The 69,677-nt window shown below is 36.1% G+C and overlaps 3 protein-coding genes across 5 annotated transcripts; all 3 read left to right on the top strand.

Annotated features, from left to right (window-relative positions):
• Positions 1-3,724: 3,724 nt before the first annotated feature.
• On the top strand, positions 3,725-7,335 carry LOC104238427 (pentatricopeptide repeat-containing protein At5g18390, mitochondrial). The gene is made up of 3 exons (XM_009792774.2): positions 3,725-3,920; positions 4,724-6,335; positions 6,660-7,335. The coding sequence occupies exon 2, from the start codon at positions 4,841-4,843 to the stop codon at positions 6,257-6,259; it is 1,419 nt and encodes a 472-aa protein (XP_009791076.1). The 5' UTR covers positions 3,725-3,920; positions 4,724-4,840; the 3' UTR covers positions 6,260-6,335; positions 6,660-7,335.
• A 10,177-nt stretch (positions 7,336-17,512) lies between these two features.
• On the top strand, positions 17,513-44,795 carry LOC104238425 (probable pre-mRNA-splicing factor ATP-dependent RNA helicase DEAH9). Of its 2 annotated transcripts, XM_009792772.2 has the most exons (24): positions 17,513-17,671; positions 17,787-18,022; positions 18,120-18,264; positions 19,394-19,468; positions 20,019-20,108; positions 20,395-20,474; positions 32,225-32,294; positions 32,410-32,495; positions 33,113-33,173; positions 33,382-33,477; positions 33,876-33,975; positions 34,131-34,177; positions 34,258-34,341; positions 34,596-34,649; positions 35,244-35,344; positions 35,923-36,013; positions 37,226-37,390; positions 41,656-41,745; positions 41,835-41,906; positions 42,664-42,762; positions 42,941-43,027; positions 43,649-43,702; positions 43,845-43,924; positions 44,362-44,795. In XM_009792772.2, the coding sequence occupies exons 2-24, from the start codon at positions 17,919-17,921 to the stop codon at positions 44,507-44,509; spliced, it is 2,079 nt and encodes a 692-aa protein (XP_009791074.1). In that variant the 5' UTR covers positions 17,513-17,671; positions 17,787-17,918; the 3' UTR covers positions 44,510-44,795. The 2 variants fall into 2 exon arrangements, with proteins under 2 accessions (XP_009791074.1, XP_070006819.1); XM_070150718.1 differs by lacking the exons at positions 17,513-17,671; positions 17,787-18,022; positions 18,120-18,264; ... (1 more) ...; positions 20,019-20,108; positions 20,395-20,474 and adding exons at positions 20,903-23,479; positions 23,567-23,785.
• Positions 44,796-48,760: 3,965 nt separating this feature from the next.
• Positions 48,761-51,645, top strand: LOC104238424 (UPF0481 protein At3g47200-like). Of its 2 annotated transcripts, none has more exons than XM_009792770.1 (2): positions 48,761-48,868; positions 50,127-51,645. In XM_009792770.1, exon 2 carries the CDS (start codon positions 50,146-50,148, stop codon positions 51,517-51,519), a length of 1,374 nt encoding a protein of 457 aa, XP_009791072.1. In that variant the 5' UTR covers positions 48,761-48,868; positions 50,127-50,145; the 3' UTR covers positions 51,520-51,645. The 2 variants fall into 2 exon arrangements, with proteins under 2 accessions (XP_009791072.1, XP_009791073.1); XM_009792771.2 differs by having other exon boundaries at positions 48,763-48,868; positions 50,131-51,645.
• The last annotated feature ends 18,032 nt before the right edge of the window (positions 51,646-69,677 follow it).

A 69,677-nucleotide genomic window follows, 5' to 3' on the forward strand; every position in this document is an offset into this window, starting at 1 on the left:
GAATATCTTGTTGAGCTTGATCTAACAACCTTGAATTCAAAATGTCCTTTAATTGTTATATTCAAAAAATAGTTAATTATACTCTCTCTTTTTTGTCAAATACTGATCCCACTTTTATTTCATCCAACGAAGCATTTTCTCTTAATATCGTAGTTAGGGATTCTTTTTGTTTCAAATTTTATCTTCATCTAGTTAGTTGAGTAAAGGTTTTTTCAGCAACTTCTTCGATTACCGGTGCACTCTCTAAGACTTGAATACCCCAAAGCTTGTTCGTTGTCAATCTCTATAATGCTTTGTTCTTCTACTTGAATAGAATCAAATGTTTGAAGCACCTCTTCAGTTATTGGTTGAGCTTCAACCATATCTATTTCCATTATCTGTTGGCATTTGTTTTGATTATCATGTTGAGTTTCTCTGTTGACATGTGTTTGAAGCACCTCTTCAGTTATTGGTTGAGCTTCAACCATATTTATTTCCATTATCTGTTGGCATTTATTTTGATTGTCATGTTGAGTTTCTTTGTTGACATGTTCAAAGTTGCTTGTTGATCCAAAAACTCTTTCCGAAATTTCAACAATGAAACGACAACCCTTGAAGAGTGAATGAGTTTTTAGTAACTCTATACATGTGTGAAGATATAAATCTTTGGATACAAGCATTACCTTGCTTGTTCCAAGGTTGATATCAAACCATATCACTGCTTCAAACTTGTCTATATCCAATTCAATAACTTCAAAGATCTGTTTAATGAAATCTTGAAACCGAATTGCCTCAGGTACTAGAACAAGCTTTGTTTGATGATCAAGATACTTATAGTCTCCAGTCCATCTACCATTAAAAGCAACTATAATGCATATTGTTTCCATCCTGCAAGTCAAGAGAATGGGAAACTCAGGATATATTTTATAGAGTAATCCTTGTATAATTAAGAACAGGTACTGTAAGTTCAAGACCAAGTTAAGGACCAAGTGTCCTTAACTTTTGAACTTGGAATTCAAAGTTAAGGACTGCATGTCCTTAACTTTGAACCTGTAATTCAAACTTAAGGACTGCATGTCCTTAACTTTTGAACCTGTAAGTCAAACTTAAGGACTCATGTCCTTAACTTTTGAACTTGAAACTTGAAGTTAAGGACTCCATGTCCTTAACTTTTTAACTTGGAACTCTAAGTTAAGGACCAAGTGTCCTTAACTATTCAACATGCAAGTCAAAGTTCAGGACGAGGTGTCCTTAACTATTGAACTTGAAACTTGAAGTTAAGGACTACCTGTCCTTAACTTTTTAACTTATAACTGTAAACTAAGGACCAAGTGTCCTTAAATATTGAACATGTAAGTCAAAGTTCAGGACCAAGTGTCCTGAACTTTTCAACTTGAAACTCAAACTTCAGGACCAAGTGTCCTTAACTTTTTCAAAATAATTTGCAAAACTATGACAATATGTCCTTAATATACAGAAGAACAGCAACAAAGTTAAGGACATTGTGTCCTTAACTTTTTCAATTCAATTTGCAAAATTAGGACACTGTGTCCTTAATATTATGTGCTCAATTTTTATAGAATTATCATAGGACGCGATGTCCTTAACCTTATCAATCCAGAAATTCAAAAAAAATCAAATTTCTACTTACTGTATAAAAATCAATAAAAATCGGAAAAAGTATAACTATGTCAAAACAAAAATCAATAGAAACACATAAAAGTATAACTTACTGTAAATTTATGTCGATTTTTGGACGAGAAGGTTGAATTCTATAGTTTGAAATCGAAAGAAAATCTTCTGCAATTTCGATGATCACAGTGAAGTAGTTACGTGCGTTGTTGCTGCTGATCGTTAATAAAAGCGTAGGTTTAAGTTATAAAAGAAGGGTATTTTAGTCCAGTCAGGTATAAGTTTATTAAACCAGTAGCTAAAACCTAAAGACATTTAAAATACTGGCTTTAAAATAAAAACATGTGCTATTAGTGGCTATTTGTGCACATCGCCCGTATATTTATGTGTAAAATTTTAAGGTCAAAAGGTAAAAGTGTTGCTCATGGATAAGCAAGTGGCAACCTTTGTTAATCATAAAATTCTGCCATGGGGCAAACGAGAACCAAAGTTGAAGATTAAGGGCCATTTGTGTACTTCACCCTATCGAAACTCTGAGTCAATAGGAATAGTAAGGCCTCATTTGTTTGCACTTAATGGAGGTCTGAATCTTAATTATTCAGATCTCAGACATTAAGTGCGTTTATTTTTAAAGTCTGAATCTTAATTATTCAGATCTTAATCAATAAGTGTGTTTATTTTTTTACTTCACAATCACTTAATGGGTCTGAATAGGTCTGTATGATTAAGATGTGTAACAGAGACTTAATTTCATTAAGATGCTATCACATATTCATTATTAACTGCCGCCACCTCCTACCATTATCAACTACCACCATGCTGCCGCCACCACCAGCACCCCACCACCACCACCACCACTACTACGCTACTATCATCCTCAATCATAGCCGCCACTATTATCGACCATCACCACCCATTATCCCCACCACTCCGATCACCATATATCATTCTCACCCACAATCAATACTCATCCACCTCAATTATCACAACTGACCACCCCATCACAATCAACAACCACAATTGACACTGTCCATTATTATAACCTACCACCACTCACCCACCACCTTTCTTAGTCACAACTACTACCACCACCCGTCATTATTAACTATCACCACCCACCACCACCATCCTCAATTATAAATCGCCACCATTACCAATCATTACTAGCTACTAGCATGAACCACCACCATCAATCAAAACTACCACCAACCACCGCCTCTAGTTGGCATTCACCTGTTAGCCATCACCATCGACAACTATCATATTTTAAAAAACTATATATTTTATTGATAGAATATTATAGTAGTTAGTATTTCATTTGAATTTTATGTTTATTAATTTTCAAATAAAGATAAATTTTATACATTCAGATGTTAAAAATCAAACAGTCTTAATAATTTCTATTCTGATCTTAATACACATCTTAATATATTCATATATGTATTCAGATTCAGATGTCTTAATCTTAATACATATCTTGATATTTATATGTGTATTCAGATTCAGATGTCTTAATTTAAAAAAAAAAAAAAACAAATGAGGCCTAAGTTAGTATTCCTCTAGATATACTCTTGTTTAATCTAAATCAAAATAGATTTTCGCAGAAAAAAGTTACATCGTATGACCTTTTCTGATATCACTCTTTAACTTCTATCATCGTTAATTCAATGAGTTAATTTTACCTTCAAAAGTAATTGAATAAATATATTGGAATGCAGCCAACTTTAGACGAATGAACTAACGGAGACAAAATTTAAATAATGACTTCATAAAAGGTAGAAATGACACCAGGGTACCCACGGTAAAGGGCTATTATTTAAGAATTAACCAGCGTATTCTGAATTTTTAGTATTTTAATTTAATTTTTCAGCAAAAAAAATCCTAAATTGTCCTGAAGTTATTATTTTTTTGTTTAAAATTTCAAGACAAAATAAGTAATGGCTAATCTATAAATAGCATCCCTGAAAATGGCTATATGTGCACTTGCCCCTCATAAAAGGCCATTTGTGTAAATGCCCCATTTTCACGCACTAGCACCCTTAGACGAATGAACTAACGGAGACAAAATCTAAATAGTGACTTCATAAAAGGCTATTTGTGCAAATGCCCCATTTTCGCGCACTAGCACCTCTCAGTCGCACAAACACACACAAGGTTTCTACAATTCTCAAGTTTTCTCTTTTTTTATGTACTTCAATTTGCTGAAGGGTGTCGAGGTTTGTAAATTTGGGGATTTTACTCAAAAGTTTCGGACTTATTGCACATGAAGCATAATTGGCGCTGAATTAATCAACGGCTGGAGGGAGGAGGTAGCGTCTCTACACTGTGTTATTTTTTATGCTTAGAATTTAATTTTCTTTTTTTTTGAAATGGTCACTTGACTTGGATTAAAGTTTTCAACCTTTTTTCTTTTGGGTAATTTCTTCGTTATTTTTGGTGTTTAATGTTTAGTTATCTGAAATGATCACTTGAGTTTGATTTGTTTTTTTTTTCTTTTGTAATTTCTTGGTCATTTTTGGTGTTTAAAAATTAAACTTATCATTAAAGTTTTCAACTTTATTTGTTCTTTTGTAAATTGTTGGTATCTTTTCAAGGTTTCTTTGTCCATTTTTTGAGATTTTGGTTTGAAGTAGTTTCTCCTTATGGTATGACTTAATCAAAAAACTTTCTTCAACTATTCGGTGATTTAGACAAAGTAATTTGGTAATCGGACGGAAAAGTTACATTGCTTAACTAAATGGTTAGTTTGGTGTAAAAAGATATGCTTTTCAAAGAATTTCGTTCAGATTATTTACTGTAAGTTCTCCCTACTATCTAGTATGTACAGCTTCAAGTGCCCAAGTAACATAACACTTGAATTTCGGAATAGGGAATTTTTATGGTGTAAAATGCCGTGCAGTTGTAATAAGATCCTAAGCAATTTGTGAAGTGACAATGTTTGTAATTTTATTATTCACTGTGCCTGAGAACTTGGTTATTATATCTCTGAGATAATCAGAAATACCTCTGGTAACTGAATTTTTTTGCCTCCGGAGATAACCATTTAGCACTAAAAAGTAGGAGTGATAATTTTGCTGAATTTCCATGGACACTCATTTTTCAAACATTGTAGGACTCGACCCTCGATATGGCTGCACTCTATACTCTTTTCCCTAGTTAATGCAGCTGGAATTCCAAATAACTGAGTTAGTTTACCTCAAGTGGATTTGAACCAATTTGCTACTCAGGAATGCTTTCAATGTTTGCCAGAATCTTTCTTCAAAGGACTTCATATTCAGCTATATTAACCAACAGCACCAGCACTTTTAGGTGTCTTAAAACTATAACACCTTCCGTCGACCCAGATAGCAATCCTTTTGGGGGCAAAGGTAGTTGCAGCAGAAGTGTACCTAATGATGACTACTTTGCGACAATTCATCATATATCTAACATTGTTCGGCGAGATATTTACATGGAGCGGACCCTCAACAAGATGCATATTTCTAGTATTGTTAACTCAGAATTGGTGTACCGTATCCTTCGAAGTTGTTGCCAACATGGTATTGAATCATTTCGCTTCTTTAATTGGGCTCGGACTCAACACCCTCAGTATGACCCAACTACCGTCGAGTTCGAAGAGCTTCTTAAAACCCTTGCCCGGACTGCCCACTGGGAGACAATGTGGAAAGTAGTCCAGCAGATGAAAGCCCAGAATATCCCTATCTCACCCTCCATCGTTTCATTTATTATTGAACACTATGGTAAGCGTGGTCTCATTGATCAGGCTGTCGAGCTCTTCAATCGGCTCAAGAACTTCAATTGTCCTCATACCACCGAAGTATACAATGCTCTGCTTTTTGCTCTTTGCGAGGTCAAGAATTTCCAAGGGGCCTATGCATTGATTCGGAGGATGATACGAAAAGGTACTGTTCCGGATAAGAAGACATATTCCATTCTTGTAAACGGCTGGTGTTCGGCAGGGAAGATGAGAGAGGCACAAGAGTTTTTGGAGGAAATGAGTCGAAAGGGATTCAATCCTCCGGTACGCGGGAGGGACCTTCTAATTGATGGGTTGCTTAATGCTGGCTATCTTGAATCAGCTAAAGGACTGGTGAGGAAAATGACAAAGGAGGGGTTCGTTCCAGATGTTGGAACTTTCAATTCGTTGGCAGAAGCTATATGTAAAACCGGGGAGATTGACTTTTGCATTGACCTTTTCAACGATGTTTGTAGATTGGGGCTTTGTCCTGATATTGAGACATATAAAATTGTTATAACTGCAGCATCAAAAGTAGGGAGGATAGATGAGGCATTTCAGATTCTTCATAGGTCAATTGAAGATGGACAGCGGCCGTTTCCTAGTTTATATGCTCCAATTCTAAAAGCTTTCTTCCGCAGAGGACAGTTTGACGATGCATTTAGCTTTTTCAGTGATATGAAGCTGAAGGGGCATCCACCAAATCGACCACTTTATACTATGTTGATAAAGATGTGCACTCGTGGAGGCAGATTTGTAGAGGCTGCTAACTATTTAGTTGAAATGACTGAGTTAAATCTGTTTCCTATGTCACGAAGCTTTGACATGGTCACAGATGGATTGAAGAATTGTGGGAAGCATGATCTAGCCAAAAGGATCGAGCAGTTGGAGATATCCATTAAAGGCTTCTGAATCAATGTGTCGCTCTTGCTAAAATGTTCTCTGTATCACTGCACCTGTGGAAGATTACAGTCTTAAAGTTGAAAAGGTTCTATTTCTGTAGCTCTATATTCTTTACTTGATTTTCTCTAAATCAGGAAATTCAGAATATCCGGAAAATTAGTTTGTGTGCCTAGACAATCTTTTCATTTGTTTAAAGTGGTTTTTATCTTCGTTAGCATGAACATTCTTGTCATTCATTTGTATATGCCAACACTCGAAACTGATGTTTCCGTGCAAGTTTCTCCTTTCTCGTTCTCGCTTGGATTGAACTTGTTATAAGGGATTCCAAGTTATCTTTGTCGTCATTAGAATTGCATAGATATTATTGCAGAAAATAGATCTAACGGTTTGCTTTCTCTCTTGTATTCAGGTGTACAGTCGAGGTGCCACATCTTTCAACCAACCTTAGCTCATTTGTGGCGTTTCGCCTTGGAGAGAACCTATTTGAACTTCTCTGGTCACGACTTGAGTAATTTGGAACGAAATCATGAAAGAGCGTTTAACAGTGTGAAGATCATTGCAAAGGCAATAGTTTGTTTTCTGTTGGTTCCAACTTATAAAAGGCAATTGTAGACTACTGGTGAAAAATCACCAGAAATGCTTTTGTTGATTGTCCTCAAATTATTCCAGCTACTCTAGCTTGTGAGTTAAAGGGGAGCCTTGGCGTAACTGGTAAAGTTGTTGCCATGTGACCAGGAGGTTACGGGTTCGAGCCGTGGAAACAGCCTCTTGCAGAATTGCAGGGAAAGGTTGCGTACAATAGACCCTTGTGTTCCGGTCCTTCCCGGACCCGCGCATAGCGGGAGCTTAGTGCACCGGGCTGCTCTTTTTACTCTAGCTTGTGAGGGATTGTCTTTAGATGCTGAGTTTTCTGTGGGAATATTTGAGTCAACTGAAGGTGATGACTTGATTCTTTCTCTAAGAGTCTGAGTGAGTTGTTTTTATATCCTTTTAGCAACACTAGCTTCTAATGTATCCTTCAGAGGCGGATCCAGGATTTGAACTTTATAGATTCAGACTCAGAATTTCTACCGCATTGCGTCTGATTTGCTTGATTCGAAACCTTTTACTTGTACTTATTTAGTGATTTCTTAAACACATATAGATGGTGTAAGTCTGGGTTCCGAAGAACCCATAGCCGCGATAGATCGCATGGGCCTACGGCTTTGCTATCGGAAGTTTCGATCGATTTACACTATATTAATTATTCGTAGCTATATTTTTAGCAAACTTATCATTCGTAGTTATATTTGAATTTTATAGTGAAATAAGAGGTTCATTATTTTAAATTGAAACAAGAGAGCAACAAGCTCTCAGTTGGTTAGAGCGTGTGCTTATTAGTGGAGGTCTTCAGTTCAACTCTCAACAAGTACATTTTATTTTTCTGTATTCATGTGTTTCGCCTTAGTTGTGTTCGTTGCGCGAACAAATACGATCGATACATTGTATCCTTTGTATACACCCATGTAAATACTCGATACAAATTGTATTCGATACAAGTTGTATCCTTTGTAACCAAGGCCCTTGTATTTTGCCTTGGTTACAGTTGGCATATTGTATTTGTTGCGCGTTTGAATACAAGTGATACAAGTTAGTAACAATTAAATAGTAGTTACGAATGGTAATTAGACAAACTATAGTTAATAGACTCTAAACTATAATGATTTATAAAAATTCCTCTAAAATAGTGAATGATGAACAAAAAAAACTGTGACTAGCAAAAAATGCCAGTTCACTTCATATATCTGTTTATGATATTTTTCAAACATATTAGTTGATTTTTCTAAGATTCATTTTCATAGTTTATCAATCAAAATTAAGATTTACATATAAGTTATTGTATCCCACTGTTTTCTCTACTTAATTTATCGTCTTTTTTCTTTTCAGTGGCTTGATTAATTAAGAGTGATTATCCGTGAAATTACCCTTTTATTTATATAATTATTTGTGAAATTTCAAGATTTTGGTATATAAGGCTATAAGCAAAGGTAGGGGCTACCTGTGTACAAGTACAGAACTGATTTTCTTCACCAAGTGGAGACACATGCCACCATAATTTTTAGGAATTTATTATAAAATTCACCTGTCTTATTAGTTATTTTTCGTACTATATGCATTAAGATATGTTTATAAAGTTTCCACTTTGAGTTGTGTAAATAATATTTAATTGTTATTAATAAAATCGAAAACAATCACTGTCAAACATAATCATCATACTATATTATAAAGATGAACACCTTAGGTCAAAGTTAATTTATAAATTTACCCATCAAAAACTGAGTGACGATTTTACCCATAGATTAAAAAAATATTCAAACAATATTTATATACAAAGAGGTAAATATACACTCCAATGAAAATAAAAAAATAAATAAAAATTTAAATTAGAAGGGGGACCCATTAAGATGATAACTTTTAATAAGGCCTTTGGACTTCTTCGAAATTGTCTATGCAAACTTGAGTATTTTATTTATAATTCTACATTCAAGATTGTATAGCAATTATATTCGAAAAACTATTGCTGCTCAATTCATTACCGATGACCGTGAGCCTATTTCTATTATATAAATATAAGCATTTAGTGATAACTGACATTCAAGTTACTAGAGTCTCTTCTGCTTCCTACCGTAATTAAATTCTTTAAAAAAGACATTATCTCTTCAACATTAATATGTAAAAGCACTAAATAATATAAATGTATCTGCCACCTTTGGAGTTTGTGAAACTTTTAGTTTTCCTAATAAATTAATTAATTGTGCAACTTATTACATTATGAACTCAATTCATGAAACTTTTGAGAAGAGAAAATATAAATCGAAATAAAAATGGTCATAAAGCTCTCCCTGAATATATTGCTACTTTTGTTGCAGTTGCGTCTTCATCCTCTTGATAGAGACATCAAAGTTCTCCCTGAATATATTGCTACTTTTGTTGCAGTTGCGTCTTCGTCCTCTTGATAGACATCAGATGGTACCAGTATAATGCATCAAGGAGCTGAAAGTTGTGTATCATCAAAGATGCGCGCTGAGATGATAATATGCTATAAGCTATGAGCTCAAAGAAATTTTGATATTCGTGCTTGCTAAGTCAGGAAATATTTCTCAACTCTTTTTTTTTTTAAGAATAAATGCACAATCAGTGTTTGCAAGAGTAATGTGGGGTTTTTAGATGGGAATGAACTCAGAGCTCAGATTTCATGTTTGTTATCAGAATTCTTTAAGTTTTACTCGACGAAAGTTCTTTTGAAATTTGGAATAATTTGGTTGAGGACAAAACTTGAAATTGAAAACTAGAGTTAGTAATATGTTTGATAACAATAGTTTATATCAACAAGGGTTGTGGGGAGTTAATAATTTCTTCGTCCTTAACTACAACCTCGAGCCTTGATATGAAGTCGATAACAAATAGTTTAGCCAATTTATTTAATTTGCTAGAAGAAATGTAGTATACAGTGATATGATGTAGAACTATTTAACTGATGACATCCAAACAAATGTTTTTGTGGAAGAATTTAGCCTCTGTCATACTAAACCATAATTAAGAATGAACTATTGAATATTTACTCATTCTTTTTAGTTATTCACAACTTGGTATGTTTTTGTCGCAAGTCAAGATTCATTCTCCTTATGTGTGTTGCTCATATAGGTCGTATTATTGCATATTCTTCATTAATATGAATAGTTTGACTGCACAAATAATTATATTACTGATAGTACAGAACAATCTACATTTAGGAAAAGAAGATGAAAATGGACCAAAAAGAAACAAAGTTTGAGACCATTTATAAATGCAATGTGGTTGCCACAATTTTTAGCCATCTATATATCATCTCTCTCTCTTGTGTGCACGCTTAATTTAGCCAGTCAATTAAGGTATTTGGATTGGCTTTTAAGCTAGTCAAATCGGCTTTTAATCTGGTCAAATCAGCTTTTAAACTATTTTTAGCTTTTTTCAGTGTTTGACAGTTAAAAAGTGCTTACATTAAATAAGTAAAAAACTACTTAAAACAAGCCAAAAACAATAAGTTGGACATTGCTATTTTGCTTAAAAGTTATTTCTACTGAAAAACCACTTTTTTAAGCCAATACAAACGGGCTCTAAATCAGGCTGAGAGATAGAGAGTTTTTGTTTTTCTTAACTAACTTGTTTGAGTAGAAGAAAATGACCCTAACGATCTCCTATATTATTTTTATAGCTGTCCTATATTATTTTGACAGATCTTTTATGAAAAGATATTATAATTAATATAATATCTGCAAATAACTACAAAACTAAAAAAATATCCTTCCATATTAGAACTTTATAATTTTAACACATGATACACACGTGTAACACACGTGATCAAAGACCAGTAATAATAAAATATGCAAGCAAATAGTAGGCATTTGAACATGAATTCCAAATTATTTTTTTTCAAATTTGGAATTTCACTAAGATTTGAATTGAAGATGAAGTTGTGTTTGATTATAATTTTTGCAACATATTTGAATGTCTTTTTTTTCAAAATCATGAAACATGATTTATACCCCGTAACTTGTAAAAAATATCAAAACCACCACAATTTGATTATACTACTTGAAATAAACAATCAAAATGCTATTGTTTAACTGCTATCATATTCTGCTTTACTGCAATACACAGAAGATGCAAAATCAATATCACATTTTTTAATTCTACTAACACACAAAGAATGTGCAAAAGCAGGCATAGCCACATATTTCTCATAATCATATAATCAAATTTCGAGTAGGCAGAGTTCAAGTATCAACTAGGACTGATGTTCCACTATCAGTCGCCAAAAATGAAAAACTGATAGGGTCATTTTATAAATTTTAAAAATATACAGTAAATTTATAAAACTAAAAACTAGCAAATTCTCATTTTCAATTGAAAAAGTGGTGAGAACCAGTTTTTCAAATTTGAAAATGAATTTTCAAGTGAAAAAGGAAAAAATGGTAAGAATGGGGATGGCTTGGGTTATACAAACCGAATCGGAAAATCGCACCAAACTGAAAAGTCAAATCAAACCGATTAAAAAATCCGACTAGGTTTTTTTGATTTGGTAAGGTATTCAGTAAAAAAGCCCGAACCAAACTGAGTCTAAGAAAATTTTCTTTTTAGATTGTATATAAATTTTTCTTTAAAAATATCTAGAAATATTTGGAATTCTTTTGCAGGATATAATATTTAATAGTATATGAAGTGCTCCATATTTATTAACCTTAAATAATGGGTTGTATGATAACTTTCTCATCAAGTATTACCGAAATGTGTCAATCTCTTTGTTCTTTCATATTCATATCATATGTTAAGATCTATTAAATTGTTATATCTTTGCGAATGTGAAGTGATCATTATTATTTAGTTATCATATTGATTTTTATGTTTAATTACTAAATTCGGTTAACATTGAAAGTATGCATCAACGAAATATTATTGTCAAATGACTAAAAAAAATAACTATTATGTGTTACTAAGGAAATTCTCTCATAAGAATATTTTAATAGATAATATATTTGTCAATTTTTTATATTTTTACTAGTATATATTTACTTATAAAATTTTTAACAAAGTAATGAGATTGAAATAATATATAAGTAACGAAAAATCCGACAAAATCGAACCAATCCAAACCGATATAGTTGATTTATTTGGTTTTGATAAAACTCGAACCAATCCGGTCCGTGTACACCCCAGGGATGACCAAACATTGTTTTCAAAAAATCTTTTGGGAAAAAAGGATAAAATTTGTATATAGAGATAATTGTTATAAAATAAAGATTGTAAAGTAAAGACAAGTATAGAGAGAAACTGATATATTATTCAACTTCAAATTCATGTACGTAATGAACTAAAATCTCTTCTATTTATAGAAGAAAAGAAGCTGTTGTGTAAGCTGCTACTGCAAGTTGCTGTGTAAGCTGCTACTGCAAGTTGTTGTGTAAGCTGTTACTGCAAGCTGCTGTGTAAGCTACTACTGCAAGCTGTTGTGTAAGCTGCTACGCAAGCTGCTGTGTAAGCTGCTACAATACCAGATAGGGATAATCTTCTACTGAGAGCAATGTTTATCCATAACGGAGTACCGAATGGATAAGCTCATTATACCCGGTATGGATAATCTTCTACTTAGGGTAATATTTATCCATAACCGGGTACCGAAGTGATAAGCTTCTTCAGGAAGCTTATTTCCAATAGAGTACTAAATAGATAAACATATTTACGGTGGAGTCCCATATGGATAAGCTTCTTCAGGAAGATTATTTACAACGGAGTACTAAATGAACATCCATCATATAATATATTTATAACACTCCCCCTTGGATGTTCATTAAAAGATAATGTATCTCATTAAAACCTTACTAGGAAAAACCACGTGGGAAAAAATCCTAGTGAAGGAAAAAGAGTACACATATTTAGTAATATGCATTGCTAGGTGCCTCATTAAAAACCTTATAAGGAAAACCCCATGGGAAAAAACCTTAGTAAGGGAAAAAGAGTGCATCGCGTATTTTACTCCCCCTGATGAAAACCTTGTTTCAAATATTTGAGTCTCCGCATTCCAATCTTGTATACCATCTTCTCAAAAGTTGAAGTTGGCAAAGATTTAGTGAATAAATCTGCTGGATTATCACTTGAACGGATTTGTTGCACATCAATGTCACCACTTTTCTGAAGATCGTGTGTGTAGAATAATTTTGGTGAAATGTGCTTCGTTCTATCTCCTTTTATAAATCCTCCCTTCAATTGGGCTATGCATGCAGCATTGTCTTCGTATAAAATTGTGGGTCTTTTCTCACATTCCAAACCACATTTTTCTCGAATAAAATGAATTATTGATCTCAACCATACGCATTCCCTACTTGCTTCATGAATAGCTATTATCTCAGCGTGATTTGAAGAAGTAGCAACAATAGATTGCTTTGTGGAGCGCCATGATATGATAGTACCTCCATATGTAAATACGTAGCCGGTTTGAGATCGAGCTTTATGGGGATCAGATAAATAACCTGCATCTGCATAACCAACAAGGTCTGCACTATCTTTTGTTAGCATTAGCAAGATAAATAAGTGCATCATCTACACCGAGATAGAGTATTTCAGGACCAAGGAGCTCCTCAGCCTCTTATAGAGGTTGGAACGGATCCTTATTCACTTCAAGTGATTGAATATTCATTGGTGTACTTAATGGGTACACTTTGTTCATGTAAAAGTATTTTTAAGACCCTCTTGGAGCTCTTCCGGAGTTCCAATAAGATTTATGTCACCAACATAAATAGCAAGTGTAACAAATTTTGATGACATTTTCTTTATAAAAATACATGGACAAATAACATAATTTATGTAACTTTCTTTCAGCAAATATTTACTGAGGCGATTATACCACACGCGCACAGATTGCTTTAAACCGTACAAAGATCTTTATAATTTGATCGAGTACATTTCTCAAGACTTTGAATTATATGCTTCGGGCATTTTCAATCCTTCAAGGATCTTCATATAGATTTAGTCAAATAAGTCATATAGGTTAAGACTTGTATCTAAATGGTATGACATCTTCAAGTGTCTAGACTGCTAGTCCGATCCTCACAATCGTTTACAATATTGTGCACTATATTGTATTAAATATATCGCCGATGATCATTTTGTGTCAGTTCCGAAGCGACATAACTTGTGGAGATCTCATCACTTTCTTTATTTTCAGGTACCTGAACTTTTTTGGGAGTTTCATGAAATGTTATGTCGTGGGCTCTTCTAGAGCTTATTTCCTCCTCATTTTGATCATTAGCTCCTACTATTTTTCAAGGATTGTTACCTTTGGAACCGATTGGTCTACCACGCTTCATGCGTACAGTAAACTCTATCCTTCAGGGACTTTAATTTTAATAGGAGCATTTGCAGCTGAAATATGATATTTAATTTTGGATCAGCAAATGCTTCTGGCATTCGACTTGAATTATCTTCTAAGTGAGGATCATGATAATTCGATTCATATAGCATATTTTTCAACTGTTTATTCCATCCCCCAAATGTTAGAAAAACTAACATATATCCCCAATCATCTTTGGGAAACATATCTTTGTGTATTATGGTAGAGAAATTAATCATATACCACGCAACAAAAGATAGTAAAAATATTTGGTTTCTGATCCTAAACCAATTGTGAAGGGAGGACTTATCATATATTGTTGATCTGATGCATACAAGTGCTGCTATATGCAATTTAGAAAATCTTAGACCAACACATGAAGCTTTGTTCTCATAAGCAATGGTTTAGCCATTAATAGGAGGTATTCAATGCTAAACCAGCTTGGATATAAACCAGCATTATCAAGATGAACTGTCTTGATTTCATAATCTGAAAATTATGCTCTTAATCGAGAAAAGCAATTCCAAATGCCAAACTGCAGGTTGACAATAATTACACATGTAACCATCTCATATATGCACCTATAAGTGGTTCACATGATAGGTGAACGGGCCCATATTCACCTTTTATATATTTCAGAATCAGGGGTCTTAGTCCCAACTTTAGCTGGTATAATCAATTCATTATGAGAACAAGCAACACATGAGAATTCCTGAAGAATCTTCTAGTTCTTTAGTATATGCTTATCTGAATTCTCAAATAGCTCATTTAAAAATGGCAAATGAAAACTTCAAGTTTATCATGTCATGTGCTATCTCTTAGTAAACTTCTGGTTTACTATGGCATAAACTTTTGCTTTAGTAAACTTCTGGTTTACTGTGACACATGATATAGTACAAATTAAAGAATAAGGCGGGTAACTTCTCACATACATATTATTTTACCCCCTATGATTGTGGAAACATGAAGATTATCAATCTTCCAATCATTTGTATTCTCAATATGATAACCATTTGTATTAGTAAACTTCAGGTTTACTACAACATATGTTTTGACCATAATCATATAATATGAATGACATATTTGTATATAAACTCTCCGAGAGCCTTCATTTATTATCCACAATTTAATATTTATCAGACACTACTGGTGTCATATGTCTTCTAGACAAACAGTTAGCTCTTCAGGAGTTGTTGATATATTTTGTACTATCAAATATTGCTCAGACACTTCTGGTATTATGAGAGAAATTCTTAATAAAATGAACATTATAAAGACATTATGAATTTATAAATGTAAGAAATTAAAATTTTCAATATTTTTACCACCAACTTTGTGACAAATATCTCCTTCAGAGAGAAACGCCATTAACACCTGAATATTTTATATCAAAGCGGCAACCACATAATCATTACATCCTTCAGGGAAAGATACATGAGTTGTTATTTCCTTCGGGGAACTCGATAACTAACCATAAAATATTAATGTGGTTGTAGTACAAAGCATTATATAAGAATGTTTTTTGCCTTAGAATGATATTTAATAAAATTATTCAAGATATTTTGCGTACAACGGGTACGTGCGGTAATGATCTTTATGCCACAAAAATAAAATTTACATCCTTTGTTATTCTACCTCTTCAGGAGGTGAGTTGTGGTATTTCTTCATTCACTCCAGAGAATGAAAATGTGCTTCAAAAATAACTTTGAATAGCTTATTATTTTGTTTAGCCGCAGAAAGACACAGTTTTATAATATTTTCCTGCTTCAGGAGAAAATTTCAATTGTGTTACTTCTTCAGGAGCAAATTTAAAATACGAAATATTGAGTATATATTCTTTCAATCATATTACCTCTTCTGGAGGTGAATTGTAATATATTCACATAAAAATGTGTTCCTATTTACGTCCTTTATTAATATTGTCACATTTACTTCAGGAATGGGCTAATATTTATCAAAAGTTCTCATCCTTCAAGGAACAGAATATAATTATTTGAACGTGCATTAATCACACCAAATCGTGTGATGTCTTAGAAGCTCTTTTACGATAATGCTACTTCAGGAGCAAATCGAGGCATGCATGTACTATAGAGAATATTTCTATAGTTTATCTTCAATTGTAACCATAGAAAGCCTAAATTATCACTTCTGGTGATCATAGGCACATACCACTTCTGGTAGTTAACAAAATATAATTACAATGAGATATACGAAATATAACCACTTCTGGTGGTTGTATATTTCTTGCAAACTCTGCTGGAGTATAAGTGGATCTAACAATGTCATCCACTTTATAGTTTCTTATGCAATATTACTCTTCTGGAGTAAAATTAAAATCTTAATTCGAAAACGAGTAAGTGAAAAACGAAACATAAAGATATACAAATTATAGTGTTTTAAAATTCATAAAATGCTCCAGAATCTCGTCCAATGATTATGTCTCACTTACTAGGTTCCTAAGTACCCTTTTTATTTTATTTTAATGACAATAGCACACATAACAAGTAAAACACATAACTTATCTTTGATGGTGTCTGCTAGACCCATCATATCAAGATGAATTCCAGCATCAAGCACCCAAGACACGTAGCTTTTGCCCGATATATCCAATACTACAAATTCACGTTTAGAAAGATTTGACATTATTTAAAAAAAGAAAGTTCGTACCTTTGATACTTTCAAAGTATTTGCTCGAGATGGCAGAGTCTCGTGCTGATAACGTGTTATAAAATAAAGATTGTAAAGTAAAGACAAGTATAGAGAGAAACTGATATATTATTCAACTTCAAATTCATGTACATAATGAACTAAAATCTCTTCTATTTATAGAAGAAAGGAAGCTGCTACTGCAAGCTGCTGTGTAAGCTGCTACTGCAAGCTGCTGTGTAAGCTGCTACGCAAGCTGCTGTGTAAGCTGCTACGCAAGCTGCTGTGTAAGCTGCTACGCAAGCTGCTGTGTAAGCTGCTACTACAAGTTGCTGTGTAAGCTGCTACAATACCAGATAGGGATAATCTTCTACTGAGAGCAATGTTTATCCATAACGGAGTACTGAATGGATAAGCTCATTATACCCGGTATGGATAATCTTCTACTTAGGGTAATGTTTATCCATAACCGGGTACCGAAGTGATAAGTTTCTTCAAGAAGCTTATTTCCAATAAAGTACTAAATAGATAAATATATTTACGGTGGAGTCCCATATGGATAAGCTTCTTCAGGAAGATTATTTAGAACGGAGTACTAAATAAACATACATAATATAATATATTTATAACAATAATGCCTTTGAATGTAACTTTTGATTGCGATTTTTAAACGCATATCGGGATTGCGATTTGTGTGAAACTACAGACACAATCCCTAATACAAACACAATTTCCCCCTTCGTTTTGGCAAACAGTTCCCCCTCCACGATCAGAATACAAACTCCGCAAGTAATGTCAGCTCAAAGATCCAATTCCTTCACAGTTTCAAAGCCCTAGTCGCCATTCCCCTCAAAATCTTCTGATTTTAGGTAATTCTATAAACAATCCACTGATACTATCTCGTTATGTGCACTTACGTTTCCATTCTTTTAAAAATAGATTTAACAATTGTTTTGAGTTTGCATTTTGGTTCTTCTTTTGTAGTTTTGTACTATGAATTTCAGTTGGAAGAAATGATGGTTGCCCATTCCATGTCTCGTCTTCTTTCTTGTTCCTCTCCAGTCTGAAATTTCCAGTGAAGAAAAGAACCTCAAAAAGTCTCTCCAGCTTACAAAAATGTCCCAATTTTGGAAACCAGGAACTGAACGTCCCCGCCTTGTAGATGATGAAGAGGGTGGTGTTCTGCTCTACCCCACTTCTTCTTCCTCTTCTTCCTCTGGGTAACTTTTACTGCTTTCTTTGTTATGCATATGTATGTTATGTTAACACTTCAATTTCTGTGTTGTGTTATTTATATAATATATGTGGAATTTCAAGATTTGGTTATGGGAGTTTAGAGAAGCAAAGGCAGAGGCTACCTGTGTACAAGTACAGAACTGATATCCTTTACTTAGTGGAGACTCATGCCACTACCATTATTGTTGGAGAAACTGGCAGTGGCAAAACCACTCAAATTCCTCAGGTTGTTTTTCTTTGTTTTCTCTACATTTGATATTTTTAAATTTGGTAAGATGTAAAAGGTTCTCTTTAGAAAAATATTCAATTAATGAACTGTGTCTCAGCCCTGAATCTTGTTGGAGTCGGCTGTATGAAATCTTAGACCTCAGTATCTGTTATGCAGTATTCAGATAATTCATCATAGTTAAGACTATTTTGCATTTGACCATCAACCCTCTTCCATTATCCGGGACTGTGGCAGAGCCATGAATTCCAATAAGGGGATTCAAAAAATGCCTTCTTCATCACTACACTAAAAGTTACACTTATATCAAGGCGATTCAAAAACTTATATGCATACAAAAAAATTGTTTTTACCATATTTACATGGTAGCCTTGGAGCAACGGTGAAGTTTGTCTCCATATGACCTATAGGTCACAGGCCGTGAAAGCAGCCATTAATGCTTGCATTAGGGTAGACTGTCTACATAACACCCCTTGGGATGAGGTCCTTCCCCCGGACCATGCGTGAATGCGGGATGTGCATCGGGCTGTCCTTTTTAATTTTCCGACGAACTTCCTTGTATGTGGCTCTTCCATTGATCCAGGAGTGGAGCCCTTTTCACATAGGCGAATTTATCCATAAAAAATAGTATATATTAGAAATTTTTATCTAAGGAGATCATTTCCTATGTCATTTCCGATGGTCGGTTGAAAATAAATTCGAAAAAAAGATAATAAATTTGGTGGGACATGATAGTGGTTGGGGGGAGGGGGAATTATGCCGCATGTGAGGTGGTACTTACTAATAATTTTAAGAAAGTGTGCAAGTAAAGTATATATGTTGGTAGGAGCAAGAGATATATAGTGGGAGCGAAGCGGAAAATGACAAAGCCTCGTAATGGCAGCAAATTGTTTTCCTCTTATTTGGTGTAAAATTCTTCAGCAGGTTTGGCAACCAAAAATCATAAATAATTTTACCAAACAACAGTTTTTCTTTCATATCACTTTCAAGTGGCACCATGGTTGTAGTATCTTTATTCTTTGTCTAGGACATGTGAATGAACATTTCGTTTTAGTTCGTCTGGAGAAATGAACCTTTTTCTTGAAACTTGAAAAGCTTAATGGTATATGATACATTTTAATGTGTGCAGTACCTCAAAGAAGCTGGCTGGGCTGAGGGAGGGCGTATGATAGCATGCACCCAGCCAAGGAGGCTGGCAGTCCAGGTATGATATTCTGTGACTGAGCACTATATGCTCTTTAAAGAGTGAACTTTTATGTCTTCTTATATGTATGTCTGATATCATTTTGTGAGGGACAGATATATTTGAACTTGTAACTTTCTTTTTGAGAGTCATCCGGATACTTGTATTTACAGTTAACGTTGTCTGTAGTGTAATAACTTTAGTTTCTTGGTTAAGAAAGTGAAAAGTGTTTAATATTGACATGGTGCCCTAATTTTGGTTAGTGTTCTTGCGCTTAAAAGAGTATGGAATGGATTTTACTAAGTCAACAGGATACTAACTGCTTCCCATAACATAAAACTTGTTTTGTGAAACTGTGAAGATGACTATGCTTGTTTCTGTTGGATTCAGTCTTAAGCGTCACCAGTTCAGCTTAATGGTGTGATCTTCTGGTAAATATAACACCACATGTTGGCCCAAGCATATGGTATTGAAGATCAGCACAGACATCCTGCTTATAATCTTTTGGACCATAATGTCTATGGTTCGATTAATACGAAAAATTTCTTTCAAGTTCTCAATCTTTTTGCAGGCAGTTGCTTCAAGAGTTGCCGAAGAAATGGATGTTAAACTTGGTGAAGAAGTTGGTTATACTATTCGATTTGAAGATATCACAAATGAGGTGGGAGCTCTTTTTTTATACTTACCATTTTACTGGGATAAAGGAATAATATTTTGCTTTATCATGGGTATTTTTAGAGTTCATAAGTTCCAAAAGAACAGATATATCTTTTGACATCTGTTGGGATTGCATATTTCAAGGTGTTAGGTCTTATAATGTTTTTTCAAGGAAATGAATTAAGTTTATTTTGGTATTGCTTTGTGACTATGTTGACCTTGAATAATTTTTTTTTTGGGGATAAAATATGTTGACATGGAATAGTAATGGCGGTGTTCTTGTACAACAGGAATTAACTAGGGTCAAATTTCTTACTGATGGAGTTTTGCTGAGGGAAATGATGGATGATCCTCTATTGAGCAAGTATAGGTACTGGTTATGCTTTTTTTGCCTTGTGCCTCCTTTTCTATTTTCTTCATCATCTAGGTGCTTTATTACTGTTATTTACTCGCTCTATCCAATATTTTCTTGATCGGAGGGTGTGGAGAATGAGGATTAGTATAGAGGATTCGTGGGTAGTTGAGTGTATTTCTTTGCCATACCCATTGCACTAGTATCTAGTCTTGTATTTTCTTGTTCGTGGAGTTATATTACTACTAGTTAGTTCTTTTGCTTCCGTTATCTTATTATATCGATGTTGTTACTATGCTTCTTTCATTTTTCATTGGGCCGAGGGTCTTCGGAAATAACCTCTCTACTCCTACGAGGTAGGGGTAAGGTCTGCGTACACACTATCCTCTCCAGGTCCCACTTGTGAGATTACACCGGGTATGTTGCTGTTGTCTATCCATATTTGACTTTTAAGTTTCACGGAGTCCAAGTGTAACATTGGCTCAATGTTTAGTAGAATATTGTGTTTGGTAGAAGACTTGCAATAATAATCTACCATTTCAAAAAAAGGAGAAGTATTACGGAAATATGTCACATTAAATTGGAATTAATATAAAGTAGTATAGCTTATACTAATTTGAATTGTTGGAGGGGACCAAATTGGAATTAATATAAAACAATATTAATTTATATTAGTTTGAATTGTTGCACCCAAAGGTATGGTCTAGCGGTCAACAATGTGGACTAAAATAATAGGAGGGAAACCGAGGTTCAAATCTTAGCAGAAACAAAAATGCTAAGTGATTTCTTGATGTTTTCCACCAGCCTAAGTCTTGGTAGGTAGAATTACTCTGTACTTGTACTGGTGGAAGGTAGCAAGTACTCAATGGAAAAGTCGAGGTGCGTGCCGGCTAGCTCGGTCACCACCGCTACGGACGAAAAAGTTATCAGTTTGAATTGTTGGAGGGAAAATGTTGCCATTCTAGGAAAGAGGTCAAAGCTATGGAATGGGCTAAAACACAAAGTTAGTCAACAAAAGTGACAGAGGGACTACATTTTATTCATTAGTTGCTTTGCTGTTCCAATTTGGTATCTAGCTCCATAATCATGTAACTTATTTCTCGACGGCCATATCTGGGCTTTTGCAATTTATGATGTGCTGCAGGGGTAATCTGCCTAGTATGTAGGTTTAAAGAATCTCTAACACAGTTGAGACAACACTGATGATTCTAGTGTTGAAGTCTGAAGTTAAATTATTTTGTTTTGGGTAGAATGATGAGGCTTTAGAGCATTCTGAGTGTTTATTTGAACCACAGGTTTCTGTTCTCAGAGAAACTTAAGGGTAGAGTCAAGATCATCTCGTCACACAAACTTCAAATCGCCCCTCTATCTAAAAGTACTACAACAACAACAACATACCCAATATTATCCCACACCGTGGGGTCTGGGGAGGGTAGCATGTACGCAGACTTTACCCCTACCTTGTGAGGATAGAGAGGCTGTTTCCAATAGACCCTCGGCTCAGGAAAGTATAAGCACCACATTAATGAAAATATAGACAAGAAGTGACAATACCAAAAAGCCATATAAAAGCAGAATAAAAATAACAAGACAGTATGGTGATCAACAATGAAAGAAAACAACAGTTAGTCATAAAAACCTACTACCAACAGGAAGCGAGACTGCATACCAATACTACTGTTATGAACACTCTAGACTACCTACTCTACTACCCTAATCCTCGACCTCCATACCTTCCTATCAAGGGCATGTCCTCGGTCAGCTGAAGTTGCGCCATGTCTTGCCTAATCACCTCTCCCCACCTCTTCTTTGGCCTTCCTCTACCTCTCCGTAGGCCCTCCAATGTCAACCTCTCACACCTCCTCACCGGAGCGTCTGTGCTCCTCCTCCTCACATGACCAAACCACCTAAGCCGCGCTTCCCGTATCTTGTTCTCAATAGGTGCCACACCCACCTCTATCTAATAGTGAAGAACCATTTTGCTCTTCGAGAATCTTTTACTTTGAGAATGGTAACATTTATAAAAGTAAACAGCTCAAAGTATGTGTTGATAGAAGTGACAAAATACATATCCCAAAAACAGTAAAAGGTTCCCCCTACTACAAAAACTTACAAGGATTCTATGATATCAAGTATGGACTTACTATCATTTACAGGACATTCTTTACACCAAAAAAAGAAAAAGTACTAAAAAGTTCATTTTGATTTTGTGAATGGGGTTGCTAACATCCTTAAAACATCCAGAGTTTCTCTTGTTCCAGACTGTCCACCAAATGTCCACCAAATGCAGGCTGGGGTCTTCCGCCACCATTTCTTCTGTCTGACTCCACTGTCACACCAACCCAACATCTCAAGAGGTCTAGAGGGTGTTTGGATTGGCTTTTCAAAAGTAGCTTATAAGCTAAAAGCCAAAAGTCATAAGCTGGTAATACCTAACTTTTGGCTTTTGGCTTATTTTTGTACTTTTCATGCCTAAAAGTAAGTGCTTTTAAGCACTTTTTATCATTGCCAAACACAACAAAAACGGAAAAAGTGCTTAAAAGTCAATAAGCACTTAAAATAAACCAATCCAAACACCCTATTGTATCTTTTGGCATGACGCAATTAATTCTGACAATACTTAAAAACATGTAAAAACATGTGCCCCAGTTGAGAGGTAACAACACAGTGTAGAAACATGTGTTTAAACTAGTTTTTACTCAATCAAGGGAGGTGATTGGGAAAAAAACTCAGTTTCTCCGGTGGTGAAAGTCGTCGGAAAGATGAAGGTCAGATTCGTAGATTGGAAGATACTACTTACCTAGGAACCTGTGCCTGAGAGCATTTTATTCTCTCTGTAACCAACTTACGAATTTGCTGAACATATTTCTGTTGTTGCATCTTGGACATGTTTCCTATGTTCGGTTTCACCTAAAGCCTTGACTGCTTCATTTTTTGGATGCTCATCCTGAGAGATGTGTTAGTTTTAAAGATGTTACTGTGAACGGACTCAACTGATAGAGAGCTTGTTGGGAGTTGGATGGGTACGTGAGGTCTACCTCAATTCACAGAAACATTTGTCCTACTTTCCCATCTGTTGCATTTTCTAACTAAACTGCCGCCTCTATCAGGCGAGGAGGACATCACAAGATAGAGTATTATGTAAGCAGACCTGTGACACTTTGGCTTCTGATTGAAGAAAAGTAAATGTCTGTTTGGTACGCTGAGAAGAAATTGGTTGGTTACTCTATGTGTGATGTAAGGACAATGTGCAGAAGTTGGGAGCTTTCATTTGCTTTTGGCTTGTTGAGAGGTTCAGAATTGTGCACCCATTTTTCTCTTTTTAGCAGGTCAACTTACTACATTCTGTCATCTTTGGACACTCGCCTTTATTAGTTGACTTATCTATATATATATATATCCTTTTATCATGCATGTGTTGTCGGGCTCTTGGACTTGATCAGTATAAGATTGTAAAAGTTGAGACTTGACTTACAATGTTATAAGTGTTTTGCTGTTTAGACTATTCATTATTCTTCCAACGATAAGGAGCTACAAATGTTGTAGCCAAGTTGAGGTTCCATAAAGGCAATTGGATGCTATTAAGATTGATCATCTAGATTATATAAGTAAGAACAAACACATAGGATCACCAACGAAATAAAATAGATAATGAAGCAATTGTAAAGATTAAAGTTTAGCGCTATAGATAAAGAGAACAAAGTTTTATTGCTCTGAATCGATCATTATCCATCGAAGTGAAAAGAGGGATGATCTTCAAATATTGGCCGATCTCGTCTTGAGCTTTGCGGAACTGGTTAGCAATGTTCCATCCTATAGCCAAAAAATTAAGATAGCTCCCATCCTAGCAACTATTGACCAACATGTAAGACCTCCTCAATGCGTTTTGAAGTTGTTCAATGGCTCTCGAGTTTCAGGATACTTCTTAAGTTCTGCAATTTGTAGCTGCTCTAATAAATTACTAATTAACTTGAGATGCTGCACCCGTTGCTTGCAATTCTTTTTGTGCATCCGAGCTGTATTTGCAGCTTTTACAATTATCCCAATTAGTTTCACTAGATCAAGGCCAGAAAGCTCCCCTATGTTCTCCCACGAATCCATCCTTAATACTGTGTTGTTCTCTCTACTGCTATACCGCTTTTACTTTCAAGTCAATTACAACTACATCCTCGTATCAATGTAATGACTACAATATGATCATCGATTCGTTCAAAACTTTAATATAAACCCATAAGCGACCCCCTTTAAGTTGGCTCCGCTTTTCGTTTTGGCACCTCCACTTAGAGCTTTTCCATTTTGACACTCCAACCCCTTATCTCATATGCCATTTAAACACAAAACACTGACATGTGCTTATAACTCAGGCGCATGTTCATAACCGCTGCCAACGTGTAAAGCTCACGATTTATTTACTGCCACTTGGATTTATTATCCACGTAATTCCCTACCAAAAAATATGAACCCACACCTGTGCCCGTGAAAAATAACCCACACCCGGTAAAATTAAATTGTTTTGCCTGTGCTCGTCGTTTGGCTTTGCCGGATTTTACCACTGATTAGCCATTATTTTACTATATAGGTCTTTGATTTTTTTGACTCTCTCTATGCTATATTTTGTCATTTCTGTTGCTGGGGTTATATGATCAGTTTTGTTTTATTTTGTTTTCGATTTTTGGTGACCTCTTTTCCTTTCTGCGTTAAGGCTAGGTTGGAACATCTTTGAAGCTCCTTTTCGGAGTCCAGTCGCTTGTGTGACTTCGCCAGATATTAATCTTGTTGCGTTTGGTGCAAAACCACAACAACAGATATCCAATCCCTTTTGAGAACTCTCTGCTCTTTCCGACATGGTTACAATGGTTATGGAGTTCGAGTTAAAAATCGGGGAAGAAGAAGAAGCAACTAACAAACTAGGGTTATGGAGTTCGAGTTAAAAATCAGGGGAAGAAGAATCAACTAAAAAATTAGGGCAATAGGGTTCACTTTCCTATTAATTTCGACTAAAGCTTCGACAAATTGCAGAAAAGAAAGCTTGAATATTCATGGAGATGGAGCTTTTGGGAATTAGGACTTTTTTTTACATATGGTAATGAAGAAAGGGTAGGGGAAAGTTGGGTATAAATGGGGTAAATTTAATACCGTTAAAAGGGGAGTGATTTTACCCTCCTAGAGGCCTCACGCGCGAGTTGGGTGACGAGGCACACTCATTGTGACAGGTCAGTGTTTTGTGTTTAAATGGCACATGAGATAAGGGGTTGGAGTGTCAAAATGGAAAAGGTCTAAGTAGAGGTGCCAAAATGAAAAGCAGAGTCAACTTAAAGGGGCCGCTTATGGGTTTGACCTATAATAAACTAACCATCAAGTTTTTCTACGTTGATCTTTTCCTTCTCCTGGACGAGTTGATCTCTTAATTATCTCGTGCTTGCACAAGTCAAGGTGCAGTTAGCTGATTCAGACACTGTATTAAAAGTGGACGAGAAATAGCTACTCAGCCTGAATGTCTGCTCAAGAGCATGTAAATCAATCAACGAGATCTCAAAGATAGTCAACACCCCATTGGACCTCTCACTTTCGTTTTGACAAAGAAACAATTTTCAAGTTTCAACATAAAATTCAATTACTCATCAGTCTCAATTTATGTGGCCACTGAGCATGTAGTTTAAGAAGAAATATGACATTATTTTTTAGACATATTAAAAAAGATATTATAATACATAAATTGGGACAACGAGAGTAACATTTTCAACAACATTACTTGAGTTAAGGGTGATGCTGCCGTCACCTTACTACTCCACATGAATTCTCCGGAGTTCTTAAGATAAACCTGTAATGTGGTCCAATTCATCATACGCAGACACACATTAATCCAAACACACATCTACATATATCGTGCATATACACACGGGGCAAAATTGTTAGTTCAAAATATACTGCAACTACTAATTCTTTGTAAATATAAATGTAAATTTATACTCCTTCCATTTCAATTTAATAAAAAAATTAGGAGAGAGAAGGGGGAAGAGAGAGAGTCTGTTCATCGAATTTGGGAGCGAGTGTTTTGCAAGTCATTGTTCACTTGTATTTAAATTTGACTGAGACACTCTATATACTCGTCCACTTTTTAATATAGTGTCTGAATCTGCCGTTTGCACGTTGACTTGTGCAAGTTCGGGATAATTTAGAGGTCTACTTGTCCAAGAGTAGGAAAAGATCAACCTAGAAAAACTTGCTAGTTAGTTTATTATATTAAAGTTTCGAGCGAGCCGCTGATCGTGTTTTTGTCATTACAATGATACGGGGATGTAGTTGTAATTGACTTGAAATTAAATGGCTATAGCCATAGAGAGGAACAATACCTGATTGGGGATGGGTTCGTAAGAGAACATAAGGGAGCTTTCTGGCCTTGATCCAGTGAAACTAATTGGGTTGATTGTAAAAGCTGCAAACACAGCTCGGATGCACAAAAAGAATAGGCAACTCGCGTAGCATCTCAAGTTAATCGATAATTTATTGGACCAGCTACAATTGCAGTCCTTAAGAAGTATCCCGAAACTCGAGAGCCATTAGGACAACTTGAAAATGCATTGAGGAGGTCTTACATGTTGGTTAAGAGTTGTCAAGATAGGAGCTATCTTTATCAGTTGGCTATGGGATGGAATATTGTCAACAAGTTCTGTAAAACTCAGGATGAGATCGACCAATATTTGAAGGTCATCCGTCTTTTCACTCCGGTGGATAATACTCGATTAAGAGTAATGAAATTTTGCTCTCTTTATCTATAGTGCTAAGCTTTAGTTTTGCAATAGCTTCATTATATATTTTATTTCGTTGGTGATTCCCCCCTACACCTATGTGAATTTTGGGTATTTTATAGTTATGTCTAGCTTTAGACCTATAATTTGCAAGTGCAAGATGAATTGATACCACAAATAGGAATAATGTTATTAGAGGTCTACCCGAAGCATGGTTAAGACCTGAAGTTGGGTGCAACACTGGTTGGGTGTTTGCCTCGCTTATTTTAACACATTATTTCAGAAACGAAGGCGCTAAAATTTGTGCATAAGGGCTCACAAGTGCTATGTTGAAAGGGGAAATACTTAACCCGTAAGATAGTTGACAAAGTGATTTATTAATTGTTGAAGAAGCATAATGGATGAAAAGGTTTCTGATTAGAAATTTAATATAAGAAAATTGGTCACTATTCTGTATCAACTTAAAATTACATTCTTACTTCAAAATCATAAATTCCAAATGATTTCTTGAAAATTGAGAAATCCCCGAGGCCAGTTGCGCACGGTTCGAAACATGGTGCGTAATGAGTCCACCCCTTTACCCTTTTCCACTTAAATACTAGGGTTTTATCTGTGACAGGGCTCGAAACCGTGACATTTGCTTAACATCACATATTGCGCTCTTATTACTAGACTAAAGCACCGAGGGCAAAATCTATGATAACATGTCTCACCCGATTGCAAAAATTTCAAATTCTTAGTCCAAATGATTCTTGGTTGTTTTTTGATTATCTTTTTTGCATTACATGTTTTTTTTTGTGTGTGTCTATATATATATATATATTTTTTTTTAAAAATGTAACAATTATATTCTTCAGCACCCAAAAAACGGGGTTGGTATCTAATATTTACAAGTACAGCCCCTGAAAATCTTACAAAGAGTCAAAAAGGTCTAGTAGTGATTCTACATCATCTATCAACTGTTCTTTACACCAAAAATGAAAAAGAGAAATACAAGAACTCTTGATTTTCTGTGTTGAACTGCTCTTGCCTTCAAAACATCTTGCATTCCTCTCCTTCCAAACTGTCCACCATATGCAAGCTGGAACAATCTTCCACCATTCTTTGTGACAGGTTCTTCCCCTAATACTGTTCCAGTTGCATATCAGGCCAATGGTGTCTTTAGGCATTACCCAAACAATACCAGCTAATGCTATAAAGAGCTGCCAAAGTTGTCTAGTAATAACACAATGTAAGAAAAGATGCTCATTGGTTTCATCTTCCTGTTGACATAGAAAGCATGTAGAGCTGGTCTGAATACCTCTTCTTTGGAGAATTTCTAAAGTGAGGCAGACTTTTCTTACCACTAACCATGAAAAGCAGATAACTTTGAATGGTGCTTTGATCTTCCAAATCTTTTTCCAAGGCCGAGGATAGTTGGGGTGTCCTCTGGATGATAGATAGTTGTATGCTGCCTTACTGTAAATTTAGAGCCCTTGCCTCCTTTCCATGTAAGAGAATCTTCCGCCTCACTTAATCATGCAAAACCTTCTAGCATTTAGAGAATCTCAGTAGCTCTAGTGACTTCCCAGTCATTGAGAAGCCTTCTGAAAATTAGGTTCCTGCCCTGGGAGCTCCAAGTTTCTTCTACCGTGGCATTAGGTGAAGTGGTGAGATTGAACAGAGTAGGAAAAAGATCTTTCAATGCTTCATGACCAATCCAATCATCATGCCAACATGATACCATCCTCCCATTTCCTTTCCTAAAACCTGTGTTTGTTGTAAATTCCTCCCATAGATTCCTGATGGCTTTCCAATTGCCAACTCCATAAGGAGTTCTCACTGGTTTGGTGCTCCAGTGTCCTGTTTGCTAATACCTGCAGTTGACAACTTGTCTCCATAAGGCTTGCTTCTCAGTGTTGAATCTCCATAACCATTTCATTAAGAGACTCTTGTTATGCAAACTTAAGTTTTTAATGCCTAGACTGCCAACTCTCTTGCTAGAGATGAGAGTGTGCCAGTTAACAAGATGGGAGCCTTTGTTTGGACTCCCTGTTGCCTTTCCAAATAAAGTTCCTTCTCAGTTGGTCAATTGACTCAATTCTTCTCCTTACTTTGGATGGGATAGGAAATAAGGACATGATGTAGGTGGGTAGGGAGTCCAGGATAAAGCTCACTAAAATGATCCTTCCCCTAAGGGATAAATATTGTGCTTTCCACCTTGTAAGTCTCTTTTCACATTTATCAAGTACTCCTTCCCATATATCTGCAGCTTTGTTCTTGGAACCCAAAGATAATCCCAAATACTTAGTTGGTAAATTTCCTACTTCACAACCCAAAATGCCAGCTAGAATTGGACTGTTTGGAGCTGCATTAATAGGCACCAACATGCTCTTTCTCCAGTTAACATGAAGACCTGAGATACCTTCAAAGACTGTGAGAACCAGCCTCAAATGCATTAGCTGGGTAGGTTCAGCATCACAAAGAACCAGAGCATCATCTGCATACAACAACGAAATCTCCATGCTATTAATTCTGTTCTGAACTTCAAATCCCTTCAAGCAACCACTGATAGTAGAGGCTCTCATCATGCTACTCAACCCTTCCATGGCTAAAATAAAGAGGAAATGAGATAGAGGGTCTCCTTGCCTTAAACCCCTCATTGAAAAGAAGAAGCCTTCAGGAGATCCATTAATCAAGACAGAAAACTTCACTGTACTAATACAAAAAAAGATCCATTTAAGCCATTTATTCCCAAAACCCATAACTTTCAGAATATTGATCAGGAACCTCCAATTAACATGATCAAATGCCTTTTCGATATCTAGTTTGCATAGGATCCCTGGTTTTTTCTCCTTCTGTCTACTATCAACATATTCATTAGTTATTAGGGCAACATCCATGATTTGTCTTCCCTTGATAAAAGCCATCTGATGCTTGCTCACAATTTTATCTACCACCTTCTTAATTTTTTCTGCTAGAGTCTTGGAAATAATCTTGTAGATGCCCCCAATCAGACTAATTGGTCTGAAGTCTCAATTCCTTGGCTCCACTCTTCTTGGGTATAAGTGCCACGTAGGTGGCATTTAAACTCTTCTCAAAAATTTCGAGAGAGTGAAAATTGGCCATAGTTTGTAGGATGTCGTCCTTCAAAAAAATCCCAGCATGTAATGAAAAACCGCATCGAAAAACCATCAGGACCTGGCGCTTTGTCTATGGCACATAGCTTTAAACTATGGAGAACTTCTTGTTCCTCAAAAGGTCTCTCCAGCCAACTTTGCTCCTCATCTGTAATTGAAGCAAAATTCTGAGGAGTAAAATTTGGCCTCTAAGCTTCTGTCTCAGAGTATAGCTATTTATAAAAGGAGATGATTTCTCCTTTAATTTCTACTGGATCAGTGACTTCAATCCCATTAATCTCCAACTTGTCTATGGTGTTGAATCTGCTTTAACCATAGAATTCTAGATTTTTGCCTCCGGGAGGATTCTTCATATTTGGATATTTCCTCAAAATCCAAAGCAATGTTGGCTTTTTGTATCAGTTCATCATCAGTGAGGTTTCTTTGTTCCTGCAAAACATCAAGAATCGTTAGTTGGTTCAAAAGCTCTGTCTTCCTCTTTGCTAGATCCCCAAAGTTAGCAGCATTCCACTCCTTTAGTTTAGTTTTCAGGAGTTTCAGCTTTGTTGCTAAAATAAAGTCTGGGTGTCCTTGTACTGCAAAAGATAACCACCAAGCTTTCTTTGAAGCCATCAACCTCCAACCACCAATTTACAAATTTAAAGTATGATGGTTTCCTTTGTTCCCAATCGCCACAAGTTAGCTTAATAGGACAACGGTCAGAAGTGATTCTTGGCAAAGTAGACTGTCTAATATTCCTAAAGTGTTCATCCATTCAATGGAAAAAAGAAATCTATCAATTCTCGAAGCAATCCCATGATTGTTCCCTTCCTTCCAAGTGAAGGAACCCCCCAAAAGTGGTGGATCTACTAACTGCAGATCATTGATTGCGTCAGAGAAATCTCTCATAGCTCTGGTGAGACGGTGATTGTGCTTCTTTCATTTGAGTGTCTGGTTGTGTTGAAATCCCCACAAACCACCCATGGCCCATTACAAAGTCCTCTTGAGGCTGCGAACTCCCACCATAAGTCTTGCCTCTCAATTCTGGAATTTGAGGCATATACCCCTGTGATGAACCATGAGAAATCTTGGTCTATCGCAGTCAATGTACAAGAGATACTCTGACTTCCAAAAATAATCAACTTCCCTTCTAATATCCTTTTATCCCACCTGATAAGAATTCCCCCAATAGTACCAATGGCTTCAAAATTGACAAAATCCACCCATCTACTCCCCCATAAATGTCTGGCAACACGAGATATATCACCTTCCATCTTTGTTTCTTGAAGAACTACTACATCACATCTCCATTCATTAAGAGCAGTTTTAATATAAGTCCCCCTTTCTCCCCATCATTCAATCCCCACACGTTCCATGACAGTATGTTGATCTTCATTAATCAACTTTGAGGGTGCCTCTCCCCCTGACCCTAGCTTGCCCATCTTTATATTTAATGCCTGATTTTAACCTCTCTAATTGCTTCTGACCTTTTGGTTTAATTGCAATGTTGCTTTGGGTAGTGATAACTGATATCTTCCATCTTCTTATATATATATATATTATTTTTTTTTCTGCGATTTTTTGCAATGCTTATATTTTAATGGGCTGCGCTTGAAGTTCCAGTAGACACTTGGCGCTTTATTATGCCTATTTCCTTTGACAACACTCAACTCTGAGCTAGCATTTCTTCAAAACCTGAGCTGGTAAAATTGGGTGAAAATATATAAATTCACAAAGAAATATAAAGAAAAAATTCGCTCATCTGTTCTTGAAGGCTCTCTTAATTCTGAAGTACCCTGATTTTTCCCCAAAAACTCAGGAGGCTTATCAAATTAATCCACTTTCTATTTCAAATAGATGTTGAAAATGTCTACTGGAAGGAGAAAGTCGTATACCCTGATTTGTCTTTTTAATCATACAGTGTGATAATGGTGGATGAAGCCCACGAAAGGTCCCTCTCGACGGACATCTTATTGGGACTACTGAAAAAGGTTGATCACCAAGTACTCTAGACTGGTTATCGTATTATCTTATCGTCTGAGTGCACTTATTTTATTTCTTCTCTCTTAAAATGTTTTTGTTTCCTGTGGCTTCCACAAAATTTAGATTCAAAGGCGTCGTCCTGAGCTACGTATTATAATATCATCGGCTACGATTGAAGCAAAATCAATGGCTGCTTTCTTTAATACCAGGTTCGTTATTCTTGTGATGAGTGTTTACTGAAGCTCTATAATTATATACTCAAAAGTCAAAAGTCCAAATCTCCTGCCTGCTTTCCATTGATGCAATTTCAATTGAGAAGACAATCCCAACAGCTGATTTCTCTTTGCTATCTTTGTTTCATATATCTCCTCTTTAAGATATATGAAACATAGTGCTAGTTAGTTGGTAAATTAGTGAATGACGTTTCCTGCCTCTGTCTGTGTGCTTAGGATCTTACCCATGCTATTGAGAACGAAGACAGGAACTCTATGATAAAGATAGAAATGACTTTTGAAGAAGCATGTGGTAGATTAGTTGAACTGCTTATAGGAATGTTAATTTCATAATTCTTAGTTTGATACCTTTGACACTTCAATATCATGAAGTAAGAAACCTATTATTCCCACGCTCTTCTGAGTAACACTTGTTATTTTATGCTTCAACTTTCTAGCAGCATTTGATCCCTTTCTATACATCATAATTTCCTTCAGCATCATATTATTTCGTTCCAAAAATCAGTAATTGTGTTTTCATAAACAGCCACCTATCTTCTTTTAGTATCTAGGTTTAGTGTGCACTAAAACTTTTATATGTGACAAAATATTAGCAAAAAACGACGAGAGCAGGAGCAAGGACCAACACGAGAACCTGCTATTCTGTCAGTTGAGGTATGTGGATTTGTGATACAATTACTCTTTGCTTGTCTGCACAGCCAAAAATCAATAAAGTTGATTAACTGGATCACTTTGAGTTACAACATGACTATAGAATCATTACGTATTCCGTGAAACATCTAGGCAGCGGATTTCGTTGGGGATTTTCTCTGGTTGATTTGCAACATTACTGATATCATCTTTTTACACTGTGATCTTCCAGGGTAGGGGATTTAATGTGGAGATATTCTATGTTGATGATCCTGTTTCTGATTATGTTCGGGCCGTTATTTCTACAGTGTTGTCGATCCATGACCAGGTACACACTAGAGCATGACTTCTTTGATCTATTTGGCCACATCATGGTCAAATGTAAATTTGAGGCAAATTTGCAAGCGCATGGTAAATAAATTTCCAAAGACCCATTTAAGTTTAGTGGGTTGGCCTACTCAGACATATTTTGGTGCAGAAACACAGCTGAGAATTATGCTTCGTGTTCCTGTTTCATTTGTCCGCAATGTGTTCCATGTGGCCTCCTAGAGTAGATGTCTTTGAATGAGATAATGATTGAAATTCGTGATGTCTCAAAATTTCTGCCTAGTCTAATAATTTATCTTTGAGTTCATCAGGATAACTTTCCTACTATTTGTCTCTTATTTGATTCTTAATCTACTATCATACAACAGTTGACTTATGGCTCTTCATTTATCCTTATAGGAGAGGACGGGAGATATCTTGGTGTTTCTCACTGGTCAAGATGATATTGATGCTGCAATACAGTTGCTCACCGAAGAAGCCCAAAGTAGTGGGAAGCAAGGTACTGAATAATTCCCTTAGCTATTGCTGTGTGTTAATAGTGCTGCTAAGTGACAAATAATAGAGAAGTGGTTGTAGATAAATACAGTGCCTTTTCTCAAGACAGAAAAAAAAAAAAGGATACGTACCAATTTTTTTGATTTACTTTTCTTGCAGGACTGGTTGCTGTGCCACTATACTCGGGACTTCCTCGAGCAGATCAGGTGGGGTAATGCATCATGCAGTTTTTAGGTTAAGATTTGTTGAACTTTTCACCAAATAGTTCTGTTTTTCTTGATTACAGGATCTTGTGTTTTCCCCTACTCCTAGAGGAAAAAGAAAAGTGATATTTTCAACGAATATTGCTGAGACGTCATTGACTTTAGAGGTATAAATCTGAAACTTCGGGGTCAAAATCTGTGAGGCATACATGTTATTAGGTTTGTCTTCATTTTTTTTTAAAACCCCTCCTAAATTAGGAGGATCTATAGTATTTCCACACTTCCCCTCCATGGTGACTCGAACCCAGGACCTAACGGTCGTAGGTGGAGGTGCTTTTACCAACTGAGCAAGCCTCACTTGTCAGGTTTGTCTTCATTACATTCCTGATTCCTGAGCTGAGAATTTTCTTTCTGCGTTCAGGGAATTGTCTATGTTGTTGATAGTGGGTTCTCAAAACAACGGTTCTACAACCCGGTACTTGTTTCTCTCTGTTTGACTTACTTAACTCTTTTCCCATGCTTTTGATCAGCCTTTTGTGGTTGATGACATTGCTGCTATTTTGTTTAATATCTGCACATACGGCTGTTTTGGGCCTCATTTAGTCGCAATTTTCTAAGTCCTTATCTGGATTTGTGCACCAAGAATCAGTAGTCATATTTTACATGCATTACCTGTTTCCACATCATTACTCCTGTCTGTACCTTTCTAGAAACTTGTATAATAACTTTGTTTTGTGTAAGCTTGAATTTTTTATCCCTAAGCCCCCTCATTCTTCCTGTTGGTCACTTTGCTCCTATCTGGATGGATGCTCAAAACATGCTTTTGATGATCAAACGTGGAAGATAATTTAATCTGTCACTATGAAGCATCATGTTCTATATGTTGGACTCTAGCTTCTTCTGAGGAAAACTATCTATATTTTTTTGTATTGAGCTTTCCTCAATTCTGTTGCTTCGGTTTCTGGTAATTACGGCATAAAGAATGCAATTTACACGAACGAAAAGATAATTCAATGTATGCATGCCATGCCTGATATTGCATTTTCATTTTGGATCTGTTCTACATCAGATTTCAGATATTGAGAATTTGGTAGTGGCACCAATATCAAAGGCATCTGCTCGACAAAGGGCTGGTAGAGCTGGAAGAGTTCGACCTGGGAAGTGTTTTAGGTAGGTGCCTTACCACATATAATAATGTGAAACTTACCCTTAGAATCACCATGAAAGGATACATATCATTAAATAATAATTGATTTCTCCAAAGCTTAACACTCCCTAAGTTCCAAATTGTTAGTATATTATATCTCCAGTTTGGTTTGGGCCTAATTAATCTTTGCATTGCTGACACGGATCACATATTATGTATGTAACAATCATTCTTGTGCTAATCAACAGGTAAATAAACTAAAAAAAATCTATCATCTCACTTTTCTGCATGTGAAACAATTCATGTATTAAATTCCAAACTCAATGAGTAATTCGGTTCAACTTTTCCTGATATTGTTAATTCAAACCATATAGCATATTTTATCCTAATTTAATGAATTAACATCCTACTGTTTTTTCCTTCTATCATAGATCTCAGTTGGTGAATAAAATCACCTTATTCATGTCATTAATTCTGTTGTTAGATGACTATGTTTAATTAGGAAGAAGTAAATTCTTAATTTGTCTCTAGTCCTGGAATGTTTATAAATACCTTTCCATTTAAGAAATATAATTGCTGACTCTTCTATTTTGCTGTTCAGGCTCTACACAGAAGATTATTTTGCCAGTGAGATGTCTATTGTGGGAATACCGGAGATACAGAGATCAAACCTTGTTTCCTGTGTCATCCAGGTATGCCTTTCTTGAACAAGAAGATGCTAGTGCCGTGCTTTTCTGTTATTAATTTTTTTCCTGAGGCGTGGAGCTGTAAATACGACCTCCTTATTAGGGAGGCTGGGTAAATCATCTGCCTTGGAAAAATTTCATTTTTTTCTTCTTATAACCGAGAAATCGCCGAGGATCAATGGTGCACAGTTCGGTGGATAATGGGCTCGCACCTCTACCCTCCACTTAAATACTAGGGCTTTGTCTGCGACATGGTTCAAACCCATGACATGTGCCTAACTCGCATATCACGTGTTGCACCCTTACCACCGGACCAAAGCCCTGGGAGCAAATTTCATGCCTGATGTGTTTTTTCTTTTTATGCTTGATGCTATTATTTAGGAACTAAAGCTTTATTTTCCTCGTTTTTCTCAATCTTCCAACAAAAATGAAAGGTTGGAAGGAAATGAGACCACTACCCGCAGATTTTCCCCAATGTGCAAGAGGCAAGAGCTTTTATGCTCAATATCAAGTATTTTCTGTTCTTTCTTTCTCTCTCTCTCTCTCTCTCTCTCTCTCTCTCTTTCTTTCTTTCTTTCTTTCTTTCTTGCAATGGTCGTCCTTCTTGTTAATCTTCTTTCTCCGTTCTTTGATCTGACTCAATATCTGACTTCAAAGAAGCAAATAAACACTTTGGTTCATGAATGCTGAAATTTCCTTTTATACCTATTTTTTTATAAGACCACCAAAATTTGCTCACTCATGAAGTGTCAATAGTTCAATGTGGGGGGGGGGGGTAATTGGCTAATCCAGTCAAGAGAACCATTCAGTTATGTAAGGGTAAGTTTTACTATTCATGTTAGTTTTAACGTGTTCTAGCCAAAACTAACAGCTTCAAAATGGAATGCTAGATTTAGTGATATATCAAATGGTTCATTTTAGATGTATCATATTTGTAATCTCTGTTATAAAAATTGAATATGGAATATTCTTTTGGTTGCTTAATCGTACTCCTAACCTTTGCATCTTTAAATTTCTAGTAAATGTTCTACCAACTACTCAACTTTCTCTTTCTGTACGTAGGGCATGTTTGGGTATTGTTATGTTGCCTTTACTATGATTTTCATCTTTTTATCTCCTTTTTAGAGTCAAATCTTCAAATCCAAGTCTCATCCTATTACTTCAGCCTGTCAGGATGTGTTGGATATTAGCTAACATCATTTCATTTAAATGTCCCAGTTGAAGGCCTTAGGTATTGATAATATCTTGGGTTTTGATTGGCCAGCATCTCCATCACCTGAAGCGATGATAAGAGCGCTTGAAATACTGTACTCACTTGGAGTATTAGATGACGATGCCAAACTTACTTCACCTACTGGGTTTCAAGTTGCAGAGTTTCCACTGGTATGTTTCTAATTGGCCATCTCATATGCACCATAAAATTTCCTCACGTGTTTCTTATTTCTGTTCAGCAAACCTTTTTTCAGTTCTAGTAATATTACTTGCAAGTTGGATTCTTCCCATCAAATTCACAATTCTATTAGCCTCTTATGACACTTATCACCAAACACTACCTCTCTCCCCCCATTCACCAATAAAAGGGTAAAAGGAATCCATCATGCAAGAGTAATGAGCAAGGAATATTTATGCATTTATAAAAAGTAAAGTAGCACCTAAGGGTGTGGTCTAGCGGTCAATGAAATGAGATGAGAATCATAGGAGACCCAGGTTCAAATCCCAACAGAGGCAAAAAATGCTAGGTGACTTTTTCCTATTTGCCTAAGTCTTGGTGAGCAGAGTTACCCCTATAACTATGTTGGTGGAAGGTAGCAGGTACCTAGAGTAAACTAAACACCACCATTATTATAAAAAATAAAAATAAAAATAGCAAGGGACTAGGTAAAGTATGGAGGGCAAGTTGCATAGGTTTCATAATCATCATCATCTATCGACATGAGTGTACTCAAACCATGCCCTGTACTTAGGAGTAAATGTTATGGCCACTTATTGTTGCCTTTCTCTATTCCCTTAATTTCACTATGACCATTGAAAATAACCACCAAATAAATCTATTATGGTCTACGCTTCGCACCCATGCTAGTTGAGGTCATCTACATAAATTATTTATTGTCAATCCACTCTTATTGAACTTGATTTCATTCCGATACTAAAAATTCGGGATTCTCTAAAAACTAAGGTTATCTAATTTTTTTTTTGATGAAGTAAATTATAGTCATTAGAAGACATCAAGAAGATGCAAAGAGTACAAAAGAGATTGGATAATCAGCTCTAGTACAAAAGCCTATGCTACTATCAGGGAGCTAATAAAATCCACAAAAATATTAGCTGTTAACAGGGTTGAGATAGTTCCAACTAAGGATGTATTGTGGTCCGGTCCCGGGCTTAAAAGGGCTAAACGAGCCGGGCCCAAGCGGTCCAGGGCCAAACGATCCCGGGCTTAACAGTCCTGGAGGGTGCAACCGGCCCACTGTGGGCCTAAGCCCACATGGTCCCGGGCTAAATGGGGCGGGCCCACGGGCCTAAGTGTTTCGGGCTATTTTTTTTGATATTTTTTTATCTAAGGCAATTTCTTGTAAATTATATTATATAATTGTGACTTAAATCTTCTAATTCAAATTTAAACACAAAAAATTGTAAAGAAATATTCAAGGGAATGCCTTATAATTTTTATTATTACGACATTAACAAAAAATGACAATATCTTTCTTAGTCTTCCTCCCTCCAAATGGAATGTGCACAACAAGGTGCTAATACCACCATTAAAAGGAAAAAAAAACTAATGAAGATGTGCCAAAATACAAGTTACATATTAGTCTACGTATTATCTCTAACAAATTTCATAAATCCTTCAAGGTTCGGAGGAATTTCCGTTGGTGGTGGCGGAAAAGAAGCTTGTTCATCACCGCTTCCGAGTGAAGCAGCATCCTCCGCAAGTTCCGCTGGCATTTCTTCATAAGCTTCGTCTATCTCCGGTTGTGATTCAGCAAGTCCAAAATTTCTTCTTTCCGAAGGGATCCAATCTCTGAAGAGTACTGATTTTTCCAAGTTCTCCCTCATAGACGCTCTATGATCACCGATTTGAAGTCTCGCTTGACCAAAAGCGCTCTCCGATGCCACTGTTGAAGCTTGAATACTTAAAATATCTTGAGCCATCCTTGAAAGAACCGGATAGTGTTTTTCTTTGTTCTTCCACCATTCCAAAACATCAAAGGAGCCGTAGGGATTCTCTGATTCAAGTCCCTGTGACAAATAAACTTGAAGCTCATTTAGTTGTGAACTATCACCAATATTATCACCTTGAGAACCCTTGAACTCCGTCCAAGAACTAAGTGCTTTTAGGCCCACAGTTCTTTTAGATGATTACGAACTAGACGAAGTAGGAGTTGGAACATTTGGTCTAGCATGATCTAAGGCAAGTTGATAAGCATTATAAATTGTTTGAGCATTTATTTTAATTGAGGCTTTTGCATCTGCAAGTGTAGCAAATTCCTCATCTGAAAGTGATAAAGCCTTATAAATATTTGTATACCAAAAGTGAGGACCTCCTAATTTCATGGTAGGATTTAACATGGCAGCAACACCAAAAATAGGGGGAATAGGGAAAAAGTATTTTTTAAACTTATCTTTCATAGAATTAATAGCAAGTTGATAAATTACCCCACCCTTTGAAAATTGAGTAAACAAATTTGCAAGTGTTGCAATACAAAACTAAACAGTTAGAAATAGTAGGATATTATTGTCCAGATAATTCATTTGTAGCAACATGAAATTGTTCTAAAAAGTCTACAAGAATTTTAACATTAGTCCAATCCTGATTTGTAAGGTGCTCATCATCATCATCATTACCACCAACACGAGCATTAAACGTTGCGTTTATTGGGTTTCTATATTCATATGCAACAGCTAAACTTTCATACATGTAATTCCATCTAGTCGGACATTTTTTAAAATATTCTCCAAGTCTACTTCTACGGTTTGAATAAAAAAGCCAATTAAGAGCCATTTTAACCTTTTTAATTTCAACATTTAATATTTTCATACCATCATCGACGATGAAATGGTAAATATGACAAATACATCTAACATGGAAAATATTACTAAATGCAGGATTTAGTGTAGTTGTAACCAGGCCTATAGGTGAAGGAGGACGGGTAACACGTCTGGGTCGGGGAGCCGGGGGAGGAGGAGTAGTAGCTTGGCCACTAGATTCACCAATTTTAGATTTTCCCTTACCACCAAACATTTTTTTCAAAGAAAAGGCCATATCAATTATAATTATACAAACTAAAACAAACAAAACTATAATATTAAAACTTAAGAGTTGGAACGAGTTTACCGAATTGACGAACAACTTCTTGAAAATTGTATATCGTTGAAGACTTGAATACTTCAATTCATCAACTTCACAATTTTTCACAAATTGCAATAATAAAGTAAGCAATTATAGAAGAAAATTAGAGAGAGATTGAGAGAGATTGATGATTTTGTGAGTAAAAATGAAAGAATGAGCGGGGTATTTATAGTTGAGAATAGGGAAAAAGTGTAATTATAAAAAGTTTGGGGTTAAAACAAAGTTTGTGGGGCAAATGGCTATTTTTTAAAAAGCCAAACGGCTAAATTGGCAGGCCAACGGCTAGTTTTTAAACTTCCAACCGTTGGCCATTTTTAATTTTTTTTTTTTGAAAAATAGCCGTTGGGCCCGATTGAACCGGCCCAGGCTCGCCAGCCGGTCCCGGGCTCGCGGTCTCTCCATGCTGGATCGGCCCACAGTGGGCTCCTAGGACCGTTTGGGCCCGAACCATACGGGCCAACCCGTTTAGCCTAAAGCCCATGTGGGCTCGCGGTCCCGGACTGGGCCCGGACCACAATACAGCCTTAGTTTCAACTGAGCAGATTAAGACAGTCTTGAAAGAGTAGATTGGAGTTGAAATGCCATCAAAACACCTTCGGTTTCTTTCATACACCAAAAAATTACTACTGGCACCTTTTTCCAGAATTTCATGCTTATTCTTATTCTTATTCTTATGTGGATATACATATCTCTAACAATAATAAGCAGACTCGTGATAGACACCGAGATTCAATATATATATATATAGAGAGAGCGGGGGGAGGGGAGGGGGGGGGAGGGGAGGGGAGGGGGAGAGGGAGAGTAAGAGTAAGAGTATTCTTTTGCTTCCATTGGATAGCCATTCGAGATTCAATTTTGTAGAAGCCTTTGCTTTAGGGCTGTTAGTTAGATATTTAGAGTATGAATATTTGTAGTCAGTTGCTGTGGTTGAGGCAAATTGCTGAAACTGCAACGCTAACTCTTTTTCCTTTGCTGTAGTCTATCGTTCTCATTAGCAATTGGAAGATAAAGTCTGGACTTTATTCCCTTTCTTCTTTAACGTCAAAATCTTAACTAATAGATACCAGTTTCCCTCAAAGAAAACTTATGCTGTCTGCCATAAATAGCTCTCTTATACTGATGCATTCTGTGTTGTCGAGTGCCATAGGTGTGAGATCAATAGGAAGTTGATAAACTAGCTTGATGCATTACTGAGAGTCTCTCGGTGCATTACAATTATGCAATGTGACTCTTCATTTCATGTAGGATTTAGAAATGTTCGTATTCACTCAGTTTCTAAAACCTGTATTTTGTATAGGACCCATTAATATCTAAAATGATCTTGGCTTCTTGTGAGTTAGGATGTACTGAGGAAATAATTACCATTGCTGCGACGCTCTCCATACAGGTGAATCCTCTTCTTTCCGACCCTAATTCATTTAGCAATAAAACAGGACTTTTATCTTTTGTTAGACCAACATATTGTTTATTGTGCAGTCTATTTGGATTCCTGTTAGAGGAGTACAGAAGGAGTTGGATGAAGCAAAGTTGAGATTTGCAGCTGCCGAGGTTTTTTGTTTCTTCTTTTTGCTTACTAGGTTCACCTTAGTAACAATTTATTTGCATTATACTGAAAGTACATGATGAAGTTCGCCTTTGGCGACTTGCATTTGTGTGATTGTCAGGGAAGTGTAATATAATTTAATTGAAAACCCATTGACAAGATTTCGTACGTTTACTACATGCCAGATCATTTGGAAATCGGCTTAGTTAAAATTTAGAAGTTAAATAAATTATACATTCTACAGAAGAGGTTTTATATTTTATTATTTTACACTTTATCCTGCTTCACTATCACCTTTAGTTTTTTATTTCCCGCCTGTTGCAGTAACAAGACGTTTGTTCTTTCCTGGGATTTATGCCAAGTAAAAACACAATCTTTGTATTTTGCATCCCTCCTCTTTTGATTCATCCCAACTGACCATCTCATCCTCAGTTGGATTTAGGATTACTGGCTATTTGTCTCTAGTTATTTACTCCATCCGTTTCAATCTGTTTGTCATAGTTTGCCTCAGCACAAAATTTAAGAAAGAACGGGAGACTTCTGAAATGCGTGGTCTTAAATATAGCATAACATTTGTATGAGTATAATGCTTTTGAAACTTATAGCCTTAAACATGTTATAACATTTGTGTGGCTATAAAAACATCTTTATTAAGGAAATATATAAATGTGCCATTCTTTTTGGAATTCACACGAATTTACTGGAAGTGTGGAAGAAGACTAAACAAGTACTCCCTCTGTTCACTTTGCTGTACTTTTGCAGGGAGATCATGTCACGTTCTTAAATGTGTATAAAGGATTCATTCAGTCTAATAAATCTTCGAAGTGGTGTCACAAGAATTTTGTAAATTATCATGCCATGGTAAGTCCTAATCCAGCTTCCAAGGCAGGATTTTGATGCATTTGGATGTTCTCTCTTTCCTTTTTTCTTTTTTAATTTATTAATAGTAGTGTTTTGTGAACTATGCATTATTTGGGTTTTGAGATGCCCCTTGTGACATCCTTGATTTTTTTCCCACTACATCTATATCTATATGCAGAGAAAAGTAATTGAAGTTAGGGAACAACTGAAAAGGATTACACAACGGTTGGGCATAGGATTGAAATCTTGCGAAGGGGATATGCAGGTAACTTAATTTGCTGACTCAGTTGTTAATGTCAATAGCATTCAACAAACCATGAAGCAGTTGCCCATGTTTTAGAACTGATTGCTCACTTGTCATTTTATGAAGTGTGTGATCATCTAATCTATAAGTTTAAGCTTTTAGAAAGAGCACACTTATATTTTCTTAATTATGTCTTCAACACGCTCCCTCATGTGTGGAACCAAGCACATGGATATTTTTCTTGATAATCGGTGGCAGTGAGACTCGAACATAGGACCTTTGCCTGCTTTAATACCATGTTGAAGTGTGTGACCATCAGGGGAATATTTTTATTTTCTTAATTATGTCTTCAAGCTCATTGAACAAATATTGTTGCCTGAAGTTCTTCATCAATAGAAAAAATATTATTGCCTGAAGCATTCTTCTCCACCACCGAAAGGCCATCAAAGTAGAGCGATGACACATGCCGCTAAGGGCTTTAATTAATGATTTATTCTTGGGCTTAGCTATTGCAACTTGGCCTCTTTCCTGATAGCAGCATAACTTTAAAAAAAAAAATTGCTTAAAAGTTTGTGAGCAATTCTTCCCGTCATTCAAGAGCTTACGATGTAATAGGTGTAACTGAAATTAGTCATTTTGCAGGCAGTAAGGAAGGCAATTACGGCAGGGTTTTTTGCCAATGCTTCCCGTTTAGAAGTGAGTATGAGATTTGATACATGTCTCATACTTAATATTTGTCTTAAAGGGCACACTCTTTCCATTTTTATTGTCTTTTCTCTATCTCATATTTTCTGATCTGAGCCTATTTGATAACATCTGTTGCTCGTCTTTGAAACAGCCATTCAGTCACAATGGGATGTACAAGACTGTTAGGACTTCTCAAGAAGTTTATATTCATCCTTCATCTGTGCTGTTCAGGTACTTATATATGACAGGTTTCGATAGTCCAAGGAACTTTGTTATTACTTCACTTCTGTTATATGCTTTAAAAAAAGGTGCTACTTTTCTTTATTTTATGCGAACTTTTTAGGGCTTCCCATGTGGACTTCAAACTCCTGGGATTTTGGGTTCGACCCTCTACCTCTCTCCCAACTTGAATAGCAAGTTTTTTTTGCGGTAGTGTTTGAACCCATGAGACATGCGCCTTGCCTACACATCACGTGCTTTGTCCTTACTACTGAACCAAAACCCCAAGAGCTAAGAAGAGGCTATACTTGTTGAGTCGAATGCATAGCTAACAAACAGTGAATGTTCCAAATTGTTGCATCCTGTTATAGCATGGTTTGGTCAGAGTTGAAGTGTTATTATGTTCTGTTACATCTTAAGTTTATAATGAGCTCTCTCAAATTTGACAGGGTCAACCCGAAGTGGATCGTATACCATTCTCTTGTTTCAACGGATCGTCAGTACATGCGAAATGTCATTACTGTTGATCCTTCTTGGCTAACGGAAGCTGCACCACATTTTTATCAGAAGCAGATGCATAGTTCTATTCCTCAATGATGCACAATTTTCTTGGATCCTTGGCAGCCTCATTCTGGTTTGGAAAATTGTAGCCATTTGAAAACCTTTTTAAATACACTAACTCCCTGTATATTGGTTATACTTTCTCCCAATGGTGGAGCTAGGGGTGTTCAAACCAAACCGGAAAATCGCACCAAACCGAAAAACCAAACCAAACAGATTAAAAAATCCGACTAGGTTTGGTTTGACTTGGTTTAATATTTAGTAAAAAAACCCGAACCAAACCGACATAAATATATAAATTTTATTTATATTTTAAAGACTATATATTGAATTTTCTTTAGAAAATGTAGAAATATTTGGGATCCTCTCATGTATTAACCTTGAAAGCGTAAATTAACGAAAAATTATTGTTAGACGACTAAGAAAATAACTATCACGTGTTACTAAAAAACTTTTCCCATTAAAATATTTTAATAGATCATATGTTTGTCAATTTTTTCCATATTTACTAAACATATATTCACTTATCAAAGCTTTATTTATAATTTTAACAAAATAAGATTGATATAATATTCATGTAACAAAAAGAAACCCGAAAACCCGAAAAATCCGACAAAACCGAACCAATCCAAACCGATATAGTTGGTTTGGTTTGATTTTGATAAAAACCGAACCAACCCGATCCATGTACACCCCTAGGTGGAGCTACATAGGCTCAACGGACGTCGGTTAAACACCTTTCGCTTGAGGTAGATTCAAAAAAAGAAAACGGCAATTGATTACTCGATTAGTTCTTCTTATTCTAACCATTAGGAAAGTCTTTTTATTAATCTTTGACCTTTGATGAAGGCAACCTAGATCACTTTTTTCATAGTATTTTGACGCGTTGAAGTTCCTTTAATGACAAGGTCAGATATGAGATGATTTACTGGTAGAGGTGTACATAGGTAGGGGCGGATTCACGCTTGTCGAAGCGGTGTCACGCGACACCGTTTCGTCAGAAAATTTTACTCAATATATATATTAATACTATACGGAAATGGATAAGTAGGAAAAAATGACACCACTTGATATAAATTGTATCTTGGTGTGTTGGTTAGGTGCTTGATTTTCCTCTAAGAAGTCAAAGGTTCAAACCTCAATTAGAACATTTTTCTTTTGCAAATATTTGACAGAGCCTTCGTGGTTAAAAATTATGATGAAGTAGAATTGAACTCGGGATCTTTTTCAATTTAAGGCTCAACAAAACCAATAGACTATGGCTATTTCTTGTTTAAAAATATGATACATAAAGTTGTATTCCAATTCTTCTATAAATTTCGACACCGCTTACAAAATTTTCTGCGTACGTCCCTGTACATAGGTTGGGTTGGTTCAGATTTTATAATTACCAAACCAAACCAATTGTGTTGGGTTATTAAATCTAAAGACCAAACCAAACTAATAAAACTCAGGTTTTTCAATCTCGGTTTTTCTCATTATTCAGATATTTTGTTTTTTTTTCCGGTAAAATCTTCGTAGAACAAAACATATAACTTGTGCTCAAAATATTTTTTTAATTCTAGTAAGATACAACTATATAAAGTATTTTCCAAAAAAATAATACAAATATGGGATGTGTCATGGCATTATCCTAAAATATTCAACAATAAAGACAATAAAATTATGTAATATAAGTATTGCTAATTAAAAAACCATAATTAAAATAAACATAATCTAAAAGTACTGAGCCATGTTAAAATAAGTACACTAATAAGGGAGTATTAGTTACATGATTTAACGCTAAAGAAAAAATAAAAATAGGTTATGCATTTTTATCTAAATTATTGCAAAACAAAAAATAGATATTCAATACATTCCTGTTTGTAGTATTGAATTGAATGTCTTTTGTTAGCATTAATATTGATTTGATTTTAGTTTGAGCTTTTCTTAGCATTATTTAATTTACTAATATTAATGGCTATAAAACTTATTGGAACACTCAAAAGTTCTAAGTTCAACCTTGAAATAATACCTTAAAAGATAAAATTATAAAAAAATTTAAGAAATATTTATAAATTACATCACAATAAATATATTTATATATTAAATATATCTAAAATTTCTACCTATGTAATGTCGGGTTGGTTTGGTTTCGGTTTGACTTTCTTTAGTTAAAACCAAACCAAACCAATTATGGTCGGGTTTTTTTTCTAACACCAAACCACATCAAACCAAATCATAGTCGGATTTTTTTTCTCGGTTTGACTCGGATTATGTGGGTGCGGTTTGTCGGTTTCCTTTGTACACCTCTAGTGCAGGGGTATGAATAAACTCAAAAAATGACTGACAGTAAAATTAAGTAATTTCACATATTAAATACTATAACAAATTTGGACACCCTTTTCCTTTTAAAAGAAAAAGTAGAAAACATCATTGATGCACAATGATTTTCCATTGTGTACTCTTGTAGTGATGTAAACGGGTTTCGTCTTTTCTTTCCGGCGAAATACATAGACAGACACCTAAGGCAAGTGGATGATTTGACACTAAACTCCAAGTATAATAGTTAGTTAACTCGAATAATTTGGATAATACACAAACAAATTTAAAAAATTTTCTTTAAAAAAACCCAAAAAAACTCATTGATTCACAATGAATTTCCATTTTGCACTCTTGTTTTGTAGTACTGTGAACTGTTCTTTCATTTTCTTTGTGCCCTCTTCTCTCCTTCGTGGAACCATCGTTTGTATCTATCAAGAAATTTTCAGCTCTTTTGGATTATTGTGTGTGTGTCTCATTAGACTTAGCAGAACAAAAATCTAATTTTTGAAAAACCCATTTTGCCCCATTAATGAGACATGATTTGCATTTTAGAGTCAAGGGGTTTTCCTTAGTACCCAAAAATTTCCAATAAAAGTAACTTTTAATATTTTGAAAATATAGTTGAAGAATTAAATTATTAACTTAATTATAAACAAAACATTATTAGTTCTTCAGATGATATAGACTAATTTGTGATAACTAAATAGATTATTTAAGGCAAAATATATCTGGATCTTCTGAATTTGACGACTTTTATTTAGTGTACGTATGAACTCTATGTTAGCCTGATTACCCATCGAACTTGGCAGTTTGATAATATTGACCTGGAACCGGAAGACATTGATATGGCAAAGAGCATGAATGCATTCTCTTTTTGCGCATACGAGGGAAAAAAATTTGAAAAATTATCTTTCAAGTGGGATGTTTTCAACTATTAATTGCCACATAATGAAATACAATGATTTATTTATTTCAATGATGAATGAATTGTAATATTGCAAGGATGAACAATGCAGGAATTACTAATTTCTTTTTGGATGTTTACTTTCATGATATAATGCAAATTAGCGTACAATAAGTTAAAATTTGTTTAGTTTTTAAATAAACTATAAGTTTGTTCACTATTATGTCTTTTAGTTTTGTCACTTTAGTGTTTTTAATTTATGTATTATTAATAATACTCACATTCTCATGTCACATTCTGTTCAATATAAAATAATATAATTGATTTACCGCGAAATTACACAGAAGCATAGACCAAACTGTAGCAAGATTGACCAACAGAAAAATTATTCATCTTAAGGAGGACTTTTAAAAAATGCTACAATTATTAGTACTAATTAATAGCATGTTTGGTCAAGTTTTAAAAAAAAACTTATTTTGATAAATATTTTCCTCAAAAATATTTTTTTCAAAAGTACTTTTGTAGAGAAACAACTTGTGTTTAACTAATTAATTTAAAAAAACACTTATGAGAAGTAATTTACTTGGTCAAACTTTTAAAAAGTGCTTTTACGTGTATTTTTCTCAAAAATATTTTAAAAAAAATACTTTTAGGGAGAAACAATTTTTTCTGCCTCTCCAAAACTGATTTTGCTTCTACTCAAACATACTTTTTTATTCTCTCTAAAAACTTGGCTAAACATTTTAACTTTGAAAAAAAGTATACTATTAACTTTGAAAAAATTTGGCCAAACAGACTATAAATTTACCTAGTCTGTTCCCAAAAAAAAAATAAAAAAATAAAATTCTAATGCAATTTAACTTATGTTTTTTTAAAATGTTATGATATGCGTAAAATTATAAGTATTATAATTTTATAAACATACAACTGTCATGATATATTTAAAATCATAAATTTCAAAAGTCATTATTATAAATTGAAATGAGTATCTTTATTCTAGGTCAATGAGCTCATACGGTCCATTTGGTAATTGGCAATTAACTTTGTCGTAGTCCCACTCGCTCCCTTATATAATTAAGACAGTGAATAAGAATCCAATGTCACTCAAATTTTCATTTGTAGAGCAATTTCTTTGCATTCCAGTACTTGTCAACAAAAGGTATCCGGCCATCGGCTAAGTTTGTGAGGTAACTCTAGTTTTCCAATTTTATGATTCTATAGGGAGAAATTAAAAAATAGTCAGAGTTATAAGTGGTCATTTAAAAATAGCCACAATTTCAAAAGTAATCGAATTTTAGTTATTTTTCATCTAAAGACTAATCTGAACGAAAACGCTGTTCAAAATCCGGAAAATATTCCAGCATAATATACTGAAGTTCCAGCATAAGTATATTGGAACTCCAGTATATTATAATAGAGTTTCAGCATAAGTATACTGGAACTCCAGCATATTATAATGGATTTCCAGCATAAGTATACTGGAGTTCCAGTATAATATACCGGTCCAGTATAATATGCTGGAAGTTCATACACAGGTGCTCTAATCTTCGGTATATTATGCTGAAACTTTCCGCGTGTTGGAGTTCCAGCATAATATGCTGGAAGTTCATACACACCGATCTCCAGTATATTATGCTGGACCGGTATCTGTTGCAGTAAACTAGTGGCTATTTTTCAATGACTTTGCAAACACTGGCTATTTTTGAATGACCAGTCCGAAAACTGGCTAGCTCGTGCTATTTTTATGATTATATATTGTGTAACATTTACGTTTTCATGAGATCCTTTAGCTATATGGGACCCGAGTTGTGGTGGGATGGTAAGGATTATCACTAGAGGCGGAGCCACAATATTAGCTACGGGTTCAGCCGAATCCGGTAGCTTTGATTTAAATTATTTGTCTTAAGATTTTTATTAAATATGTACAAATGATTGATTTAGAACACAGTAACTTAAAAAGATTAGAATCTCGAACCCATAAGCTTGAAATCCTGGTTCCGTCTTTGATTATCGCCCTTAATCAGAAGTTTTAGATTTGAACATCGAGAAACTAAGAACTTCTTGGTAGGGACTTTACGCCCTTATTCAGCTTGTACGACTCGATATCGAATTAGTTGAACTAGTGAAATTTCAATACTGAATGGTTAAAAAAAAAAGAAAAGATACTTTGGGAAGCCTAAAAAGAAATAAAATGAAAAAGAAAACACCTTTTTGTGTAGATTAAACAAAAGAAAAAAGGAAAAAAGGTCTACTTTTTGCAAACTACATACTTCCTTTGTTTTTGTTTTATTTTATATGATATCCCAAAAAGAATGATTTCTTGTATATTTAGAAAAAAATTTAAATGTAGTCTTTTCGATTTATTGTTAGTGATATGATTTTCTACAACAAAAATATTATGACATGTGTTTTAAGACTAAAGTTTTACTCAAATTTCATGTTCAGTCAGACACTGTCGCATAAAATGGAAGACATTAGAATCACAATGGATGACGCTTCGAGTTTTCCTCAGATACTCAAAATTCCATTAGTCATGAGACTTGAGAACCAGAACAACGATGACTTTGATCCTAAAGTCGTTTCGTTGGGGCCTTACCATCATGGAAAGCCAGAGCTCAGTTTTGTTGAGGATTTCAAGCCTAAGTCTCTAGAAATGTTTATTACAGGCAGTGATAAGGACCAAGATTTCTTGCTCGAGAAGATTCTAGAGGAGATCGAGGTTGCTAAAAGTTGTTACATGGAAGAATTCACGAGGCAGTATAATGACAATGATTTTGCTCGAATGATGCTTCTCGATGCATGTTTTGTTCTAAACCTTATTGAGACCGAAACACAAGACTTGTCACTCTGCTGTTCTAAAGTTTACAATACTATATTGCATCTTGGTATTGGAGTTTTTTCCTTTATTGTCCGTGACATGTTTTTGCTTGAAAATCAAGTACCTTTTCAAGTTCTCAAACTCTTGTTCAAATTAAGATTTGGTAGAGATGGATTTGAAGAGATGTCGAAAAGCTATTGTTATAAAGTTCTTTTCGGCCAACACGAGCCCAAAAATAATGTGTCAATGGATCCACAACCTGCTCACCTTTTTGAACTTTTTCGAAGAGTGGTTATCAGTTGTAGTGATCAACATTATATCACGCATTCAAATGTTGATAGTAGCAACGAACAGAGAGCGACAACTAGAGAAATGGATCTTATATCAAAAGGCATGAATCATTGTGGATGTCTTGATGAGAAGGAAGAAGGTAACACAATAACAGAATCATCTCATGCATTTCATTCAGTAATGGAACTGAAATCAAAGGGCATCCATTTTATCCCTAGCGGGTTTGGCTCTTTGTTGGATGTAAAGTTAACATCACATTATTTCTACGCCAAACTCTCACTTCCATGTTGGTATATCTCAAAATATACTCGAGTATTTTTCCGAAACATGATAGCTTATGAGACCGGTCCAGGTAAATTTGACGATTTACTTGTATCTGCTTACATATATTTTATGAAAACCCTAATTATTTCACCTAATGATGCGAGAGAACTACGAAGGAAGAAGATTATATTCAACACATTGGGAAGTGATGAGGAAGTAGTACAAGTTTTCAAAGCATTAAACACTTATGAAGATGAGTATCCATATATTTACAAGGACGTTAAGGAAAAAATTGAACAACATTATAACAGCAAGTCACAAACTTGGATTGCTGAATTGTTAGATACTTATTTTAGGAGTCCTTGGTCTCTACTTGCTTTGGTTGCTGCTACTTCCCTTCTTTTCTTTACTATCCTCCAAACTTTCTTTGCATCTCCATTTCATTCTTATGCAAAAAAAAATTGATTTTACTTTATTTCATTATGTTGAATGAATTATCCTTCCATATATACATTTTCTCATGTATTACGTTGTTGTATTTTCCTATGATTGTTGACAACAATACTAATTTCAATATCCTCTTCAAGTTCACCCCTTTATTGTATATCTTGATTTTCTTGCCATCCAAATTTAGACATTAATTCTGTCTGGAATGAAAATGTGATCCCAAACCCATTTGACCTGTTCAACCCGCTCAAGATTGGGCTGATCATTGACCCGTCTATTTGTTGAACTCGACTTATTTTGACCCAACCCATATCAGCCGTCCAAGGTTGGGCTAATTTTATCCCAAATTAATCCATGAGTAACTTTGCTTTTTCACTAAATTTTAGCCCTGGTTGAATTTATCATTGTAGTTTCTCATGTGATCTTCTCTCATCTACTTTGATTTTCTCTACCGGTTTTATCCACTTGAAAATTCATGTAAAATAAAGTTGCTAGTTCAACTTTCTAATAAATTTTTTAATTTTACAGCTCGAGAGAAAGTTCCATATATAATCCTGTAAAGATAGATATATGGCTGGGAAGACATGATTAATTACCAAAGAATTATATGTTTGACTAGACAGGCATTACTAATCTTCTTGGGCAGACAAAGTGAATTATATATCCTTATCATGAAACCTAGTTATTCTTTGGATCTACTGATTACTTTCTCTGTTACAGTTATGTAAACTTATTTTTTTTTTGGTTTGTTCAAAAAAGAAAGATCTTTCTAAATTTGAAAACAATTTAGCTTAAACCTCTAATTTTATCTTTAACAAGAAGCTTTTATAACCACACAAATACTCTAGACCCATTTATGACTTGTTTAGGACCACAAATCCCAAAAGTATATAATTTTTTCTTAAACTTCGTGTCCAATCAAACAAATTCACGTCAATTGAAATGGAGGGAGTAACTCTATTTTCATGAGTATTCAAATTAAGAGAAATCAGTGGAAACGTACAACTAAAAGGGGTTTGAGGTAATAACTAGAATCATGTGAAGGTAATTAGGAAGAAAATAACAAGTATGTATGATCAAATGTAAAGTTACAGTGGAAATCATTCAGCTAGAAGGCTAAAAATGATTCAGATTAGATGTTTAATATGATAAAAAGCTTTCCCAATTATAGTATTCTACACTAGCTTTTACTAATTATATGATCCGAATTTCAACTCAAATAAAACAAACATGTATAAGAATCAATTTAGAACTAATTAAATGGAGTAATTCATAATTGAGCAACTTTGGCAATTGTTATAATTTAGGTCTAATCTTATCCTCGTTATAAAGAAAAAAACTCATGTTTACCCTTGGCATCAAACAGAACCTACCCCAAATATAATGCATAGTAATTTTATACTATAATCAATAGTGAATATTTGGTATATATAGTATATTTTTTTCGAAGTATTCTGACACATGAATTTCAGTAGTTTACATCATAGATGCCACGATCCGAAATTTCCACCGTCGAGATCGTGATGACGCCTAACATTTCACTTACTAGGCAAACCAACGTTAGAACATATTATTCTGACAGTTTAAAATAAAATAACGAAGAAGAACTGAATTAACTGCAATAATCCAAAGTAATAATGCGGAAGCTAAAACAGCCGAACGTTTAATACATCTCTGGACCTGGTGTTACAAGTGCACGAGCTACTAGAATAGTACATAAAAGGGTCTGAAATAACATAAAGCTGTCTGAAAAAAAGGTACATAGCTAAATTTAAAAAAAAAAAAGGAGAAGGGGATTCCAGGAGCTGCGGGCGCTGAGCAGCTGTACCTCAAATCTTCGCAAGCTGTCCAATCCGAGTTCACTAATACCCGCCACTAGGACCGACTCCAAAATTTGCACAAGAAGTGCAGAGTGTAGTATGATTACAACTGACCCCATGTTGGAATAAGCCTTCGTGTATCTCGGGAACGCGAAGGCTATTAGAGTCGTTGCTCAGCGATATTCGCGAAGGGTCTGACGCCTGTGTATTAAAACATACCTGAAATGAGATTATTCAAAAATTTCACAACTCTTTTATTAGAACTTGACCTAGGAGCGATTTTGAAGAGGGGATTCAACACCAAATCATAGGTTTGCATTCTTTAATTCATTTTCTTCCATTTCTAACATCACCCATAATTTCTAACCCTAATCTTTATTCTTTCATGATAGAAATTAGGGATTTAGGAATTCCGGATCGTGACATACGCCAAGACTCCCCTAAAAGTTTACCCCTTATTGTATATCTTGATTTTCTAGCCATCCAAAGTTGACATTAATTCTGTCTCTTGTAGATGTACTTAAGAAGTTTAGAAAGTGTATCTTTTTTAATCTATTAAAGTCTGATCTAAGGTAATCCAATTCTTTGTATATGTCGAAGAATAATTGAAGTGGTAGTAGGAAATAATAGTTGTTTAGAATTTGATATTTGCGTTTTGTCAATTGTGTACTACTGCTACAAGGCTAAAAACGACAACCCCATCGTAATGTGGGCTGCTATTTCGACTTTTTTTTTTGTTTCTCACCCGGTGTTCGATATTCGTATTGGAGCCCGACTATATCTGGATTCGCGTTGTGTAGGGCCCCATTCGGGGGGAAGCGCTCCCTACCAAGGATTTTTCCATAACCAGGGCACGAACTTAAAATCTCTAATTAAGGGAAAAGCACTTTCATCCACTGTACCACATCCTTCGATGGTTACTTCTCTTTTCTCCTTCTGCCACTCATAGCCTATCGTGTGTTAAATCACTCAAATCTAATGCAGTGACAAATATTTATCAAGAAGGATTCTTTGGCTTTTACGAATTATTGTGTGTCGGTGTCAATAGATTTAGCAGCAACAAAATTTTATTTTTGAAAATGTTGTTTGTAATTTTTTGTTCCATAAGTGTGACATAACTTGAAGTTCAATTATGGAATTTTTCTAAATTCGAAAATCTCCACATAAAAAAACTGTTCTTACAATTTTTACTTCAAATTACTTACCCAAACTCAAAAATGATTCCAATTTGCATTCATATCCAAACGCCAACATGTGGCCGACAAATACTTTTATAAAGTAAAGTGGGGTAGCTATATTTTTTAATAATCTGAAAAGGATATGATTCCCTTTTTGATGGTGATCTTTGGCCGATAATTCCAAAACCAAGTGTGTCCTGGCCTAAGAACTCGATATATGGCTCTACAAATAGGTTTGTAAGATCCTTGATAAAGGTCGTGGCCTAAGAATTTAATGGAAGAGTTTAATCTTCTTCTTAGCACTGATTACTAAACCGTTTCTTTTAACAACTCTAAGGAAGGTGTTGAGATACTTAAAATGGGAATCAATATCGAACATCATCGATTTATATAAACAATAGACATATGACTATAATCATTGAAAATGGAGTTCATGATATTTTGAAATTCAGACGGGACATTTTTAAGACCAAAAAACAAAATATTCCATTCATTTGAATAGGTCTTGCTTTAGTGGAGATGACATGTTGATTGAATTCTTCAAGTTCAACTAAATGCTTTTTTCGTTCCCACCAAAAGGCATTAGGAAAATCGGAGCATGCATATTTCTTTTTTCAAAAAGGTTGGCTATTTTAGTAACCATTTTAAAAATCTGCTCGATTTTTTTCACCTTTAGGAGTCTAGGTACAAAGACCGTACTGTGATCATTGTTAGCTTCCCTGAGCATAGTGACTCCTTTGACACTTTCTAGGGGCAAGAGTGGTGTCCATAAGTCCGTAATATTTAAATAAATATTAAAGACTCATGGACACCACTCGTTTAATATTCAAAAAGGAGCAATTGCGAAGAGAGGATCGCATTTGCGACGGTTAATTGTTATATACTCTAAATGCATTCCATGTTTAATTGCTGCCTCTTAATCAATATCTTCTCATGTTCATGATGTTAGTTCTTTTCATAGTTTCATGATTCTCCGCTATTTGCTTAAATTGACTTACTTGTACTTTCTAATTGTCAATTACTGAATTGGTCTAGCTGTGTAGTATTACTTGTGTAGATTCCTATAGTGTACAAGGTTTTCTTTTTTTGTTCAGTTTGGTATTTATTGATCGCAAAGGTTTTCGTGGTTTGAACTGTTGATTTGATTGTGCACATTGAGTATTTGGTACTGATATGGTGGGATCAGGCTGCACGCCGCAACAAGTGGAATAAAGGTGGATTGATATGGTGGAATAAGGGTGAATTCGTACTGTATGGTAGGATCGAGTTACGTGCCGCAACTAGTGGAATAAAGGTGGATTGTTACGGTGAAATAAGGGTGGATTATGATACTACTATCGTTATATGGTAGGATCGGATTGCGCGTCGCAACATATCTATATATTATTTGCTGTTGTTGATGTTTTTTACGGTGAAATAAGGGAGGATTCTATGTTGTCCGGTGGGATTGGATTGCGCACCGCAACAACCTATGTGTTTCAATTTTCTCGAGCTGTGTTGGTTTTCGGTATTGTTATTTGAAACTCTAACGATTGGTAATTCTGAATGACATCAGTATGTTCCTTGAGGTTGTAGTTGCTATTTTCAGTTGATTGTCTTATCTTGTTTCATATTTCTCTTTTTTGCCTTTATTATATTCTGCGTACAGGTTGAAGAGTGCGTCACTTGCCTTAGCCTCGTCACTACTTCGTCGAAGTTAGGTTTGACACTTATAGAGTACATGGGGTCGGTTGTACTACACTCTACACTTCTTGTGCAGATTTTGGAGTCGGTCCCAGTGATTGTTTAGAGCCCGCAGCTCTTGGAGTCCCCTTCTTTATTTTTATTTAGCTGTGTATTTTCATTCAGACATCTCAATACTTATTTTAGAACCTTGTATATATTATTCTAGTAGCTCGTGCACTTGTGATACCGGGTTCAGGGATTTGTAGCAGATGTTTGGCAGTTTTAGCTTCCGCATTTATACTTTAAATTATTTCAGTTTGTGATGACCCAAAGGGCCATCTTCTGTTTTAGAACTCGAATCCGTGTTTTAAGGCCTTAAAAATATCATCTTATCTCTTCTCGATTTGCGTGCATAATCCGAGCATAATTCCGGAAAGCCTTTGTTTGGAAAATTTATGAAATAATAATTTTTGGCCTAAAAAGTTAATTTTTGTTGGCTTCGATCAACGTTTTGGGTAAATGGACCCGTACCCGTATTCTGACGATCTCGGTAGGTCTGTAGTGAAATATGGGACATGGATATATGCCCGGAGTCGAATTCCGAGGTCCCTGGCCCGAGAAATGAATTTTTGAAGGAAATTGATAAGTCTGAAAATGTAATAATTTAAAGGATTTGATCTTGTTGGTATCAATCCCGTATTTTAGTTTCGGAGCCCGGTATAAGTCCGTTATGATATTTATACCTTATTTGTAAAATTTGGTGAAAATGGGACTGATTTGACGTGATTCGGACCTTTGGTTGAAAAGTTAGAAGTTTTAAATCTTTCTTGAAAATTTCATTCAATTTGGTACTAAATTCGTAGTTCTAGGTATTATTTTGGCGATTTGATCGCGAGCAAGTTCGTATGATATTTTATGAGTTGTGTGCATGATTTGTTTGGAGCCCCGAGGGCTCGGGTGAGTTTTAGATAGGCTACGGAGTGATTGGAACTTAGAGAATATTGTTGGTATGCTTCAGCTTGCAAGCCCCTGATATCGCAACATCACAATTGCGAGCCCTGTAGGGTCTGTATTTGCGAGCCATTCATCGCAATTGCGATTAGAAGGCTAGGCCGGCATAGTTCGCAAGTACGACCAAACCTTCGCAATTGCGAGGGGAGTCTGGGAGGGGTATGATCGTAAATGCGATCTTTTACTTGCAATTGCGAGGGACAATGCTCGCAAATGCGTCACTTCCTCTGCGAAGAAAGCAAGGACTATGAAGAGTTTCGCATTTGCGATGGCTCCTTCGCAATTGCGAGCTTGGCATTTGCGAAGCTCAAGTCGCATATGTGACATCTACAGCTGATAAATTTGGACTTAGACGAGATTTTTCATTTATTCTCCCATTTTCAAAACCTAAACTTCAAGAGGCGATTTTCCAAAGGCTACTTCTTTCCAAATCATAGGTAAATGATTCTTATCTCATTTCTTTCAATTTTTTTACTTCTTTTCACAAGATTTCATCTTAGAATCTAGGGTTTCCATGGTGGAAATTGGGGGTTTGGGTAGAATTAGGGATTTTTTTTATAATTGGGATTTAAACCTCAATTTGGGATCGGATTCCAAAACTAATTACATATTTGGACTCGTGGGTGAATAGGTGAATGGGTTTTGGTTCGAACCTCGAGTTTTTACCTAGAGGGCACGTGGTCGATTTTGGACTTTTTTGGGAAAATATTGGGAAATGTATAATTATGCATTAGAATTGATTTCTTTAGCAGTAATTGATGTTATTAAGTTAATTATGACTAGATACGAGTGGATTGGAGGTGGAATCAAGAGGCAAAGCGGTAATTGAGCTTTGAATTACCCGTTGGATTGAGGTAAGTGTTTGGTCTAACTTTGACTCGAAGGATTAGGGATCCCCGAATTGATTGGTATGTGATATTCCATGTGTGTGGTGTATAGGTGTGGTGACGAGTACCTATGCGCCGCTAAATTACTTGTTTAGCTTGTTCCCTTCCCCGTTCCCAATATATTATCTTCCTGTCTTAACTGTTTCATGCTTATTGATGCTTCCATGTCTAAGTGCTTCCTGTTAGATGTTGTTTTATTTATTGAAGGTATTAGTTATTCCGTAGTTTTATTGTGTTACATTATTGGTTAATCTGGTGTACTGGTGTTTCATAGTATATTTCGACTGGTCTCGCTGTGTAGTAATAACGAAGTGAGGTTTCATAATTGTATAGTCTTCTGTTTGACTTGGTTTGAGGTTTAAATACTGTGGAAGGTTTTTGAGCTAAATTTTGAAATTTCTATTCTTATTGTGTGATTGATACTGATATGGTCGGATCGGGTTGCACGCCGCAACATGAGGAATAAGGTTGAACTGTGATTGTCTGGTAGGATCGGGTTGTGCGCCTCAATAAGGAGTAATAAAGGTGGACATGCGTGATCGGGTTGTATGCCGCAACAGGAGGAATAAGGGTGATATATTGAGGAGTAATAAGGGTGGATTGGTGAGATCGAGTTGCATGATGCAACAAGGAGTAATAAGGGTAAATGTTCATATTGTTACTGATTATATGGTGGGATCGGGATGCGTGTCGCATCATTTTGTTACTTATGTATTTTTCCCTCTGCTATGATTCTATTCTATAACATTGTAATTCTCTTAAGGATTGATTATAGCTGAGTACTGGCAAGATAATTGAGTTCCGCAGTTATTTTACTGCAAATTACTGTCCCATTTTGGTTTGTACTTCCTTTTGCTTTATTATCAACTGTATGCAGGTTATATCATAAATTCCCCACCTTAGCCTCGTCATTACCTCATCAAGGTTAGGCTCGACACTTACCAGTACATGGGGTCGGTTGTACTGATACTGCACTCTACCCTTCCTGTGTAGATTTTGGAGCTGGTTGTGGCTGATCGACAGGTCAGTGGCAAGCATTCACCTATAAGACCTAAGGTAGTCATGCAGGCGTCCGCAAGCCCTAGCATCCCCTCCTATGTTCTGCATTTCTGTTTTATTTTCTCTCAAGATGGATGTACTTTTTCTTTCAGACCATTACTTGTAGATATTCATAGAATCTTCGTGGGTTGTGACACCAGTTTCTTGGTGGTAACTGTTGATACCCAATTTTTCCCTAGATATTTTTTTATATACTCAAATACTTTCAAAATGACATGTGTATGCATATATGAGCATGCCCAAGAGTTTTGGTATTTTTCCCTAATTTTTAAGATGTTAAAATTAGTTTATTGTCTATTTCAGCAGTACAAAATCCAATAATTGCTCTCAAAATTATATTTTTTTGTGAATAATTTATTTCCATTCTCATATTTACACCAAAAAATAATTAAGGTGATTTTTGCATATTTTTATAAATTTATTGGGTATTTTAAGGCTAACTTGCATATAATTGCAATTATAACCTATTTTACGATTAATAACATTTTATAATTATAAAATCATTTTCAGTATTTTTATATTAATATTTATATATTATTAATTAGTTCAGTGCTTTTTATTTATTTTTAAAATTATTTTAACTATTTTATATAAAATAAAAGGGGGAAATTGACTATTTATCACATAGCCCATTATTATTTCAATTTTAGCCCCAATTTAACCCCACCCCCATCAGATTTACTTTAACCCAAGACCCAACCAAATTCACCCTAGCCCAACTCTAAACTAACCCAGCCCAACTCCGAACTAATCTGAGCCGTTGATCAAATAAGATCAACGGCCCAGATCCCTTTTCCTTAATTAAACTCTCACCTACCCCTCCTGACCCCTCACTTTTTGAGATCGGTCTCTCTATCTATCCGTCTCTTCCTCTCCACCTTTTCTCTAGAACCTTCTGGTTCTTCTTCTCCGATGGCCTTCACCATCTCTCCGACCACCTCCAGCCTCGCCTCTTTCAACCACCAGCCGCCTTGAAGCCTTACCTCATCGGATCCTTTCATTCATGACACTTCATGGGTCTTCACCATGCAAGACGGTCACTGAAGCCTTGCCTGGGTTTGTTTCCAGCCTTTCTCCGATGGGTTTTTGTTCGATGGTATTGTAAACACCATTGTTCCTAAGTTTCACAGCCAAGTTTCTCTCACTTCTCCCTCTGGTTTCTTATGAAACCCTAATCTCGACCTAAACCTCTTAAATCTCTGTATTTTTTAACGATTTTCAAACTCATACCTTTATGTTTTGCACCATTCTCTACTCGATCTTTACGATTATTCAAGTTTTAAACGTTTTTGTTCCATTTGGAAACTAGGGTTTCTTAACCCCTTTTCGAAAATGCTTTATCTTCCGATTTTGAGTACTAAGTCATGATTCTCAGCACTATTTCTAAACATTTTGCTTAAGTCTGATGAAACCCTAGCTTTAGGGTTTATATTTGTATTATTGTCGTGTTTGCTTGTTTGTGTGTTCTTCTGGATTCTTCTCCGAGTTCCGCGCTCTTTGCTTTAATTTTGCCGCTAGTATTTCATTTCCCTACCCTTCTGTGTTCTTTGCTTAAGATTTCTTTGATTGTTTACGTGGTGATTTTATACTGATTCTTACAAGCTCCCTTTAAGACTGTGATACTTGCCTTAAAAATTGTGATTTTGCGTATTTTCCTTATAGTTTGGTACTGATTTCGAATTGCTTCCTTAATTTATGGGATACCTTTCTTAATTAATACTGAACTCCTAGGTTTTCAATCTTGTTCATTATTTTTGAGACTACTTTCCAAAATTAAGGTAGTATTCTGCCCTATATGTGTGCACAAATATGTTGATTGATTTTGTCTCACATATTTCCCTAATTAAGTATCATGTACCTAGTCTTTATTGTATACCTTATGCTATATTGTTTCCTTATGTGATCATACTATGCTTTATGATTTCTTTCCTTTTAAACAACTGCTTATTACCGTTTGACTTTGATTTCTTAATTAAAAGGGAGTCCTTATACTGATTTGATTATGATTGATACCCAGTTCCTTAAATATGGATTTCTACCTTGTTTGTTTACTCGTCTTTAGTACTATAAGTACCCCCATTATCTTTTGCATGACACTCACTAACACATTGCATACAAACTCACACAACAATACACATTGCTCTCTCTCTCTCTCTCTTGTGCTACTTCTCTCTCTTGCTATATTGTTGTTCCCTACTCCTGACTATTATTAGCCGGCTGGAAAGCCAAGGCTAACATTGTGCTCATATTTAGCTCTTACATTCTGCTATGCTTTCTTATTACTGGTATGTCCTGATTAGTTTCAAATTTCCAAACCAATGTGGTTATTACTACTTTAGTGTGTTGTATTCCTAATTGTTTTCTATCTATGCTTCTGCTGTGCAATATGTAATTGACCCCTTGATTGCCTGTTGATACTTGCATGCTCATGACCACTGTTTGCTCCTAATCTTGCCTGTTATGACTATATTATGTTACTACTTACTATTATGCCTAAATTCGACCATTTCTAGGTCCTTTAAAACTCTTTGATTTTGTGTACTCATGCTACTGAATTTGCACTAGTCTCTGCATATCTTGGTGATATTATGTGATCTATTTGTCCCCTTTGCCCATTATCCTTGTGTGCAACTCTCCAATTTTTGGAAAAACTCTTTGAACTATGAATTTTCCTCTCCTTCCAGCATTTCACACTACTCCTAGAAATTAGGTCCTACCCCATTCGTGTGAGTATTGCTTTGAGTACCCCTGAGTACTCACTGAACTTTGACACACAAGGATGGTAATTCCACACTGCACATGTCCAACATTCTGGTAAGTGTTTGGGTGCTGGTATTGGCTAGGGACCCAATGGGGGCCCTAGGGAGCTTTGCCGCACCCTGACCATGTCAAGGCTGTGAAACTTGAAAGGAGTGAGGTTGGAAGAATGTGCCTGATTGAAGGCTCCCTATAGAATAACTTCTTATTTTATTCTTTATTACTGTAATTCGGCTATCATTGGTTTGTAATAATTTGTAAACGAATGATTGGGGTTGAATAGTGAATATGGGGGGGGGGGTTATGCATGCTTAGTTTAAGTAATGGGTAGAAAACATGCTTATAAGACTCTATTTATTTATCTGCGCAATAGATAACCTGTATATGACATGCATCTCACACATTAGAAATCCTGTTCTAGGTTCTTTACTTTCAGCCTGTTGTTATATTCATTTCGTAACTATGATCAGTTAATAATAGGCAAACAACTCTTATAATGGCTACTGCTGCATTCTCATAATCATTAACATTTAGAAATCATGTTTTAGGAACCCCTATGTGCATTAGACATCCTGTTGTTTAGGGTTTTATACTTGTCTGAGTTGCAATTGTTAAACGCCTCATTAGCATGCTTAATCTAATAATACAAGTATGGTTAACTGTTTGTTTATCCCTCTTACAACTAAAAAAATCGATATGCATGTTCACCCTTTAAGATAATTAGACAACGTATACGACGCCTAGACAAACTTTAGGCCTAATAAGAATCGATTAATCATGTTTTACCGGTTTAAGACCGATCAACCTCTTATAATTTTGAACTCTGCTGCTCCCATTCTTGCTGAAGTTCACTCTGTTTTTTTTAAAACTCCCGCTCTATCTGGAAACGAAATCTTGAAATTGTGCATCTATTTAGTCTCACTGATTTTCTGATTCTTGTTCTATTATGTTTTCAAACTACTGGGTTACCATTCTCTGCCCAGAATCGTGCTATTTTGAATACTTGTCCAGCACCTCGTTAAGCTACTGTCACTACTTGATTTTCAAAAACCATGCTTTAACGATTTTTTTATCTGTCGCTAAACTCAACTGCTGTTACCTATTCCTATTTTCTGAAAACTCCCATCTTTGAGACCTTAAATGCGTTTGAGACGTGCTGATTACTTGTTCACTTGTGGAGGGATCTGTGAGCCTTTATTTATCTTTGTATGCTCCTTATGTGCGGTCCGATTTGTTATGTATGTCGCTTAGCATTTTATCCTTTAAACCTGAGGGTTTAGCCTACTCCTTACCCTGTAGGATTAGTAGTCTCAATGCCTCCGAGACTGATAGGATTGGGGCGGGTAATAGTATGCAATAAGTAACGATACTATTCTGTGCTTTAATACCTTAATGGGGTGGGAATGGTAGAATATGGATATGATGACCGGTGCGCTAATATCACGTGCGACCCCTCTTTTGAGGAGTGAGTGATGGATATTGCATTGTAGTGATCCGTATTAATCATAAACCTAGGACCCCTTCCCTTTATTTGCTTTCATCTCTTCTTGTAAAACTATTCAAATCTTTTTTCATAAATTTCTGCCCTCTCTACTTGCCTTCAAAAGTTTTCAACCTAATTGCAATGTTATATGCGAGTCCTTATTTGAGCCTTGATTGTTTACTTGTAAAGTCACAATTGTAACATGGCCGGGACCACACTAGTGGATCTTGAGGGATGCCTAACACCTTTCCCTCGAGATAATTTCTAGCCCTTACCCAACCTTTGGTTTTCCAACTCAAACCTTTCTTAAAAGTGTCCTAATGCACTATAATCATTAGGTGACGACTCTTCAAAATTCCAAAACCCAATTCTCGAAAGGTAATAGAGTTGTCCTCCCAATGTCGTATACCTAATTTCCATCCGTAGAAAAATGGGGCGTCGACAACATGTCGACTCTGTTGGGGATTCTTTAGGCTTTTACCACTGCATGCTGCTTGTGACTCTATTATCTCATTAATTGCTTTATTTACTGTTTTTTATTCTTTCACTAGGAAACTGACTTGGCTCTTCATGTCTTTTGTTTCCTTTAACTGCTTTCCTTTACTGCTTTGTTTCGATACTGTTGTAATTACTGCAATTATTGTAATCATTTATCTTATGAACGTGGAAATACATGTCAATTTGTTTCATTCTTGTAAACTGCATCATCAACATCATATTCCACTCGTGCCAAACAAATACCATAGCAACGCTTATAATGAGTGGTTGCGCTCTTCCAATATTATCACCCTTTAAATTCGGCAAAGGCGTATTTGCGGTAAAACCAGTCGATCAGCGATGCAGTCGACGGTTCCGTGCCTTTCCTTCTTGAGTTGTCCGCTCAAGGGTACCTGTCTAATACCCCAATAGAAATCTTACTCTGTTTAATTGTACATGCATCATGGTCAAACCTAGCCGAGTCAGTTATGTTGTCCGCATAATGACTCATTAAGATAACCTTGTCCAAAGTCCATCGGGTTTCCCTGAAACCCAAATGGACACCTGCATGTTCTGTGCATTTATTTGGAGAGCTAAATTCTTTTTATGCTGATTATTGGTATTACATAGTCGAGTCTTGGGGGGGGGGGTGAGGTCTTAACCCTTTTATTTTGCAGAAAATGAATGACAAAGTTCCTGACTTCGGCATGGTAAACACACCTTCACTCTTGCAGACTTGGTGGAGAAACCTCCCATCGAGCAATCAAATCAACGAATGGAAAGAGAGAGTCACCAAGGCTAGTGAGAAGCTAGAATACCTGGAGTACAACTTGCTGGAATTGGAAGGGAAAATGAGGAAAAGAGTCATCGGCTATCAAAATGTTGAGGAAGGCAAAGGAGAATGTTTGGCGATAGCATTTTACTGGAAAATCTGTGCGAGCTAGAGGACTTGATCAACGAGAACATTCAACCCGAAGAAGGTCCTTCTGGAACTAAGTAGTTCAGAGTCTTTCTTTTCGCTTTTAATGTAATAAGGCCAATGGGCATTAGTGACATTTTTACTTTCCGCTATTTTGGTGTCGTTTTGGGATTCGTCTTATTTTTGTCAATAAAATGAGGCATTTAGCATTATAAGTTCTCCAAATTAACTTGTCGCTAGGCCTATCTCGGGCACAACAAGGCACCCAAATTAGGACACGATTTATATTCTTGCACAATGTGTTTAAATACTGCAACATTTTTCCTCATAATCCGCACTAACTTGTTACCTTTTTATTTTTCTTTTATTTTATTATTCCCATCCCCAAAGGTTAGTTTGTGTATTTTGGCACCATCATCATATAATATAAGATCCAAGGGCCCTCCACCTCCTTCTCCTCCGAGTCATATCTGAGGAGAACGCCTCAACAATTGGTCAATCAGAACCACCAGGGCCTGGAAAGCTTCGGGGTAGCAAGGCTAAACAAAAGCACCATGCATCACATTTTACTTTTTACTAGCTGATTTTACTTCCGCATTGTCTTTTAATTTTGAAAAGAGCTCTGATATTCAAAACAATTATGAATTCAATCGAAGCATTTCAGTTTATTATATATCTCTCTCTTATTATTTTTTCTATCATTCACTTTATTTTACACAGCATTACTATTACTTGCATTGACGATGAACCAACGATTGTGACTTGCAATGAGACAACACAACAAACGGATATGGATTCAGAAGTGGATGATATACCAGAAGAGGTCGTCAGAGAGGTTGAGAATCTTGAGAATATACCTAAGTCTAACTTGGACGAAACTGAGGTCGTTAATCTGGGAGATACAGAGAATGTCAAAGAAATGCGCATCAGTGTTCACCTGTCACCATCAGAAAAGAAAGAGTACACAGAATTCCTAAAGGAATATGAAGACATATTCGCCTGGTCGTATGATGATATAACTGGTCTCAGTACATCCATTGTAGCTCACAAACTACTAACAGATCCAACATGTCCGCCAGCAAAGCAGAAGCTCAGGAAATTCAAACCCGAAATGAGTTTGAAAATCAAAGAAGAGGTTACCAAGCAAGTCAAAGCCAAGGTTCTCAGGGTAGTAGAGTATCCAATATGGTTAGACAACATCGTGCCAGTGCCAAAAAAGGATGGGAAAGTTAGAGTTTGTGTTGACTACTGGGATCTTAACCGGGCTAGTCCTAAAGACGACTTCCCCTTGCCGTACATACATATTCTAATTGACAATTGCGCCAAGCATGAGTTACAGTCTTTCATTGATTGTTTCACTGGGTATCATCAGATATGGATGGACGAGGAAGATGCAGAGAAAATGGCTTTTATCACGCCATGGGGAATGTACTGTTACAAAATGATGCCATTCGGTTTGAAGAATGCTAGTGCCACCTACATGAGAGCCATGACTACCATCTTTCATGACATGATACACAAGGAGATCGAGGTATATATGGATGATGTCATCATCAAATCCAAGAAAGCCAGGGATCACATGGAAGACCTAAGAAGGTTCTTCAACAGACTAAGGAGGTACAATTTGAAACTGAATCCCGCCAAGTGTCATTCGGGGTTCCTGCTGGTAAATTATTGGGTTTTATCGTGAGTCGTCGAGGAATAGAATTGGATCCTTCAAAGGTCAAAGCTATACAAGAATTGCCGCCGCCAAAGAATAAGAAGGACGTGATGAGTTTCCTGGGGAGACTCAACTATATCAGCCGGTTCATAGCTCAGTCCACGGTCATTTGTGAACCTAAGGACACTGCCACCAAGTGGACTGATGATTGTCAGAAAGCTTTTGACAGAATTAAGGAATACCTGTCAACACCGCCGGTCTTGGTTCCGCCTGAGCCAGGAAGACCCCTATTGCTTTACCTTGCGGTATTGGATAGAGCATTCGGTTGTGTTCTGGGACAATATGATGAAACAGGGAGAAAGGAGCAAGCCATCTACTATCTTAGTAAGAAGTTCACACCATACGAGGCCCAATATTCTCTTTTAGAATGCACTTGTTGTGCTCTGACTTGGGTCGCGTAGAAGTTGAGGCATTACTTCTGTGCTTACACTACTTATCTCATATCCAGAATGGACCCTTTGAAGTATATATTCCAGAAACCCATGCCCACTGGCAAGCTCGCCAAGTGGAAAATCCTGCTAAGTGAATTCGACATTGTGTATGTGATCCAGAAAGCAATCAAAGGGCAAGCCTTGGCGGATCATCTCACCGTGAATCCCGTGGACGGAGAATACGTATCCCTAAAAACGTATTTTCCCATAAAGAGGTATCTTTCATAGGAGAAGATATTGCAGAATCCTATGATGGTTGGAGGTTGTTTTTCGACGGAGCTGCAAATTTCAAAGGAGTTGGCATAGGAGTAGTCCTAGTATCAGAAATCGGCCAGCACTACCCGGTATCTGCCAAGCTCAGGTTCCCTTGCACCAATAATATGGCCGAATATGAAGCCTGCATCTTAGGGCTCAAAATGACCATTGACATGAACGTTCAGGAATTGCTAGTGATTGGGGACTCAGACTTGCTCATACATCAGGTTCGAGAAGAGTGGGCAACCAAGAACTCTAAGATACTTCCCTACTTGCATCACATACAGGAGTTGAGGAAAAGGTTCACAAAGATAGAATTTCAGCACGTCCCTAGAGTCCAAAATGAGTTTGCTGATGCATTAGCTACTTTATCATCCATGATCCAGCATCCAGATACAAATTTCATTGATACCATCCTAGTAAAGATTCATGATCAGCCAGCTTATTACTCCTACGTTGAGGAAGAAGCGGATGGAAAACCATAGTTCTATGACATTAAGGAGTACCTGACAATTGGGGAATATCCAGAACTTGCCAACGCTACTCAGAAGCGCACACTTCGTAGGTTATCCAACAACTTCTTTCACAGTAGAGGAATCCTGTACAGGAGGACTTCTGATTTGGGTTTACAAAGGTGTGTCGAAGCAAAAGAAGCATCCAGGCTATTGGACGAAGTGCATGTAGGGACCTGCGGGCCGCACATGAATGGTTTTGTCTTAGAAAAGAAGATACTCCGAGCAGGGTATTTTCGGATGACTATGGAAAAAGACTGTATCCGGTATGTTCGCAAATGCCATCACTGTCAGATACATGCAGATATGATAAAGGTGCCTCCAAACGAGCTTACTGCAACAAGCTCACCATGGCCATTCGTTGCTTGGGGAATGGATGTTATCGGACCTATCGAGCCTACCACATTAAATGGGCACAGGTTTATCTTAGTGGAAATCGATTATTTTACCAAATGGGTCGAAGCAGCATCATACAAGGCGGTCACTAAGAAGGTTGTGGCAGATTTCGTCCGCGACCGCATTGTTTGTCGGTTCGGAATTCTGGAATCAATCATCACTAATAATGGTTCCAATATCAACAATGACTTGATGAAAGCAATGTGTGAAACATTCAAGATCAAACACAAGAACTCTACAGCCTACAGGCCTCAGATGAATGGAACTGTGGAGGCAGCCAACAAGAATATCAAGAAGATACTAAGGAAGATGGTCGAAAGGCACAAACAATGGCATGAGAAATTATCATTCGCCTTATTGGGATACCGCACCATAGTTCGCACATCGACCAAAGCAACTCCTTACATGCTGGTTTATGGTACAGAGGCAGTTATCCCCGCCAAGGTAGGAATTCCCTCCTTAAGGATCATACAAGCAGCAGAGTTGGATGATGCAGAATGGGTAAAAGGTCACTATGAGCAGTTAGCCCTTATAGATGGGAAAATGATGAATGCAGTTTGCCACGGTCAGTTGTATCAGAACAGAATGTCCAGAGCCTTCAACAAATAAGCCAAGGAAGTTTACACCGGGGCAGCTGGTGTTGAAGAAAATATTCCCACATCAAGATGAATCCAAGGGGAAGTTCTCTCCCAATTGGTAGGGTCCGTATATGATTCACCGGGTTCTAACTGGAGGAACCCTTATTCTTGCAGAAATGGACGGAGAAGTCTGGCCAAAGCCAATCAATTCAAATGCAGTGAAACGATACTATGTGTAACCACTTACGATTCCCATTATGATGTAATTTGAACTATGCCTGACCTGATTTCCGTTTAAGAGGGGATACGTAGGCAGCCCTATGGGTTCAGTCACAATTTAATAAAAATTCCATTTTTCCCCGCTATTGGAAGTGGGGCAAAAGTTTGAGGAGAACCCTCAAAATTCCGAAGTTGATTTTAGTCCATGCATCGCCAGAAGGGCCAGCCCAGTAAACTGGGGAAGAATTTTGAGGAGGACCCTCAAAATTCCGAAGACGTTTTTTAAGTCATTCAGCACAGCCGTCAGAAATGTCCGCTCAGCAAACTGGGACAGAATTTTGAGGAGGACCCTCAAAATTTCGGAGCGAAAGAGGTTGCAATGTCTTGAACCACGTCGCAGTTATTGGTTCATCTAAAGAAAAATATTTTCGATTATATACTTACGTTATATTTACTTATCATGCATAACTATTATTCGGATTGCTGTTGTTTAGCGACTCTACCCCAATGACACACAACGTCAAGAGCCCGAGGAAGACAAACTAACCTTTTCCCCTTACAGAACTCACGATTTTTCTTTGGATGCAGACACTCAATTTGCAATATCATTAGATATATTTATGCACTCACACTTTCCTAAGAATGCAACTTCTTAGAACCATCACGTGCCCGCAATTGCTATCCGTACACAATCTCCCCAGCAGTCATATTGTCATAATCAGCTATCAGCTAAGAGATCTTACTGCTAATCGTCCTTTTACATTCTTGCACTGCATAAGGCTACTTTTCTGCCTTCCGAGGTTAAACTC

Source organism: Nicotiana sylvestris, chromosome 1, assembly GCF_000393655.2.
Source record: "Nicotiana sylvestris chromosome 1, ASM39365v2, whole genome shotgun sequence".
In the NCBI taxonomy this organism is placed as follows: domain Eukaryota; kingdom Viridiplantae; phylum Streptophyta; class Magnoliopsida; order Solanales; family Solanaceae; genus Nicotiana; species Nicotiana sylvestris.

What these genes read in the sequence shown, in the direction of transcription:
- LOC104238425 (XM_009792772.2), top strand. Translation starts at nt 17,919, where the DNA reads ATGTCCCAATTTTGGAAACCAGGAACTGAACGTCCCCGCCTTGTAGAT. An exon ending in CAAGGAGGCTGGCAGTCCAG is followed by an intron (nt 19,469 to 20,018) that starts GTATGATATTCT and finishes ATCTTTTTGCAG; the next exon opens with GCAGTTGCTTCAAGAGTTGC. An exon ending in CCTCTATTGAGCAAGTATAG is followed by an intron (nt 20,475 to 32,224) that starts GTACTGGTTATG and finishes TTAATCATACAG; the next exon opens with TGTGATAATGGTGGATGAAG.
- LOC104238427 (XM_009792774.2), top strand. Translation starts at nt 4,841, where the DNA reads ATGCTTTCAATGTTTGCCAGAATCTTTCTTCAAAGGACTTCATATTCA.
- LOC104238424 (XM_009792770.1), top strand. Translation starts at nt 50,146, where the DNA reads ATGGAAGACATTAGAATCACAATGGATGACGCTTCGAGTTTTCCTCAG.